Raw genomic sequence first — 62,538 nt, forward strand, 5'->3', positions numbered from 1 at the left:
TATTAACTTATACCCACCCGGTACTTAAATTTGAATTTTCATAAAAACAAGCATCTCAGCTGCTTTGCGATTCATAAGCGTAACAAAGCCGAAAATACCTGAGAAGAAACCCTTCAAGACGAAAAAAATCCAAATTACTTTTAAAATTTTTCCCCTCAGAACAGACACACGCACTTAAAAATTTTTTGGACCTCAAAAAACGCTTAGGCCAGTAACTCGATACAAAAAAAACCAATGAAGCCGAAAAAAAGACAAATTAAAAAGAAAATGTAACAACGTAATAATCAAATTTCGATTCGACCGGATTTTTTTAAAATGCTGAAACACTAAGAGCAACTCAATGAAAATAGTCTGCAGCAAAAATAAACGATTTTCAAATGTGGCAACTAGGACGACAAAACGTAAGCAGACGAACATATGGCAAGCAATTTTATATGAAACAGAAAATTTCTGTTTGAGAAAAACAGGTCCTGGTCAGATTCGAATCGAGGACCTTGGGCGTCCCAAGCATATTCATTACCTCCAAGCTAAGTTGACAGAGAAGGCATGGAAGTTTGAATTCATTATGAACCAAGATACAAGTGATTCAACTGATTTTGTTAAACTAGTTGTTAACCCGAAAAAAAAGCCTACATTCCAATTTGATAACCCTTGCTATTCGCAAGCGTAGTGACATTAATTTTGGGCCAACCAACCCCAAAATTTATCTGAGGGTGCCAATATATACTTATTTTGAAGAGGAGCGCGCGCTGAAAAAACGCAAATTTTTGAACTTTGAACAACATTTTCCAAAAAGTGCCCAAAACGGCTAGAATATATTTTGTCGACAGAAAGGTCGACAAAATTGTCCCCTCGATAAAATCCTAGATCCACCCCTGCTTGAAAATGTCTGAGTCTGAAGGATCTTTCATCCCCTGAAGATGTAATTACCGGCTAAATTTTCAAATGATAATGATGAAAATAATAGTTTTGTTGCAGGTAGTTCAAAAACATTAGAAGAGACTTAATAGGTTCAAGCAACTTAAGTTCACACACCAATCATTAATGTTCATTTAGAATCGACAGATGCTTGACAGCATTGCTGAGCTACAGAACGAGCAACAAAAACGCGACCAGGAATCAAACGAGAGATCCGCTACTCTACTCCGAATGAAAGTACAGGAGACGTTCTACAGCGCATGTGATTGTCTCGACTCTGAGGAGAGCGATTGTTCTGAAAAGGGAACCCAGACCCCTCGAAAGAAACAAAAGACTTGTTGTGACAAAGAAGAAGGGAAGTGTTACTGTTCAACCAATCAGGGAGGGGGTGATTTAGGTACTATTACTTTGAGGATTTGCAACGAGTGTGATGGCGCCGGTGATCACAATTCGAACTCGAACAACAATAACCAACTGGCTCTTCCAGGTAATTGCAAGCAAAACCATGCCAACATTCACATGCGATACAAAAATATGTACCAGAATATCAGCGTTAAAAAATTACTGTAAGAAACGGCAGCATATTTCATTTTTTGTACTTTTTTGAAAATTACAAATCGGTTTTTCTCGAGAAGACTTTTTCGAAATCTTTTAATGACGTTCGAATCACGACTGAAAGGCTTTAATATGATATATTAATCAACTTTCTCCGATAATTATTTGTGGTAGCAGATTTTGATTGGAAAATATAGAAATGAAAAAATTCAAACACACCCGAATATTAAGCTCCTCTCTAGTTTTCAAATGGTCGGAACAATAACCAAATAGCCAAAATTCGGACAAGGCAAAATTTATTACTCTTTTGAATTAAAAATTCAAAGATTAAAAAAATGAGCAACATTTTTTGGCACGCAAAATCGAATCACGAATTTTTGTCTTCGCAGTCATGTTCGTTACCTCTACGCCAGAGGTGCGGATTAACGCATTGATTTTAACCTCGAAATAAACTTTTAACAATTAGGTAGCAAGCCGACAGCCAATACTAAAAATTAACTTCATGAGAAAAATTGCATGCACAGCCCATATATGATCTAAGGGTGCCATATATGTAGAACGCAAGTGGCTTCACATGTTTCGGAAACTAATTACTGAGCTTAACTCGACAACCATGAAGCTGAAAAAACATAAGCAAAAAGTTAGAATAGGAATCATATATACAATCGTTAGAACTCTGGATATAGACCAACACGGAATTTGCCTACGAATAAAGGATTTGTAAACTAAAAATTTAGAATCCCAAGCCTTAGGATGCCAGATACAAATTATTTGCCAGAAGTTAAAAAGTGGCCAGTAGCTTGATTCGAGTTTTGAAAATTCAGAATGTCATAAAAGTGATTGTTATGCGTTTTAGATCATTGCATTTCAGATAATTGCATAACTTTCATATTTTTGGCAAACTTACCTATTTTTGCTCCGATCTCGGATTCCAAAAAAAAACACTTCCTCAAAAATTAGACCAAATTTAGGCCAGCTACTAAATGGCACAAAACCAACGAGTTACGCGATGAGAAACTGCACTCTCTATTCAATTCTACTGCAATTTTTGCATTCATTAAGCTACTCTATTATTGCCTTTCAATTGTCCGTCTACACGCATGTTACCCCTCTTAAATTGTAGTGGCACATTTCGCCCCTCATACATTTTACCATTCATATTTCACAATTTAAGTCTCGCAATAAAAGTGGGGCAAAATGAGCGGAGGGCGAAGTTTTTCAATAAATTTATTCTATGTATAGCTATTTTTCTGATTCTATGGCCCTTTACTGAAATAAAATACTTAAAAAAATTTACAATTGAACAAAAACTAATGTTATATATTTTCCTGAATCTGCCTGAATTAAAACCCCAGGCTTTGGAATGCCAAGGCGGCCGCATTACCAGACCAAGTGGGAAGGAGACTGGAAATTATTAAGGTTCAATAATAAAGCAAACTCAATTTCTTACAAATTTGAAAGAAAAGTTGTTTACGGGGGAAAAAGTCTAATTCCCGATCATAAAACACTTGCTCTCGCAAGAGTAAGCATATTCATGATAACGGTTGTTGTATCCTCACCTTTCTCGGTCCTGCACGTTCCTAGATAAATGAAAAACTATTCAAATAATCAGATTAAATAATCGGGAATCGCTGTAAAATGAATTAGAAAACAAAAATTCTTTCTTTAGGAGGATGTAATTGTAAAGGAGACAACAGTAACTCTCAAGCGCCTGGACAGTGCTTCTGCTCGACAAATATGCCTCCGGACCAGCAAAGTTTGCAATAACCTTTTTCTCCGTTTTCAAATTAGTATAAGAAGCTTGCTTACCAAAATTACTATTGATACGACAAATTTTTAAATAGATATCTCAATATAATACACAGCGGCGAAGCGAAAATTTGTATCACTTGCGATAAATTGGAAGCAAAGCATTGCAAGCTAGCCTCCAATGCAACTTTTCCGGACAAAAAATTCAGATTCATAGATGCTGAAAAAACCACGGTCCGGCCGGGTACAGGAGAAAATCAGCAATACTTGCATTTACAGGAAAAATTGCTTACAGTACAAGAAAAATCCGTGATGGGGCAATTAGGCCGATAAAACATAAGCAGGCAAGCAATAGACCGACAATGCAAATTTTTCCGGAAAAAAGTTCAAACCCCAGGCTTTAGAATGCCAAGGCGGCCGCATTACCTCCAGACCAAGTGGAAAGGAGACTGGAAATTATTAAGGTTCAATAATAAAGCAAATTTAATTTCTTACAAATTTTAAATAAAAGTTGTTTACGGGGGAAAAGTCTAATTCTCGATCATAAAACACTTGCTCGCGCAAGAGTAATCATATTCATGATAACGGTTGTTGTATCTTGGCCTAATGTTTCTCGTTCCTACACGTTCCTAGATAAATGAAAAACTATTCAAATAATCTGATTAAATAATAGGGAATCGCTGCAAATTGAACTAGACAACAAAAATTCTTTATTTTAGGAGGATGTAATTGTAAAGGAGATAACAGTAACTCTCAAGCGCCTGGACAGTGCTTCTGCTCGACAAACGTTCCGCCGGACCAGCAAAGTTCACAAGAGTCCAAATGCTTCTGCAACTCAAACACTCAAAACTATAACAGTTTCCATCCTTCGCAATCGCAACAAGACCCAGATCCACGGCACAGCAACCAGAACTCTATGCAAGTCAGTTACATGACAAGCAACTATCAGTCAAATCCTCAGGCGCAGACTGACAGTCAAATAGTAGCCAGAAACAGCTCTAATTCCAATAATGGCAATGACATGAGATCCTCGATGCCCAGATACTTGTCGACACAAAACAGCATCAATGACAATAACAACAATGAAGGATACCTGTCGGTCTATACTCATCAGCAAGCATCCGGAGAACCCCTTCTGATTGCCAGCTTCCGAAAAATGAAAAAACAAAAACAACCCGGACAACGCAGGAAGAAACAATTCAGACGTCCAAGAAATCAAAACCAGGAAGCTCCTCAGATAAACTTGAACGATGTTCCGCTTTGTAGATGTAGCACACCCGAGAACGCAAATGGATCGCAACCTGGTTCCAGATTAGATAACCGGCGACGTCGACGAAGTTCCAGTATGGTTCCACAAGGCTATCAAAACAACCCTTCTGTCGATACTAAAACCGTGAAATTGTGCTGCTGTCAAGGTAAGACTGAACAAATAACCAAAGAAATCATCTACATGATGTTCAAAGAGAACCAAAAACCGATTAAAAAAGGGAAGCGTAACAACGATTGCGACGAATGTTCGGACGAAAGGCAAAATAGCAGAAAAACAGAAAGCAAAAGAAATACATGTACAAAAGAAGATGTTCAACAAATGATACTTCAATCAGAAAACATGATGCTGAGGCAGTGTTTGATGCAGCAGTCAATGCTTATGGCTCAAAGTAACAGCAGAAGAAAGCATCGTAGCAGCAACCGAACACAAAATGACAACGCGAACCAAACTACGGGATCACAATCTGGTGCAAATGCTAACCAATTTTCACAGAATGCACTGACATATCCGTATTCAAACGAAAATGGAAACTTTCCTCAACATAGGAGCATATTTGACGGTATTGATAGGTTCAATTTCAATAACCGCTACCAAGGATTCGGTCAGAATCTCAACAATAATAACAACATGTATAGTCAAGGTCAAAATGATTACAGCAATCACAATGGTCAAAACCTGGAGCAGGTCGGGAAATGCTATTGTACTCGTGCAACCGATCCAAACGATCAAACTATGGCCTCAAACAACCCTAATGAAGGAAACACTGGTGTTTGTCATTGCCAACGAAACAGTGAGCCAAAACCAGAACCTTTTCAGCAACGAATTCAGCCTACAGTTGCTCATGCATCAGCTGGCAATTGTTACTGCAAGGCTGTGAGTTGCAAATGTGATGACGCTGCTTCTGACATTGACAGCGAAATAGAATTCAACACAGGACCTCAAACAAGCAACAAGAAGTTCCAAACTGTCACTGAAACCCGCTCGATAGGCTGCGAGTGTAAAAAAGACAAGCGAGTTCAGAAGAATTCCCGCAACTGTTGTTGCAAAACTAACACAAACAAAATGGCAGGTGAAAATGAAGAGACTTCTGATTTTTCAACGGACGATGACTCATCAAGTGAAGATGTGCCATGTCATTGTAATGATTCTTCTCAGTCGCAGAGCCGCTCGCGTTGTTTCAACCAATACGAATGTCCAAGTCCATGTAATGTACCTTTCACTAGACGGCCAATAATGGGAGAGTCGCTTTACATGAACGAGAGTCTCCCCCCTCTTCATCCATTCTGGGGTCCAACATGTTCATTGCCACCAGGGGGCCCTAGGCCTTGTCAATCAATCCGAGATTACTACACCATGCAGTGTGGTCAGAATGATGGGTGCACTGCCGCCGGACCAGTAAATTTAACTATTATAATAAATAATGCAGTTAAAAAAAGGCTGAATTTGATTTTTTTTTCAGTGGGTTTCCCAGAATATGTGCAACTGTGGCTGTCTAGGAGGAAAAAAGACGTCAAAGAAAAAGAGTAAAGGATCATCGGCAAGTATATTATAGTACGATTCTTACACTCAACAGAACACTGGTAAAAATCGCATTGGTTGAATCACAGGCATTGATATTCGATGACATATGACCAAATTTGATGACATACGACCATCTATACAAGTTACAACTAATTAGAACAAATATATCTATAGTGACTTTTTAGAAAAGAAGCACCCGGTCTTCCAGGTCATCAACGCAAAAATCAGATTCGGTTAGTATTTTTGGATAGGCCACAATAAACAACTATTTTCACCAAAAATAAAACCAATTCTTTATCCAAAGTCAATATAACTCGTTTTGCTTTTAGAAGTCGTCCGGGACGAAAAGCTCCAAGAGCTCATCTACGAAATCATCTACAAAACGATCATCCACAAAATCATCTACGGTTCCGACAAGCATTTCGGATCCCGTGTCAGAACCATTCAGCGAAGAAGTAGATGAGGAAGATGATGACGATTATGCGGACGACATAAATGACGACGTGGACGATGACGAAGAAGAGGACACGGATACTGTCCCGACAGAACCAATATCCAAAACCACTTCTTCATCTGGTCCAAAAGCAAGTTCCACATCGCCGTCAAGAGCATCGTCAATTACTGGATCCGCAACTAGAACATCAACAACATCTTCTGGAATAACTGGTTCGGCTGTCGGTGGCACAGGCGCATCTGAAGGGGCTGGCGATGACAATGACTCCGATTCAGACAGTGATTTCGGTTCCGCAAATGCTTCAGATTACGCTGATTTGGAACTGTATTACGTTTCGGCAAATAACCAGCGGCCTCGTTTCCCACAGAAGGTAAAACGATATAATTTTTTAAACGGAAATGCCAAATATTCATAATTTCAAAAATTTTAGTCATCACTGCGCCAAAGAAAAGGCACCAGTCAAATTGAAAACTCTCAAGCGAATCGCTCATTCAGCAACAAAAGCAGAGGAGACTTCAGTAGAACTTATGCATCATCAAAACCAAACCAAAGTTTACACTCAGTGCCAGAAAACCCCGGCTATCTACAAGACACTGAGTCGTCTAGGACAAGAAGATCATTGAGCAGTCGCGCTTCGACACCTAGATTTGATAATGCAGCTAACTCAAAAGAGCCATCGGTAGTAAGTAACTTTTCACAACTCATACAGCAAGACCATCACTCGAGGATGATAAATGTTGTTGTTTTAGTATTCTTCCAAAAAAGAGCCCTTCGAAAAAGATTCGATATCAAGTGAAAAATCTGTAGTCAGAAGTAGGAATTCAAGTAACCCTAGTTTTTCAAAAGATGCTTCTTCGAATAAATCGAAAAGCGTGAGCAATAAAAGTGGCTCGAAAAGTTCGAACTCGTCTACAGTGCCCAAAACTATAGTTGCCGACAATATCAGTTCGATTTCTGGACAAAGTGCAGACAAAAGTTCGATTTATTCTTCAAAAAAACCGCTGAGCAGTAAAACATCGCTTTCAAAAACGGGTTCGAGTAAAAGTTCCTTTAAAACTCCTAGCTTTTCACAAGCGTCTTCGTTGAGCAGATCAACCAATGGTCAATCTGGGTCAAAATGGCGGTCAACCGACAATATTAGCTCAATGTCTGGCCAAAGCGCAGACAAAAGTTCAATTTATTCTTCAAAAAATCCGTTGAGCAGCAAAACATCGCTTAAAACGGGTTCAACCAAAAGCTCCTCAAAACCACCTAGCTCTTCACAAGCGTCTTCTTGGAGCAGTGGTGTGGCAAAAACACCCAACTCATCTCGAGCATCATCGGCAGATTCGTTTTCGGAAGTTACAACTAAAGACAAAAAATCATACGATCTCTTATCTGTTGGAAACTCAAGTAGAGCTCCCAGCACTTCCAGTGGAAGTTCATGGAGGTCAGCTCTTAGCTCAACTCCAACAAAAACTAGGAGCCAAGCAGCTCCTCCTCCGAAGGACGCATACAGACCGAGGATCAGGCTATTTAGCAAATCGCCCAAAAACCCAAAGGCAAGCTTAATTTTTTTTTCATTTTAAAACTGATCTGTCGGATTGGAACCAACAAAGCTTTACTCGAACGAATGACACTCCTAATCAGTTTTACGCGAACAGCAACGTGATTCAGAGAAACTACAATTTTCTATTCCAATTTGATAAGACAATTTTATTATTGCAATTACGATGAAGAGAGAAGCTTCAGTCAAGTATACTACGGAAACATTTCATTGTGCTAAGCTCGTATGACTAATTAGTTCGAACTATGATTTTGGCTAGAAATAACTTCTTTCAGCGCCAAAAAAAAATCAGGTACAAAAAGCAGTTTTTATGAAAGAATGAGGTTTCATATTAAAATCTTTGGATCGAGCTACCCGACGTAGAGATGAAAACGGCTCAAACTTTAGCCTTTTGAAGAATTTGTCCTATATCACAAACAATTCAATGCCTCTAGCCATCTAAGAAATTCCTCTACCCCTTTCACCATTTTCTACCGTTTTTCATGTTTTTTGTTCAGTTGTCATTGAACTCACTGAAATTATTACTCAAGATCAAACAAAAAACTTCTGTTGGAAAAATAAGTACAAAACAAATACCAAAACAAGTACCGAAAATAAGCACCAAAATAAGCAAATAAAACAGAGCGAATACAGATAAAGAAGAATTCCAAAAGAAAACCTAGGAATACAAAGGCAAGCTAGAATACACGGTTGCTATGCAAGTAGCACAAAAAATTGAAAACGAAACTTAGAAAAAATCATTTTCTATTGTAAATTTCTTTCGTGTTTTTTCCTCGTGGCGAGCAAAAGGAAAGCTTATAACATAAGTTGATAGCAAACAAAAGTAATGAGAAAAAAGCGTCAGATTAGTAATCAGAAAACAAAAATAAAACAGGTATAGCCGATTGCAGTGCAACTAGCACAGTGAGTTAGGACTGGAGTGTAACTCATAGAGTAATTTCGGATAGGGTACACCGTCTGCTCGTCACGCTATCTTATTTTCGGCCGGATAGATTCGTGCAACTTCTTAGTCTAATACCGATCCTAATCTTACTCTTATACTATCTAGTCTCAGGTTGTTTAACTAGTCTCTGCTAGGCTCAATAGATCTAGGGTATACTGGTTTATTGCGGCTGCTGAAGTGCTCGGGAGAGTCCAACTAATTTCTAAGTTAAATTCAAATCTCTCTGGTGCTGAAATTACAAGTAACTTCAGCACTTACAAATAAGTGGGTTGTTAGTTAGATGGATCATGATTGGTTAATATTAAATACTTTACATTGGTAAAACATTTAATTTATCCAATCATAAAATATAGTTTAGATCAGGTTCCACCCATCCGGGTTTTACAGAGTTTTTTAGAACAGTTCTTTTGTAGTTCAAGGATGGATGATGGACGTTGGTATTTGGCGAACATCATTTTTCTTTTGTTTCCTTTTTGTTAAGGAAGTTCCAGGGATCTGGAATTGAGGACACAAGACGTTGTGTTCTTCTTGTGACAACGACTGAGTCTCTGCAACAGCATCAATTCTGGTTTCAGAATGGTTGGCTATGTCAGGTTTTTCTGTTCTTCGGAGAGAACTTCTTTTGTGTTTGATCTAGCTCGGGAATGGCGTGGAGATTGTGCGTGGAGGGGATGCCTGGTTACTCGGATCTGTACGTATACTTGAACATCGAGGTGGTCATTGGTCTAGTTCAATGAAGTCCTTTTCTGCGAGGTCAAGTCGTACTCTAAATCCTTTGAGTTGTGATTGTGAGCGGCATATCGATTATAGTTGGTCATTCTCTCTCGAGTGTAGTGAGGTCGTCTTGTCTTTTGATGTTCGTCCTTGGTGTTGTATTCTGATCTATATATTGCATCATGTGATTTTACATTTTATAAAACTTTTATTAATTTAATATTTTTTAATTATGATTTTAGTTAGTTGTTTTCACAAAAGCTTTTTGTTTTAGTTCGGTTATTTTGAAGAGTTACTCACCCTTGAGTAGCTCTTATTAAAAATAAAGGTGTGGTCACAAAGCGTGGATGTAGCACGGTGGGTTAGGCCGGCTATAGAGCATGCTCAGGACGTCCTTTCCTGGTGGGTTAGGCCAGGTGTGGGAGTATGATTTCATGCGGTTTTTATGAGGGGTCCTGTTATGTGACAACATTTTATGTTGGGTTTGTTGTGGTTTTACTTATGTTTTGTTGGTTATGTACTTTTTCCAAAAAGCAAATTGTTTGTGGTATGGGTTTGTCTTTTGACTTTTTTGTGTTTTATTATTTCTTTCTAAGACTTTGTAATAGTCTTCAAAAGAATAAATTATCCAGTTTTAAACTGGGTTAATCCGGTTTGGGTACCGTTGGTTTCCTTTTCTTAGTCATGCTGTTATTTTATGATTTGTGGTATTTAGTAAGCTGCGTTGGTTAGTTTTGTTTAGTATATGATTCCTTTCCAACCGGGTTAAAGGAAAGTTTGAAACTTGTTATTATTTGTTAGAGTTGTTGAGTGTGAAAACTTGAAACTGAAATTCATTATTTTAAACAATTCTTCGTGGGCGAGCTGTGCGAGTGTGGATAGAATTTCTGTGCGAATGAATGAAAATATCAAAAGGTTAGTACTGCAATTGCATTTTATTAATTTACTGCATAGAATTTGGAAATTTACTGCTAGTAATGGGGGAATTTTAAGATACAAATTTTCATCATATGTAGATTTACTGCTTTTAGGGGAAAATTTTATAAATTAATTTACTGCATTGGTATTATATTTATTTAATTGTTGGTGCAAAAGTTAAATAGGGTTTTAAATAGTTTTGAAGAAGTTTGCTATTTTTTATTTTTCTTTTGTGAATTTTTCAGATGATTGAAGATGAAGGCTAAAAATCTAAAGAAAACATGAATAAGGAATGGTGAGTTTTTCAATATTTTAATTAGTTAGTAATATTCATTTAGTTCATACTTACCTGTTAGTCGTCGGGGAAAAAACCGTGGGGGAAGATATCGTGAATTAGTTCTGAAGTTGTTAGTAGTTTAGCTAAGATGCGGATGATATTTTTAGTTTGAAGTAGTGGCCAAAGCAATTGAAGTGCCTTAATAGTGGTTAGTTCTTCAGTGCCTACTGCAAACTCATAAGGTGTGTTTTGGATTAAGTTATATAACTTGTGGTTAAATTTAGTGTTGTGGATGAATTCTAAAATGGGGATTTCTATAGGCTGTACAAACTCGTGCGGGATAAGGAAGGGTCGGGATTCTTCTGCGTTGAAGGTCTTGGTGATGGGGCAGAAAATATACATTTGGGTTATGGGGTCATAATTACGAAGAATACCATGAAGGTTAGTATTTTTAATACAATATGTGAAATTTAGGAAATACGGTGAAGTGTATTTTGAATTGATGAATTGAAAGCGATGGTGTGGTTGTCTAGAGGGTGTGTGGAGGTCAAAGTGATTTTGGATGAAACGATAGTAACTGTATGTATGTGTTTGTTTAGTTCGCAACATAATATCGTGTGAGCAGTGTAAATCTCTTTCGTGTGGTGCAAGGAAATGAAAGGTTAGTGAAAAGATTTGGAAGCGTTCTTTAAAACTTTCGTACGCTTGTGTGCTTGTTAGTGCTTCTGAAATAATGTGATCAAACTTTCGGTCGAAGATGTTTAGTGTAAATACATATGGTGTCTTGATGAAAAATTTCTCGGTGATTTGTGGGTTAGCGAAGCGATCGTCGTCTAAGAATTGATCTTGGTTAGCTCTGATGATGTTGTGATCATAGTATTCTAGTGTGTATTCGTTAGCTCTAGGTGCAGTGTGTATTTTTAGTGATTTTTTATATCCAACGTAAGTAAATTGTCTAGCGATGAGTGGTGTAGTTAGTCGATATAGCATGTCTTTGTTTCGGTCTATATCAATGGATGTGTTAGTTAAAGGTAAGCAAAGAGGGTTAGTGAAATGATAGTATGAGGTCCAAGAGAGAGTGGGCATTAAAACGTATTCGTCTACAAAGTTGCGTGTTTCGTTAGCGTCATGAGGGGTGTTTAAGGTGTATTGTGGAAATGAGGGTAAAGTGATGGCTAAAAATTCTCTAGTGTTAGTATGTTGGGGGTGGTTGATGTATTCTCGGGCTGTTCCTGGTTTTGCTGGGAAAGGATGGTTGGGGAACTTTCTTTTAAAAGTGCGATAAGCTCTATTAGTGTTGAGTGAGGATTCAGTTGATGTGGATGATGGTGCTAATGATTCGGTATAATTTGAAGAGGGTGTAGGGGGATTGGATGAATTTGTAGTGGAGGAGATTTGGTTTATGGTCGGGGTGTTAAGGTGGTAGGGTTGTTGTTGGAGGGTAATAAAATTGTCTAGCTCTGGGGAGATTCGGGGGGTGTCTGGAGATGATTGGTCAGAATGGTATGAGGAGTAGGTTGGGGTAACTTGGGAAGCATAAGAGGGTGTAGGAGTGATTGGGTCAGGGTTATTTGATAATATGGGTTGAAAAGGAGGTTGAGAAAAATGAGAAGGGTTATGAAAATTATTGGATGGAGATGGTTCTGAGTCGGCAAATTCGTCGGGGGTTTCAATATTCGGGTTATTTAGCTGTGAAATGGAGTATAAAACTGAAATTTGTGAGTTAGTGTCGGAATTCATGCCTGATGTTACATTGCTAGATGGAAAATCGGGTGGCGGAAAAGCAAAAAGTGGTATTATTGGGATTGAAGAGGTAAGGTTGGTTGGATGGGAATTTGATCGATGGAGTGATCCAAGTTGGCGGCTCATCGTGGGCTAAAAAAATTATTATTTTGAGATTGAAAAGCGGTGGTATGGGGCTGTTCAATAATTTGTTCATAAGTATTATCATCTTGTGATGGATGTGTCATTATATGTTGGACGGGACTTTGTGATGTGGTGAGTCGAAAATTTGGATTATGTGTGATTGCTAAATTTCTAAAATTTCGCGGGGCTAGGGATAGTGGATGGTTATTTGGTAGGGGTGGTAATTGTGGTGCCGTTGGCTGTGTGTCGACATTGTTATGTTCTTCGTCGTATGTATTTTGTCGTGTTGTTATTTTTGTGTTATATTCTTTTATTTGTGCGTCTAAAAGAATTTTGTTTATAGATGTGGAAAAAATTCCAAAAAATCCTGCAAAGAGTATGCGTGCTACGCTTGCTTGTCTGTTTACTTGTGTGTGTATAGCACATGTATTGTAGATTCCTTTTAAGAGTGAGAAAAGAAATCCAATAAAGTTAAACATTGCGTATAAAATAGTCAATTTTTCTAAGATGTAGTAGGGCCATCCTAGAAAATCTAGGATCTCATTTTTGAGTGTAACAAAGCTAAAAATGTTAATTGGTGATATATCTTGGGGACGGTATTTTTCGCCGTTTAGATATATATAATCTTTTATGTCTTTAAAATATCCGCTATAGTCTTGCGTGTAGATATCGGCAAATCCTGCGGTTTCTGCAAGTTTGCGTAAGTTTTGGTCTATTGATTGTCTTTGTATAGTGTCCATTTGTGTTAATAATTCTTGGAATTGTTGTGTTCTAATGTGATGTTGAATATCTGATTTTGAATAGATTCCTATTGATTGTAAGTCTATATTTGGGTTTCGAGCAATAGCGCGAATGCTTTCTGGTGAAAATTTTTTGAGTGATTGCATTAATGTGGGATATGGAGTGAGAAGATAATATTTGTTTTCATCAGGGTTTAGTTGTACTACATTGTGGCTATTTTCTGATCCACATGGGACTGCGGTATCCCAGAAATATGTTCTTCGTGAAAGTGTATCCACGAAATGTACTTTATTCTTATAAAAGATAGGAATTCTTTTATAACATCGTTTATCTTCAAAAACGTATAGTGGTGATACTTTTTTAGTACAAGTATAAAACCATAAGATGTTTCCTTCGTAGTCTAAAAAATTTGATCTATTTCCTGATAATAAGTATCCTGCGTAGGGTATTTTTAATACTGCTAGTGCAAGTGATTGTAGTATTTGTGTTCGTTCTAATTCGCATAGTTGATGTAGTGTTTCTAATTCAGAGAGTGACATTTCTTGAAAAATGCGGCTAATTGTATAGTCTAGTTTCATATCCAAATGAATATCATAGTGGATATTACCAAAATATGTAGTATTCATTAGTGATAATTCTTGTAAGCGTGTGCTTCTGGTGTCATAAGGTTTTAGATGTCCACCAGGTTGTCCGTTGCTTTTTTCAAAATTAACTGGTATATAGGATGTTCCTTCGTTTAGAGGATGACCTGTGGCGTATGGGTCGATTTTTACTTTACCAGTGGTCATGTCGAATCCTTTTTCATATTCAACTAATATTTCAGAGTATTGTGTTCTGTGAAGTGGATTCCTGTATTTACATGCAAGTTCTGTTTCTTGATATATTTGAAAACGTGTCAATTTATTTTCTATATTGTCTATGTTTCGAAAATCGGAACTTAGTTTGCGTGATGGATGGACTTGTTCATATGGAATTGATTGTATGAAATATTTTTCGTGAAATTTTATCATACGAGCGTGTATTTTTGCTACTTGAAATGTTGTACATGTGTCTTCGGGGAACCAAACAATTGTTGCTTGTGTTCTCGTTGTAGGGTCGCAATATCCTTGATCATTTTTACAAGGTAGTCGGATTCCTTGATAGATCATTGTATTATCAGATAAATCTCGTGTGAGTTGTATTTTTTCGAGTTGTATTTTCCAATCGAAAAACATTATTTCTTGGTATCCTTTATTTTTTGTGTCTGCTTTGCAGTTTGATGGGTTATTTATACCAATGTGTGGTATCCAGTGTTTATCATGTAGGTCATAGGTTAATCGTCCGTGTGCGCCGTTATACGGGTATTTTTCGTCTAGTCTTATATGTCCTTGGTGTCTTTCAAGTTGTGATTGATGTACAGAGTCTGAAAAAACTTGAAAATTAACTAATTTTCTTTGGGAGTTTTTATTTTTTGTGATGTTTAGTCTAAGTAATTCATTTTTACAATCGTCGGGATTGAGATGTAAAAGACGTTCTATATTACTTTGGTAGAATGATTCATGGTCAAGTCGGTTTTTGTTTCCGTTCGAGACTTGTGAACAATGTACTTTCTTTTCGGAAAATGTTGCTGTGAATTTATAACCTGTAACTGTTGTTGCTCGGGCTTTTGAATAGAGTGTTGCTATTATATCTGTGGTTTCTATAGCTTGTGGTTCTGTTTCACATTGTGATACCTGATTGATTGCATATTTATGTAGTGTTTTTTGTTCATTTTCTTCGCAATCGTAATGTGTTACTAATAAATCTTGTGGTCCTGTACGAGGGGAAGGGTTTATATTTTGATTTGAGGTTATTAGAAAAAGGGTTTGGAGAAAAATTAATAATTTTAGAATATACATGTGTATGATAATCCTGAGTATGGATTATAAAATGTAATGTAACCAATTGTGTTTTTAGTGTATCTGTCGTATTTGTATATTACTTCAGTAGTTATAAACGGTGGTGGTAGTGATTGAGCTGTTATGTTAGGTGGATTTAATGGGTAGGGATGTTGGGTAATATTATTTAACTTAACTGTGATTTCAAATTTTAATTGTAAACTGTTTTGTTGGAGTATTTGAATATTGTGATCACGGATATCGTTGTGAATATCTTGGCGATATTGTAATCTATTAAGTGCCCAGTTATGAAGGCGGTTACTTTCTTGATGTTGTCCAAATAGTGGTGGAGGTGCTGTGAATGTATTCCAATCTAATCTTAAAGGAATATTTATTGATGATTGTTCTCGATATCTGGCGTCGAGATTATTTGGAAAATTTAAGTTAAAGGGTAGTGGTGAAAATTGACTTATTGATGGTGTTGATGGTAGTGATAATGTTTCTGGTAGTGATGAGGATGTTGTTGTATCCGTAGAAATATCTATGGGGTCATTGACTAAATTTGGTTCACCTTGTGTGAATGAATTTGTAGTCCAATATGGCAGTCGTGATGTTAGGTTTGGGGGGTTAAAGGGATTTTCACGTATCTGTTCAGATGTTGGTGTTGAACCTAAGTAGTCTGAAGGTAGACTTGAAGTGCTTCGTTGTGAAAAAAGTGTAGGAGTTTCTGGTGTGATACCAGTGGTGTTTTCTGGAGTGGTTTGTGTTGGGGATTGAGGTATATCAAAATGAACTCGGGGAGTTTGAAAATTTCTATTTCGTCGAGGATGTATAATTTGTCTATTTATTTCTGCTGTGTTTTGGTTTTGACTAAGGTTTCGTATTCTACTTAGTTCTTGTGGTAGTGTTGGGTAAAGATTATATGTTGGTTCACTTAGGGATGCTTGTCGTTGAACTGGTTCTAGTGGTTCAGATAAACGAGCGTGCCTTTCTTCAAAGGTGTATGGATTGTCTTGAAAAGAAATTCGTGTAGATGTTTGAGGGTTTTGAGTAGTTGAAGGTGGTGTTTGATTATCTTGGGATGATGTCGGTGAAGACTGATTCTGTGACTGTTGGGTAGCAATTTTTGATGGATTTTTAAATTGTTACTTTAGTGAGAGGGTTTATGTTTATTATAATATTCTTCTAAAAAAAGAATTAGAAAAATTGTTGCTAGGGCAAATGTAATGATTGCTTTCTTTATACATTTACATATTGTCAAAATGAGGGATGATAGAAATGTTATGAAAATTACAAACAATAAAAAAATATCAGTTCTACTGAAAATTGTTCGTATCATTTAGACAAGTTGTTAAAATCGTACCTGTGGATATATTCAAGGGTTTTGGAAAGTTGGAGGAATAGTTCAATTATTGTGTAGAAAATTAAAAAAATGTTACAAAAAATTATTATGATTATTAGAAAAGATTCGATGATATCAAAAAGAAAGATTATAAAGACTTGAAGTATTGAAAAAAAATGTTTAAAATTGATAAATATTTGAGCGACTGTTTGAGAGAAAAGCATTTAAGAAATGATCTCTTTGTCGAATATTTTTTGCTGTTTGAGGCGATTTTCTAGTGTGGTCGAATTATTTATTAGTTTTTTGACAAGTGGGTTGAGTTTCGTAAAAAATTGTTGGGGGCAATTTTCATGGTGACTGGGAGGTCGTCTTTTTCTTTATTTTTGTTTGTCAAATGATCCGGGGTATGGTGAGATTTTTATACTTTAGGCTAATTAAAATCTTCATTTTGTGACTTTAGGCTAAGTTATCAAATTTGTTTTGGGGGTATTCGTGGTCTGAGTTGGGGAAATATTGTTGATCTTTGGGTTATTAGATAAGGGAGGGGTACGGTATTATGGTGATATTTATTTTAGCTGTCAAGTTGGAGTGGTTTGCTTATTTTTGACCTGGAGGTTGTAAAGTTATAGTTAGAGATGTGCCTGGAGTTCTAGATTATTCGTCTAATTGATCTTAGTTTGAGTTAGAGAAAGTGGCGGATTGGATGAATCCTATTGGTCTATTTTGAACTAGAATTATTGCGTACTTGTGAGCATGTTATTTTGAAAAATGGAAATGAAAAATGTTACGGAGGTTTCAAGATTGTGAAGTATAAAATTTTAAAATTACTTTTTAAATTCTACTTTCTTTAATATTTTAGATTGGGGGATGAACATTTTGTAGTTTTTACGTGGTTGATTTCGGAGTCTTGTTGTCTTTCTATGTTCTGATTTGTCTATTTCTTCTTGGGGTATTATTTGTTCTGTCATTTTTCTATTTTTTCTTTGTTTTGGAGATTCTTTATGGTTTTGTGTATTGTTTTTGGTAGCGATTGGTTTTGTGTTTTGATTTTCGGTGGGGTTATCATTTTGTTCTGTGTTTTTCAGATGTGGTTCGTTTTGAATAATTTTTAATCCTGTGAAAGAATATAATTGGGTTAATTCGCGGAGTGCGTATTCTTTTGGGTAATAAGGTAATAGGTTGTTTCGATGCTGAACGATTTCTTTTTTGTTTGAGTCGATAATTTTATATGTGACATCTGTGGGTTTTGCAATTATTTGATAGGGTCCTTTTCGGAGGGGTTGTAATTTTTTAGAAATTCCTTTTTGAGTATTAAAATTAGGTATTAAAACAAATGTTCCAATTTTTAAATCGGAAGCTGGTGTAAAACGTGAATTGATTTGTTCATTTATGTTTTGTCTTTGTAATAACTTTTTCGTTATTTTTTGGTAAATTTCATTGTGTTTCTTATCTCTATTTAAAATCCATTCGGTGTGTGTACCGGAGGCTAATTTAAGGATTTGTGGGTGATGAAAATGATCTTCATCGTGCGTATGTAATGGTAGGTTATAACAAATTGAGTCTTTATTTGGTTGACAATAACCTTGTGCGTTTTTATGGGAATTTGCTGTAAACATTATTGGTTTGCGTGGCTTTTGGTTGAAAACCATTTCGTATGGTGACATTCCTAAAGTTGTCGTGATTTGTGAATTATATGCTAATGGAAATAATTTTACATCTGCTGACCATTCGGTATATTTGGTATCATTTCCGTTGATGATACATCTAAGATATTCTTGTAGTGAACGGTTCATACCTTCGACTAAGCCGTTTGTCCAAGGTGCATGAGATGTACGTGGTTTGTGTTTAATGTTGTATAAATGACATAGTGTTATTATTTCATTATTTATGAATTCTGTACCATTGTCTGTGACTAAAATTTCTGGTAGTCCAAATTTTGCTATCCAGTGTTCATAAAGTGTTGTGTATGCGTAATAAGCGTTACAATGTGGTACTGGGTTAAGTGCTACATAATGTGTAAATGCGTCAACAATTACCATAATGTAGGAGTTTCCTTCTGATGAGGGTGAAATTGGTCCTTTAGTATCAAATGAGATACGATGATTAAAGTATAAACTTTGTCCTTTAAAATCTTGTTTTTGTGCTATTTGTTTTTGATTTGGGTAAGGTTTATTTAATTGACATACTATACAATCATTGCATAGTACTTTTATCCAAATTGGTGCATTTGGGAAGTAAAAATTTTGTATAAAATTTGAATATGTTTTCTCTGATCCAGAGTGTCCTTTAATGTTTTGTGTATGTGAAATATTAAAAGCTATAAGAATCATACTTATAGGGAGACAGGGAACTGTAGATTCATTAAGGTTGTACTCTAAAAGGTCTGTATTTTCGTTAATTGTTGTATTGTTAAACTTGCGAAAGTATCGGAGGAGTGTTTTGTTTCCTAGAATGGTTGAATCTGCTTTGATAGGTTTAGTTTTATATTTGTGCCATGATTTTAGTTGTCGAATTACTGGGTCAAGGTTTTGATATTGTTTCAGTGTTGAAATTGTAATTGTTTCTGTTGGGGGGAGAAAAATGTTTTCGATTTCTAATTTAGATAATGGTATTGTATCAAGTGGGTCGTGAAGGTCAAAAACTTGATTTATTGTGTATTTTGAATCATTTGTTTGTGGTCCTGATAAATTTATTTTATCAGTTAAATCTTCTTTTTCAATTAGTGGAAAATGGTCTTTTTTAGGTAGGTGTTGTTTTGTTCGTTTTTGTTGGGTGTTATTTTTTATCCATTGAGAATATGGAATTGGTTTAAAAGTTGATGTTCCAAGTAGGTCAACTTCATAATGATTATTTTGACAATCTAAATAAAGTGGGAAATGTTGTAAATTATTTATTTGTGATTGTTCAATATCAGTTTTTACTGCATATTTGCATTCTAATCGAGGTGATGTTTCGTTTTCTGCAAGGTAGAATTTTATATTTTTGGGTATTTCAACTGTTGTTTTTCGTGTAAGTAATTCAGGTGGTGTATTTCGACTTAAGGTGTCTGGTAATGCAAGATTTTTTCCTGCAGTCCAAACTATATGTAAGTTTGGAAATTTCATTAGAATTAGTTGAAATCTGTAAACTCGGTGGTTTGGGTTAGATTTCTGTGTAAAAAGAAAGATGATTGGTTTGTGGTCTGTGAACAAAACTGTGGGATGTTTTGATCCAAGTATCAGAAATTCATATTCTGTAAGTGTATATATTATGGCTGTACATTCTCTCATTAGAGTTGAGAGTCGTAGCTCTGCTTGAGTGAATAATCGAGAATTTGCTGATATGAGGTTCATTTTATTTGTACCATTATGTGATTGTAATAATGCTGCGCCGATGCCAAAGTTCGAAGCATCGCACATTGCATAAAATGGTTGATCAGGGTCTGGAATTGTGTTTGAAATTTGTTCAGTTAAAAGTTTCTTTATTTCTTCGAATCGTGTTTGATGTTCTGTATTCCATTCAAAGTTGTTTTGTTGTCTAAGGATGTTATAAAATGGTCGTAGGTATAATTGCATTTTATAAACATATTTACTTAAAAAGTTTAACATTCCAAGGAACTCTTGGATTTTCTTTTTATTTGTTGGTGGTTGAAGTTTTTGAATAGCGTCAATGCGTGATTTCAGTGGAGTGATTGTTTTTCTTTCTATATTATGTCCTAAGAATTTAACTCTAGTCAAAAAGAAGTGTGATTTATCGGGGGCGGCCTTCAGATTTTCGTTCTGAAGTATTTGGTGATATGTTTCTAAAACTTTGAACATTTCGTCTTTTGTTTGTGATTGCATAAAAACATCGTCTAAATAGGTGATTGCGTTTTTCTTGAGTATTAGTGGTCTAAAAATTTTGCTCATAAAGGCTGAAAATGCTGCTGGTCCTATGGATATTCCATAGAATAAGCGGTTGAATTCATATTGTTGGTTTCCGATAACAAATTGTGTTAAACGTCGTGATTGTTCATCTAGTGGCATTTGATTGTATGCACTATTCATGTCGGCGGTTGTGAAGTATTTGCCGTTTATTTTTGTTAAAATAACTTGTATTGGTTCAATGGGCCAATTACATTTTGATTCATCTATGAGTGAATTGAGGTATCTAGCATCGAGAACGATTTTTAACGATTCTCCTTTAGCTAGAATGATAACGGGGTTGATGAATGTGTTGCCTTTTGGTTGTTCTTCTTTATTAACCGGTGATATAATGTTGTATTGCTCTAAAATATCGAGTAATCTGTTTACTTTATCATGTAAGTGAATTGGTACTTTACTTGCTCTTTGTTTTTTGAAAACTGCGTCTGGTTTTAATGGGAGATGTAGTGATGAACTGATTTTGCCAACATCGAATTTTGATGTTGCATAGACTGATGAATATTGAATTAGCTGTTTGGCTAACTTTTCAAATTCGTCTTGTGTTATTTGTGAATGTTGGAAATTAAACATTGTTAAAAATTTCTGTTGGTCCTCTGTGTAGTTACTGATGTTGAATGTAGGTTTGAAATATGGAGTTTTTGTGAAATAATCCGTATTTCTGTTTTCGTTACTTATTATATTATTTATAGATAATTCTTCATTAAGAATTGTAGATTGGCAAATATCTAGTAATTGGAGTATATTATTTACGCGATAGGCTTTTTCGTGTATTGGTGATATTGTTGCGTTGGTTTCACAATATCCTAAAAGTCCTAATGGTAATGTTACTTGGTAAGGTGTGTTGTTATAGACATGTAAGGAGATGATATCTGAATTCGAATTTTTCAAATATTTTATTGAAGAGATTGTGATTTTGAAAAATTTATGAATCGGTTTGAATTCAAAATCTGACATATAAAATTTTTGTTTGTTTTGTGCTTTATCATATTGGTGAACTTGTTTGATTGAAAAATTATAGATGTTTCCTGATAGTGGTTTCAGGTGTTTTCTTTGTTGGTTAAATATCGGATAAAATTTTGAAAAGAATGGTGGTTGTTTATTCAATCTTTGAAAAAATGTTAAGGATGTTTCTTTTGTTTTTGTATATTTATCTTTGATTAATATTTTACTATTTAGTATGTTAATTGTTGGTATATACTTTGAAATAAATGGTATTCCAATGATATTATATTTAATATCGGTGATATGGAATATTTGTTTAAATGGCTTATTTAAAATTTTACTTTGTTCCATTGTTCTGGTAGGGAGGAGAAATAATTGGATTTTTCCGTAGTTTATCAATGTTGATCCTTGTGCTGTCGCTAGTTTGCTGGAGGTTTCAAAAGGTGTTAGCTTTGGGTGTAAGATTTTTATTTCATTCCATGTGGGAATGTTTATTATGTTTGATTCTGCTCCTGAATCAATTAAAAAATCTATTTCAAGGTCTGGTGGTTGAAATTCTTTATTTCTTGGGCTTTCTAAGAGAAATGGTATTGTCCAAATTTTTTCTTTGGGTTGTTCTTTTTGTATATTTTGATAAATGTGGTTTGTATTCAAGCATTTTGTTTTGGTATTTTTATTGGTTTGATTTGTAGTGTTTATCTCATTTGTTTCTTGCGTCGTTGGTGTGGAATTTATGGGTGTAGTGTAATGATTTTGAAGAATTTGTGATTGATTTTCATATATATGTGATGGAAAGGGTTGTTCATATATGACAGATTCATAGTCATTTTCGACTTTTATCATATTGATATCAAGAGTGTTTTCAGTATCACTTTCTGAATCTGATGATGTACAGTTTATTTGATTGAGTTGTAACGTATCAGTTACTGTGTCATCAATACCTGGAGGGTCTGATGTTGTTTCTGGGTTAGCTTGTACTTGATTGATTTGTCTTTGATGTTTAGGTGTACTGCTTCTGTGACGATTATTAGAGTTATTGTAGTGATTATTATTTCGGTGTGGTGATTGGGAATAATTTCGATAGCGATTATTATAACTTGGGTGTCGGTTTTGTGAATTATTTCGCGATCTGTTTTGGTAATTATTGTTTGGTCTGTTATAGTTCGATCTATTATATGAGTTATTCCTTGATCGGTTGTTCGGGTAATTCTGGTTTCGGTTGTTTGAATAACTTCTGTTTCGATTATAGGAGTAGTTTCTATTCCTATTGTATGATGAATTTCGTGATTGGTTGTTTGGATAATAGTTATTTCTTGATTGAGAATTAGATCTAGAAACAAATCGTTGTGTATTTGAATTTGATCTGGAGTAGTTATTTCGACTATTCGGTCTATTGTAGTGATTTTGTGATGAATTATACGTGTTTCTTCGTTCTGGTGATCTTCCTCTATAACTTGAGTTATATGGAGATTGATTTCTTGTATAGCTTGTATTGTTTGGGAGTGGTTTTCCTGAACTGTTGTTGCTGTATACATTTTTGTTTGGTAGGTTTTGATCTTTTTTCATGTATTGATAAAATGATTTATTTGGTTCTTTGTATTTTTGAGGTTTATTTTGACTATCTTGTTGTTTTTGTCTACATTCGGAAATACTATGTCCGTATCGTCGGCAATAATTACACCATTTTTTGAAAGATGGTTTGCCTTTAAAGTTCGGGTTCTTTTCGTAAATATTGAGTATTTCAGTGATTTTTTCAACGAGATCTGTTTCTGATTCTTGTATATTATTAATATTAGTGGGAGTCGTTTCAATTTTGTTAACGTATTGTAATTTCAGATTTTCCGTTTCTTCTAATTTCATTGTGATTTCTGCTTGTTCTAGTTTGTCTACTAGTTTTCTAAAATCTAAATCGGGTTCTCGAATTGAAGAAGGATGTGATGCTCTCTTTTTTATTGCTATTTTCCTTAATTGTGGTGTTAAGGTCATCATTAAGATTTCTGTCATCTTAGTGTTTTTATAGTCATGTGTATTTAGTGAATATGCTTTTCGAACTAGTGTTTCGATTCTTACTGCTATTTGCTTGATGGTTTCGTTTGGTAATCTGCGAATTTCATTACATAAAACTCTTTGTTGTTGTTTGTTTCTTTCGGAGTCAAACATTTTTGAAAATTCTTGTGTAAATCTTTTCCAGTTTGATTTTATTTCTTGAGGTAGTACTGAAAACCATTTTTGGGCTGCGCCATCTAAGGTTGTTTGTATCAACGCTGTGCGTCGATGTATCCAGTTTTGATGTAGTGGCGTGTTAATTGGTTCAGGTCCAATATTTAAAATTAAATTTGCTGTTACTGCATTTAAGTAATCTTCTACAGAGTATTCAGGGTCTGTTCCTGTGAAAACCATTAAGGGTTTATTTGATGTTATTGATGATCCACCCATAAGGTATGGATTCATTGTCATTTGTAATGATTCAGCTGCATTTGGCATTTGAGAAAAATTTGAAAGTTGGTTTCTTGTTATTTCATGTTGTTGAAGATAATACGGGAGTGGTATTTCATTTTGCATTTGTGATGGTTGATACGAGTGTGTAGTCATTGGATTTTGTTGTTGAATTGGTTGAAAAGATTGTATATTAATTGGATTTGGTTGTTGAATTGGTTGTTGATATTGTGCATCTGTTGATTGTGGAGAAAAATTTCTATGGTTTGTACGTGTTTTCTGTATTCCTTGTCTACGATATTCTTGAGTATTTGGTGCAAATATATCTGGTTGTAAGAAATCTTCATCTGAGGATAAATAATCCATTTGATAAGATGTTTGTTTTTTATTTTTATTTTGTTGAAAAAATGGGTAATTTTCACTGCGATCCTGTGGAGGATTTGGTTGAAAATTTGTGGAATTATATTGGGCCGTTGGGTTATCCCACTTTCGAGGTTTTGTATATTGATTAAAATTTCTTTGTGGTTTATAATTTGTTTTTGATGGATGTGTATAATTATAATTATGGTCTGCAAAGTTGTTTCTAGTGAATGTTTTGCGTGTTTTTGATGGTATTGTCATGGGTTTGTATGTTTGGTAATCCATATGTGAATATTTAGGGGCAACCGAAGGTTTAACGGTTGATTGTAAGGTTACCTGTGTTTGTGAAGGATTTGTATTTCTTGGTGTTGTTAAATTTGGGCGTATTGGTGAAATACTTTGTTGTGTAGTTGTTGTGTGTACAATTTCTTCATTTATGAAGTGTGATGGTGTCTGTATATCTTGTTGAGTAAGATTCCTAGTTCCATTGAGGTTTTCATTGTGTATGACTGTAGAGTTTAAACTATTATTTTGTGTATCGGGTAAAAATGTATTATAGTTTAATGGTGTTGCATCAATTGTTAATGGTATTACTCTTACATAATCTCTTATGTAAGATATTGTACCTATTGCTTGACTTGAGATTGATTGTGGAAAGTTTATAAATACGGGATGAGACCATTCGGGGTCCCAAACATAATCTGATTGTTCTGTGATAGCTGTATCATCGTTCGAGTTTTGGGGTCTAAAATTTTTTCTTGCTTGTGCAATTAAATCAATATTGTGTGTAAAATAATCTATTATGAACCATGCTAAAATTTTTTGTAAATCGTGTTTGGTATGTTGTGAAACGTCGTCTTTCGTGAAATTTTCTTTAATGATGTTTAAATAACTAGAGAGTAGTGTGATTTCATGTCGTACTCTTAAATGTTTAGATGTTTCTGTCGGTGAGACATTTGTTAATGGGAGTTCATTTTCTAATATCGAAATATAACTATATATTAGTGCGAAAACTTCATTGGTGAAAATGGAGTTTGCTCTTTGTGAGTTATGGTATTGTATGCTTTTTATATATTCTGAAAAAACTTTTGAAAATTCTAAATCAAGGTCGTCTGTTTGAATAGTGTATGTTCTATTATTATGGTTTGGGGAAGTGAATTCTATAGAGTAGATTCCATATTGTTGTGTTATGTTGCATATATCTTTTAGATAGTGATCTATGATTTGTCTTTTGATTTTTACATCGGGGAACTCTGTTTTACATGGACTGATTCCGGGTTCAAATAAATTTACGAGTAAATTTTGACAAAATATGTGTTGTCCTCTATCAGTATCTGCATCTACTATAAAAGGAAAGATTTCATCATCATCTGGAGTTTCGTCACCTGGGGTGTGCGTTGAACTCATTTTTTCGTTCGATGACTGTTAATATGTAATTATTAATGTGTCGAATTGGTTGATTCCAGTTGTATAGATGTACTGGTTTGTGTTTATACTGCTTTTTTATTCTTCTTTTTCCTCTTTGTGATGAATTTGAAGTTGTTTCTGAGTCAGAAAAATATAATTGATCGTGTTGTGGGTAATTTTTATCTATTGATTCTTTTAGTTTGTAGAGTTCGTCTAAACTGTTGGTTTCTGATTCTGAAAATGCGTTTCGATTTTTTGAAAATCTTTTTCGTGTTATTTGTCTTTGTTTAGTGATTATTTTTCTCTTTAGTGTTTGTCGTTTTGTTCGAATGTATCCAACTGTTTGTGTATGAGGTGTGATTACAAGGTCGTATTTTTTGTTATCTATTTCACAATTGTGTAAAACGATTGTTTGTTTATTCCCTAGGTTTTTAAATGACATAAGGTTTAGGATGACGGGTGCAAAAGGTTGTTAAATGATTTCTATTTTCCTAAACTGTTAGTTCTTACGATTTTTTGGTTAGCTTAACCTGGGTCTATTTGTTTAGGGTTGGAGAGAAAAGTATATCGATTCCGAAGAATGATTTTTACTTTCTCGTGACTAGTATAAGCTAAGGTGTTAACTTACTTAATCTTACTTAGGGGTAGTGATTGTGTTCAAGGGTTGGAGAATAGTAAATCGATCCACAAGGTTCAGGTATAATTAGAACGCGAGTAGTTCGTTAGATACTATTTTAAACTTACTAAGTCTAAGATTTATCCTGGGTCTGGTAAGAGGGGGGATCAAGTGAAGGATGAATAACCGAAGTTCTTCACTGTTTATCCTAATTTGAATGATTAGTTTTGTTTAAAAATTTCTATTAGTCTTGGGTCTTTAGAAAGGGTTGGGTAGTGAATCGACGTTTGAGGTCGTTAGACACTAATTAAGTGGGTGGGGGAGAACAAAGTTGTTCTGTTTGATCCAAGGATAAGCCTTGATGATCAAATTTAAAATGTAATGAAGTAGAAAATGATTTAAGATCCAAGGATAAGCCTTGATGATCTGGTTTTAAAATTAAGTGACTTTAAGTTTTAATGAGGTTTTAAATTTGTGTAAAGGAAAGATTTAGTATTTTATGATATTAGTGAGTTGATGATTGCTGTTATGTTTTAGGTGATGAAGCTGGAACAACAGGATGATTTATGATTACTAACCATTTATTGTCATGCTACTAATTTTTATTTTTATTTTCCAATAAATATTTTTCAAACATGTTTTGTATAATACTGCAGAATTTTAGGAAAACGATCTTAGATCTTTTTATCAATCGTTATTGTATAATATTAATTTTGTTTAGCGCCTGAAATGATTTTGAAGATTTACTTCAAGGTTTTATGTTTGCAAATGGAAATCTAAATTCATTGCAAGTAGTATTCGAAATATAAAAGTTTGTTCTGGCTTTTGCCGAACTATCATGTAACTATACGGCAAGTTTCTACTTTGTCGTATGTCGTCTTTGGTTCGATGTCTTCTTCCAATTCCGGGTAGTTCTATTATGGTTCGGAATATTGGCTCGGATCTATTGAGTCGGAGAGACATTTCAATTAAATTATTGTCGTATAACATTTTGTAAATGTTTTTGTCTAATTTCTAATCTAATTTTGGTTAATTCTAATCTAATAAGGTCTTGTTCGAGACTTATGGTCGCACCAGATGAGTTAGGACTGGAGTGTAACTCATAGAGTAATTTCGGATAGGGTACACCGTCTGCTCGTCACGCTATCTTATTTTCGGCCGGATAGATTCGTGCAACTTCTTAGTCTAATACCGATCCTAATCTTACTCTTATACTATCTAGTCTCAGGTTGTTTAACTAGTCTCTGCTAGGCTCAATAGATCTAGGGTATACTGGTTTATTGCGGCTGCTGAAGTGCTCGGGAGAGTCCAACTAATTTCTAAGTTAAATTCAAATCTCTCTGGTGCTGAAATTACAAGTAACTTCAGCACTTACAAATAAGTGGGTTGTTAGTTAGATGGATCATGATTGGTTAATATTAAATACTTTACATTGGTAAAACATTTAATTTATCCAATCATAAAATATAGTTTAGATCAGGTTCCAACAGAATGTTCAGAGCATATTCTTACAAAATACACGCTTTTTCATTTTTTTTCAAATAAGTGTCGTTTTCTGTGCATGGTATAATAAGAACGATCTGACGAAAGCATAGAACGTACGCATATTTGGCAGTAACAGTAAAATAGGCAAATTGGGCATTAATTTTGTCAAAAAATGACTACAACAAAAAAATCAAAAAATTCAATAAACTTTGAAAACTTTTTATATTTTTTGCAGATATTTTTTTGAATTGATTTGAGTTTTTATTCCTTAGAACGAAAAAAAAAACGTATATTACTAGAGTAAAACTAAATTTTTATGGCCTATCTTTCTATAAAAAGTCAAGGGCTATCCTTCTAGTAAAACTCATGGCCTATCCTTCTATTTAACTGGCTGGAAATTAAACAAAACTGTAAACCAGTTTTTCTCGACACTGGGACTTTTTGAAAAAAAATTTAACAGTCGTTCAAATTGGGGCTGAAGGCGTTTATTATTACTTATCACTCTTACAATTCCGATGATTTGTGGTAACTTTTCATGGTTGAAAAACTCAATAAGCCTTCTCACTCGCTTTTCTTGTTCGAAATTAGACGATTAATCAAAAATTTTAAACCTGTTTTTTTTTACACTCGGACAACTTTTAAAAATCGTTCGACTGAAAGGGCTGTATTTTGATATATCACTCGACCCATTCGGTTGATTTTTGTGGTACCTGATTTTGCGTGAAAAACAAACAAAAAAAACTAAAACAACCAAATACAATGGTCGGAACAAAAAAATGTGTGGCATATTTTTATGTATGCTCAGCGCTAAATGAATTTTCGAAAACTAGTTTCCACGGCTCAAATAAAAAGTTTTTTTCGTTATTATAAAAAAATGAAAGATGTGCTTATGAAAGCGTTAAAGAGCAAGGAAAAAAACTGATTGAAAATGTTTGAACTCATTGAAAAGGTTTAAATAAAAAATCATGTTAAAACTTTTTGAATTTGAAGAACTGTTTATGACTGGCATTTTTCTTAGATGTATCTCATTTGGAAATAACTAGATCAAAAGATAATTGTTTCAACCCAGTGCAAATTCAGAAAATTAAGTTCATTTTTGAAACTTTTTTTTTACAGCCATTCACATTTTTTGTGACTTTTACACTTTTGCTGTTCGATAGTGAAGTTCGCCTCCTTATAACAAAGGAAATGAACTGAAATTAAATAGAAGTCAAAAACTAAATTGCAAAATATCAACTTCGAGAAGAAAGAAAAATATCATCACGACCGATATAATTGACAATCACTACGTTCTTTTATAGATAAAAAGTGTCATTGCAACAGCAAGCTTCTTTTACTTAAGATGCTGTAAATTCATATTGAGAATGCACTACTTTCGCAAACACTCTCCTGCCGTAAATTAGTCAAAATAGGCCGCTTTTTCTCGACACTGATTTTTTTCTGAATATTCTTTGAATCACGGTTTAAAAGGGATTAATTTGAAACCACACTCAATGTAGTACAGAATTTCGCGAATTCTGAAAAAAGGACCAAAAATTTCGGCCAAACCGCGAGAGATAAATAAAAAAACTACACCCCACTTACTGATCGAAAGCGCTTGTATCTAGCCTCAAGTAAAGCTACTCCAAAATTTAGATTACTATGTTTATTTGTTCTAGAATTCGCTGGATCTTCCGGTCCAGAAAAACAGCATTCCTAAGAAAAAGCGAGAAGTCTCTTTCAGCCGGACTGCAAAGAAATAAACAACCCGAAGTCTAGAGAGTTTTGAACTGTTGTCATTATTTACAGATATTGAGAACCAACTTAAATATATGTAATGATCAATTTGGCGTTTTTTATAAGTGGCAAGATGTTTCTGGAAGAAGAATGACCTATGTTTTGTTTTTGGAGGGAAATCCCACTTAGAGAAAATACTTTCAATCAATGACGCGTAAAAAAAATTAACTGTAATCCAAATAGTGTCATCTAGGTGCGGCTTTTGACTTCTTTTTCAAAGAATGGAGAGTAAAAATCACGATCAAGAAAAAATGCTAATTAAATTTCTCAGCAGAAAGTTCCAGAAAAAGGAAAACTCGCAAAGAACAAAGAAGAATGATCAAAATTGTAAAACTAGGATACGAGAAGAAAATTATGAAAAACTCAAACGTCTGACGAATCTACAGAGCCATTCAAACTCGTCTATAGATGAAGTTCTGGGCAGTCAGAAACAAGGTCAACTTCAAAAGCACACAAAAAATTGCAGGTTGAGAAAAGATGACAAAAACAAACGAGCTTTTCAAGAACAAAAAGAAACAGAGGACTTGAATGGTCTTGTTAACGGAGCATACGGCGCTCATGATACCGAAACACAGAGGCATGTTTGTTATCTCATTGATAAACTCCAACAACAAAGTTCACAAAAATTAGCAGTACATTTTAAAATGAATCAAGTACATCGCTCGGACGAGGAATTCAGAAAATTCAAACTCGAACAGGAAGCAATAGAGGACTTATATTATCGCCAAAAAATCAGCAAACGCAACCAAGCCCCTGGTTACATCCCGCAGAATGAAAACGGAGAATTTTCCATTCAGTCTCGAACAAATGGAACGCTTTCTTCAAATAACAATTACCAAGATATTGAATCAGCTTCTTCGAAAGCAAGGTCTTGTCATTGTGGGCTTAATGAAAATAAGACAGTCCAACTAACAATTCCGCCTAGTAATACTGAAATCCGCGTTGTTGTCAATCAAGGCAAGGAAATGAATGAAAAACCAGCCTCAAAGTGTTTCTGCTCAAGAAATTCAAGTCGACCACTTTACAGACCTTTGACTTGTAAATGCAATGAGCGAAACCATCAGCAATCATACCAACAAAATAGCTACCAACATCAATCACACCAACATAATTTATCTCAGGAGTCTGAAATACAGTATTCAACTGACAGGAAAGTCTCTAGTCAGTACAAAGAACCAGCACCGTGGTCCTCAACCTTGGAGGGGAACAGAAGTCAAGATGAAGGACGGAAAACATCAAAAACCAAATCCCTATCTGCAATTGACGAAGTAAATGAGGAAAAAAGCAAAGAGACAACAACTTTAGATCAGAGACCTATCCAAACTTCGATAGATAAGACAAAATCGTCTAGCTTGAACCCGTTCAATTTTGATGAAAATAGAGTAGAAGAATACAAAAGAGAGAGTAAACTTACACCATTGGACTACTTCGAAGAGTCATCAGCAGCTCAGCTACAGCAGAAAGAGGAAGGAACAAGGAAATCGAGTGTTAACCCTTTCATTTTTGATGAAAACAGAATCGAAGAATACGAGAAGGATCGCGAGACCACTCCATTGGATTACTTCGAGGAAACTTCATTTGAAACGCTAAAAGCGGATGGTGTAGAAATAGAGAAAGACGAATATATTCAAATTTCAGTTACGCCCAGTTGATGTTGGCATTCTGACTGACTGAATTCTCAAAATGCAGTTTGAACAAATTTAAATATACAAAATAGCAGCAATACTTCTGATACTTGTCAGCATTATCCGGGCTAATTTTAGAAAAAGGGTCAATTAAAGTGCGACGGTACGTGCACAGGTTGGATAGGACCGTACCAACGCTATAGAAATACATCGGCAAAATTTCAGGAATTAATCAAGTCGATTTTAATCAAAAAAAAAAGTCAATTAAAATGGGCCCTTCCGTCATGCGACGGTTTCGCGCACAAGGTGGATAGGGCCGAACCAACGCTATATAAATACATCGGCAAAATTTTAATAATAAATCAAGTCGATATTAATGCATCAAGAGAATTGTCAATTAAAATCCAGCCTCCTCGATTATAGCACAGCTAGAATTGTCTATGTTGTATGTAAGGCATAGGATTGCACTCCTCAAAAAAGCAAAACTTATTTTTGTTCTTATAAAGTTTATTTTGTCCGAGTATGATTCGTTTCGTTTCTCGCTTAGTTTCTCTGCTAGTTTCTGGATGGTTTTGTAGAGCCTGGAGCTGCTCCTCCGGTACACGCAAAAATTGGTGGAACAAAGCTGCTGTGTTCCACATCCAGAATTCTTTGTTGGTATTTAAATGTTTTGACACTCTCATGATATTTGTAGGCGTCAGATATAGTTTTGGGGCAGGATTTAGCATGGGCGTTGAAAATTTTTACGTCGAAAAAAGTTCGGCTGAATCGGCCTCCCCAGAGTCCGTTTGCCTTGCTGTCAAGTCGAGCGTCATCTTCAGTAGTGGTTGTTTTGTTGCGAAAAATTTCCCCTTCCAACGATTGAAGTTTCGGCTCTATTTCAACATCATGGCATACTTCGTCCAGGAGTGTCGCAAAGGTATCGTGAATTTCATTATGTCTTAGGTGAGAGTATCCACCTTTGGGACAGTGTAGAGAGTGGGTCAGTGTGAACGGTTGCCTACATGGGCATGTATGTGGGGTGTTTGGTTGTTCACATACATATCTCAGATGTAATCTATCTTTAAGCTCGCCCGGAAGATACATATCGACGGGCGAGTTTATCTATGTAACATTCGCCCGGAAGATACATATCGACTGAAAATAAAGCTAGGTTCTAAGACGACTGGCCAACGTCTAAACAGAGCTCTACATGCTTTTCACCGTCTCTATCAAGCCAGTACTTTCGGTGGTCTTTCTAACATCGGGTCGACAAAAACGTTACTGCTTTCGGCTTCGGTCAAAACACTCAAATTAACTAGATTACATGCAGAAATAGTGAGCTCATGGCTGGGTCTCAGTATCCGCAGACCACGAGATCACTCCTAAAATCAGGGCTACTACTATTTATTGAATTATTATTGTTTTTGTTCAGAAGATAAAAATCATCATCTCCATCGAAGATGGATCAACCCTCTCCCCCAAATCCTAGCTTCTCATCTTAGCAGAATGAATCCAGATGTTAATTAAATTCAATTCAGAACATAATAGGGAAGCTAAAGTTTGTATAAGATGATAAAAGTCCAGTCCCGAGACTCTTATTCTCCTTCCGGAAGGCTGTCTTCCACCCTTCACCGTTGTTCGCAACGGCCTTGCAACTATTGTAGCGACACAATAGTTGCAACTCGGAACGGTCTCTGCTACTTCTTCAATTTGTCGTTGTTTTCCAATCACAATTCTCGTCGTTATCGTTTGCGCAACTAATGTTGTTGTGTTTTTATTCCGGTTTTCTGCCAAAATGGCCGTTTCTTACGTTTCTCAGAAAAATGACTTCATACTTCGAAAATTCAAAAATTTGAAACACTAGAATATTCTAGCCTTCGCCGTTTGGCTAATCGTTCCAATAACGCTCTTATTCCTTCAAAACCGCCAATTCGAAAGGTTTGCTGCTAAAAACTCAAAATTGTTGCGTCTGCATTTTTGTCCATCCTGGTCGAATGTCAAATACTCCCCGGACAGTCCGGTCAATGTCCTCATTGAATCTCGCAATGTTCGTAAGATTGGTACAGTGTCATCGAACAGAATTTACAAAATGCTTGAAATTACTTTTATCCGCGTCATATCGAATCACTGCAGAATATAAATGGCATCATACTACATCACTATAGCCTTCAAATTTTTTCATTAATCTGCACATTGAGGATATGACCTAAGAAAAAAATATCTTTTCCGACTTTCAACGTCAATGCCTTGATTAAAACTTCTTCTCCTAGATTTTAAAAAGTTAAAAACGAAATTAGAAAAAAATAATTTTCTATTGTAAATTTCTTTCGTGTTTTTTCCTCGTGGCGAGCAAAAGGAAAGCTTATAACATAAAATGTTAGAAAACAAAAGTAATGAGAAAAAAGCGTCATATTAGTAATCAGAAAAAAAAAATAAAACAGGTATAGCCGATTGCAGTGCAACTAGCACAGAATGTTCAGAGCATATTCTTTCAAAATACACGCTTTTTCATTTTTTCCAAATAAGTGTCGTTTTCTGTGCGTGGTATAAAAAGAACAATCTGACGAAAGCAAAGAAAGTACGCATGTTTGGCAGTATAAGTAAAATAGGCAAATTGGGCATTAATTTTGTCAAAAATGACTTAAAAAAATCATTAAAAATTTTTTTATTTTTTTTGCAGATATTTTTTTGAATTGATTTAAGTTTTTATTCCTTAGAACGAAAAAAAAAACGTATTTTACTAGAGTAAAACTAAATTTTCATGGCCTATCTTTCTATAAAAAGTCAAGGGCTATCCTTCTAGTAATAGTCATGGCCTATCCTTCTACTTTAGTGGCTGGAAATTAAACAAAAATGTAAACCAGTTTTTCTCGACACTGGGAATTTTTGAAAAAAATTTAACAGTCGTTCAAATTGGGGCTGAAGGCATTTATTATTATTTATCACTCTTACCATTCCGATGGTTTGCGGTAAGTTTTCTTGGTTGAAAAACTAAATAAGCCTTCTCACTCGCTTTTCTTGCTCCAAATTAGACGATTGATCAAAAAGTTTTAAACCTGTTTTTTTTTTTACACTGGGACAACTTCTAAAAATCGTTCGACTGATAGGGCTGTATTTTGATATATCACTCGACCGATTCGGTTGATTTTTGTGGTACCTAAAGCAAACAAAAAAAAACTAAAACAACCAAATCCAATTGTCTGAACAAAAACATGTTTGGTATATTTTTATGTATGCTCAGCGCTAAATGAATTTTCGAAAACTAGTTTCCACGGCTCAAATAAAAATTTTTTTTTTCGTTTTTATAAAAAATGAAAGATGTGCTTATGAAAGCGTTAAAGAACAAGGAAAAAAAACTGATTGAAAATGTTTGAACTCATTGAAAAGGTTTGAATAAAAAATCACGTTGAAACTTTTTGAATTTGAAGAACTGTTTATGACTGGCACTTTTCTTAGATGTATCTCATTTGGAAATAACTAGATCAAAAGGTAATTGTTTCATCCCAGTGCAAATTCAGAAAATGAAGTTCATTTTTGAAACTACTTTTACAGCCATTCACATTTTTTGCGACTTTTACATTTTTGCTGTTATTGAGAACCAACTTAAATACATGTGATGATCAATTTGGTATTTTTTATAAGTGGCAAGATGTTTCTGGAAGAAGAATGATCTATGTTTTGTCTTTGGAGGGAAACCCCATTTAGAGAAAATACCTTCAATCAATGACGCGTAAAAAAATTAACTGTAATCCAGATAGTGTCATCTAGGTGCGGCTTTTGACTTCTTTTTAAAAGAATGGAGAGTAAAAACTACGATCAAGAAAAAATGCTAATTAAATTTCTCAGCAGAAAGTTCCAGAAAAAGGAAAACTCGCAAAGAACAAAGAAGAATGATCAAAATTGTAAAGCTAGGATACGAGAAGAAAATTATGAAAAATTCAAACGTCTGATGAATCTACAGAGCCATTCAAACTCGTCTATAGATGAAATTCTGGACAATCGGAAACAAGGTCAACTTCAAAAGCACACAAAAAATTGCAGATTGAGAAAAGATGACGAAAACAAACGAGCTGTTCAAGAACAAAAAGAAAAAGAGGACCTGAATGGTCTTGTTAACGGAGCATACGGCGCTCATGATACCGAAACACAGAGGCATGTTTGTTATTTCATTGATAAACTCCAACAACAAAATTCACAAAAATTCGCAGTACATTTTAAAATTAATCAAGTGCATCGCTCGGACGAGGAATTCAGAAAATTCATACTCGAACAGAAAGCAATAGAGGACGTATATTATCGCCAAAAAATCAGCAAACGCAACCAAGCCCCTGGTTACATACCGCAGAATGAAAACCGAGAATTTTCCATTCAGTCTCGAACAAATGGAACGCTTTCTTCAAATAACAATTACCAAGATATTGAATCAGTTTCTTCGAAAGCAAGGTCTTGTCATTGTGGGCTTAATGAAAATAAGACAGTCCAACTAACAATTCCGCCTAGTAATACTGAAATCCGCGTTGTTGTCAATCAAGGCAAGGAAATGAATGAAAAACCAGCCTCAAAGTGTTTCTGCTCAAGAAATTCAAGTCGACCACTTTACAGACCTTTGACTTGTAAATGCAATGAGCGAAAATATCTGCAATCATACCAACAAAATAGCTACCAACATCAATCACACCAACATAATTTATCTCAGGAGTCTGAAATACAGTATTCAACTGACAGGAAAGTCTCTAGTCAGTCCAAAGAAGCAGCATCGTGGACCTCAACCTTGGAGGGGAACAGAAGTCAAGATGAAGGACGGAAAACATCAAAAACCAAATCTCTATCTGCAATTAACGAAGTAAATGAGGAAAAAAGCAAAGAGACAACAATTTTAGATCAGAGACCTATCCAAACTTCGATAGATAAGACAAAATCGTCTAGCTTGAACCCGTTCAATTTTGAGGAAAACAGAGTAGAAGAATACAAAAGAGAGAGTAAACTTACACCATTGTACTACTTCGAAGAGTCATCAGCAGCTCAGCTACAGCAGAAAGAGGAAGGAACAAGGAAATCGAGTGTTAACCCTTTCATTTTTGATGAAAACAAAATCGAAGAATACGAGAAGGATCGCGAGACCACTCCATTGGATTACTTCGAGGAAACTTCATTTGAAACGCTAAAAGCGGATGGTGTAGAAATAGAGAAAGACGAATATATTCAAATTTCAGTTACGCCCAGTTGATGTTGGCATTCTGACTGACTGAATTCTCAAAATGCAATTTGAACAAGTTGGATAGGACCGTATCAACGCTATAGAAATACATCGGCAAAATTTCATGAATTAATCAAGTCGATTTTAATAAAAAAAAGTCAATTAAAATGGGCCCTTCCGTCATGCGACGGTTTCGCGCACAAGGCGGATAGGGCCGAACCAACGCTATATAAATACATCGGCAAAATTTTATTAATAAATCAAGTCGATATTAATGCATCAAGAGAATTGTCAATTAAAATCCAGCCTCCTCGATTACATGCAGAAATAGTGAGCTCATGGCTGGGTCTCAGTATCCGCAGACCACGAGATCACTCCTAAAATCAGGGCTACTACTATTTATTGAATTATTATTGTTTTTGTTCAGAAGATAAAAATCATCATCTCCATCGAAGATGGATCAACCCTTTCCCCCAAATCCTAGCTTCTCATCTTAGCAGAATGAATCCAGATGTTAATTAAATTCAATTCAGAACATAATAGGGAAGCTAAAATTTGCATAAGATGATAAAAGTCCAGTCCCGAGACTCTTATTCTCCTTCCGGAAGGCTGTCTTCCACCCTTCACCGTTGTTCGCAACGGCCTTGCAACCATTTTAGCGACACAATAGTTGCAACTCGGAACGGTCTCTGCTACTTCTTCAATTTGTCGTTGGTTTCCAATCACAACTCTCGTCGTTATCGTTAGCGCAACTATTGTTGTTGTGTTTTTATTCCGGTTTTCTGCCAAAATGGCCGTTTCTGACGTTTCTCAGAAATATGACGTCATACTTCGAAAATTCAAAAACTTGAAACACCAGAATATTCTAGCCTTCACCGTGTGGCTAATCGTTCCAATAACGCTCTTATTCCTTCAAAACCGCCAATTCGGAAGGTTCGCTGCTAAAAACTCGAAATTGTTGCGTCTGCATTTTTGTCCATCCTGGTCGAATGTCACATACTCCTCGGACAGTCCGGTCAATGTCCTCATTGAATCTCGCACTGTTCGTAGGATTGGTACAGTGTCATCGAACATAATTTACAAAATGCACGAAACTACTTTTATCCGCGTCATATCGACTCACTGCAGAATAAAAATGGCATCATACTACATCACTATAGCCTTCAAATTGTTTCATTAATCTGCACATTGAGGATATGACCTAAGATAAAAATACCTTTTCCGACTTCCAACGTCAATTCCCTGATTAAAACTTCTTCTCCTAGATTTTTAAAAGGTGTTGGTTTGCAGGACAGTCCTGCCAACCAACAAGCTAAAATTATCCTACTCTGCTCCTTCCCTTCGAAAATCTTGCTTGTTATTGTCCTGAATATTAAAACTAAGAAACTCTGGGGTTAGAAAGAACAATGAAACAATCTCCCTCTGCGAGAGATTACCCAAGCCTTTCATATCACCACAAAATGATCAGTTCTCCTAGTTGATTAAAAACAGTCATGCAGGCTGGAATATTTAAATATACTCTTTACTCAAGCCGTTCTAAATAAATAGTAAGTAAGTGTCTCTAAGGCCACTAACTAAAATCAAAATGCAAATTTTTAATTGCAACAAATTCTTTAATGTTCAAAGCTCAACTAAATGTTTCAGTTTTCAATTACAACTTGGTTGCTTAGTTTCTCACTTGAGTTTTTTCACACACATAAAACAATTCTGAGTTTTATTTTCTTCTTTTTTCGTCACTCCTTTGTTTTCTTCTTTTTTTGTCGTTTAGAAGTTCTAAAATTTCTAAATTCTTCTAATTTCGTCTCTTTTTGCATTTCGTTTTTCGGCCATTTGTCAATGTTCCATCTCTTCCTCCTGTGACACTGACTCCGCACTTTCAGTTTCTGTGTCTTGCAACACATCGTTAGCTATTCTGACGCTGTTGGAAGCAGTCCTCCAAAATTTCTGCTCTTCTACCCTCTGTTTGCAACAAGGTAGGGGATCCACGTTAGATTCTCTGTTTCGGCAGAAGCTGTTGTGGAGACATAACGTCACGTTTCTCTCCAAATCTTCCTTCAACATCTCTTCTGTCTCCTTTCCACTACGTTCACTTGTCCTGGAAATTCTTTTTACAGCGGTGGTCACTGCATTCCGATGAGTCACGAAAGCTCGCTTGAAATCTCCTGCTCCAATGTCCAGTTGATATCCACTGTACACTCTGCCGTGCTTCGACATATGCTTTTTGGCATATTCGTACAACCATGCAGTCATGTTAGCTCTGAACCATGGCATCAATCGTCTTCTTGCCCATATCTTTTTCACTTCCATCGGAACGTTTAGAATCTTGCACATTGTCTCAAAAAGATCTAAATCTTTTAGACAATCCAATTTCTGCAACTGTTCTCTCGTCGGTGCCTCCTGTCTATTGTTTTTTCTCACATGAGCCTCCAACCATCGTATCGCCATCACAACTCCCACTATCACTATCGTTATGGACCGTGATGAGTCTGGTAAACCCATGGAGAGCAGATTACTACGCTCGGGGTACCACCAGGTCTGCAGCAAGCAGTGGCAGGGAAACTCGTCATGTGTCAACATGATGCTCCTCCAATTACGTTTTCCCGAAGCTTCCAGTAATGGTTCAACTTCCATCATCACTCGGTGGACTTCATCATTCTCGTCTACTGTATTGTAATCCGTAACGGTTGATCCTCTCTGTTTCTGTCTTTCAAAGTCACTGAAGTTCCCACTCACGTATCCCATGAATTTCCTTCCCAGTATCGATTCCAACTCCTCTTTTGTACACTCTGGATCTGCTGAGAACATCTTACATAGCAACTCGTAAGTTTTTTTGGACATTCTCGTTAGTCTCACACACTTTGGCACTGAGAAGGCTTGATCCACGATCGTTCTCGTACTCTTTACATCCACGGCTACGAAATGCACCGGGTATCTGCTCTTGCACATTGGAGCCAATGTCGATCCCACCAAATATCGTGCTCCTGATGGTCTACAATAAGACTCACCATGTCTGATGTTCATTTCCGTCTCGATCGCTTCCCTCCATTTTCCTATGTACTTTTGCTCAGTTTGCAGAACTCCTGGGAACACTTCTACACTGATGGTTGTGACCATCTCATGTTTCTGTTCTAGATTCAATAGTGACTCTAAAGAACCAAACAAGCTGTAGAATCCTAGTGCAGTCACTAGATTCACCTCGGTTCCTCCATGGCAATCTGCGATCAGTTCCGTTTCCGTCCTTGCTTTCATCACGACATTCCCAAACAAAATCGTCAATTGCTTGTGTTGTCTCTCTAGGGTTTTCACACAACCCAGACCTCCACAAACGTGACCTTCCAGTCCGCAGACTTCCGCCAGACAGCTACCAGGTTTGACCCAGTCTTCTGTTCCCTAGCCACGCAACTCCACTTTGTCTTCCCCGTTGCTCCTAGAGGCTGTTATCATCACATTATATATGATGTTCAGGTCACGCAGGTTACAATCTGCATTCAGCTCCCTCTGCACATCTTGTGTCGCCCGTAATATTGAGTCAGCATTGGGACTAGGACACCATGATGGTCTCATCAGTGCCCACACTACCATCAAGCTCGTTCTCAGTAGTTCATCTGAGAATCCCAACCCAAACTCCACTCTTTTGTCGGATTTTGGTACGGAAGGGGTACGGATTTTGGTACTTCCAAGACCAGTCCCAATTTGGTCTGTGGATTGTTAGCGCTCTTAATCGTTACAATTCTCGACGTCCAGAATCTTAGCAACACTGCCTGCTCGTAATCGAAGAAGCAATTGCATATGTCTTCACTCAGGAAAGGGTTGCACGCTATCCCTATGATTCCGGACGCGTAGCTGTATGACTTCTTCTTGATCGGTCCACAGTACTCACTGGATTTCGGTAGTGCCCCCATAGATTCTTTAGTGAGTCTCAGCTCCTCGTTTGAAAACCTCCTGATTTCGTCTATCTTTCTCATGGGCTCTAACTCCTCAGGTTCTTTCATATTCACCCTCATCGGCTTGCTTTGATGCATCTCCAGCAGTGCCAGCAAGAGTAAGGCTTTTGATCGTTCATCGGCCTCCCTCAACATCTTGGCACAGGTGTTCAATGCTGGTACTGAAATATGCTCTATCAGGAATCGAATGAAACAGAGAGCGTCTCTCCGCTTCGCGCACACTACTGCTGCTCCCTATTGGGTTATCAGATCCCTCAGGTTCGTCATAAGGAAAACTTTTTCTTCTTTTGACCTTTTCCTTTCTTCTGAGTCATATTCCCCGCGAGTTAATCCCATCATGCACCAGGCGAACCTCAGTTGCAATTCGGTTCTTACATAGGATACTGCCATGAGAGCGTGTATTCTCGGCGCAGTCCTCTTTTACTCTTCGAAGTACTTCAACACCACTGCTTTCCATGGAAGGCTCACTAACTGCTCGATCGTTTCCGCCTGCATCTCAGATGACGCTAAAGTTCCTTACGTCTTCTGCTTGAGGGTGGTGCCTCGCAACATTGTCTCCAGATAACCTTCCATGGCCATTTCGTCTTCCAGGGCCATCACATACCCTCTAGCCGAGTTTCGGTATTCTACCATCTCCATGTATCCACCGGCGGGTTCATCTATTGACACAGTCTCCGACACTTTCAGTCGGTTATACTCCACCGGTACTAGTTGTCCTGCGACACTTCCCTTTCCGTGGTTCATGGGAGATGGTTTAAAGTCTTTCATCGAGCTTTCTCCACATTGGCTAAGTATTTCCATTTCTAAGGTTGCTCCAGTCAAAGTGCGGTCACTCCTTCTGGATTTGTAACCTGTTGACTTTATCCCTGCCATGAGAATGGGTGGCACCATCGCTACATCGGTTAACATTCTGTTTGTGCCAGGTAATTGATAATCACCTTGTCCCAAATCCATGGCTTCTTCGACTCGTTTTCGTTTCGCTGAATTTACAGCTTTCACTGATATCTCTGAATCCACCTTCGTCTTTCCTACTCTCCTCGGCATCACCTTGCTGCCTAACTTCATCTTCATCTCATTGATCTTATCAATCACCAATTTTGATCGCATCGTTCCCCTCCTGGTTCTTGACAGATACACCACATCTCCTCTGTCATCCTGCGGTGTCATCTTGATGGGAGAGTTCGCCTCACTTTCATCAGTGGCTGAGTCAATCAACAACTCACTCAATCTCCGTTCACACTCATCAAGTTTATCAAGGACTTCCCACATCAATGGTCGGTTGAGACCTGTTTTCAAAATGGACTGTGTCCCATAGCTCTGAACCACTGTCCAGACCTCTTCCATGAACGCCACTCTGTCCAATCTGCATCCCGTCCTACTTTCATGGTCTCGAAGATGTACTTCCCACTCTTCTTCGGGCAACGTTCCCAAGAAAGGTACTCTGGCTGAGCCCTTTATTCTTCTTCTTCTAGGTGATTCCATGAGGATTCTTTGTTCGTTATTTCTTGAAATGCCAGGAGAGCTGCTCTCCGGCAAATTCCGTTTCATTTCCGTAAAGGCTGACGGAGGCTCCAGTGTCGAAATGCCTTCATCCGCTGACTCAGTCGTCTCCAAAGTATCCGCGTTGTTCTCAAGATCACTGAAGATATTGAAATTCAGGCTGGATACTCCTCCGGTCGATGCCCTGTCGTCTTCCCCACCAGCTTGACTTGCATCCTGTTGCATGGGTTCTTCCGCTTGACGGCTTCCTCCCTGTCCGTCATCTCCTTCTGACATATCCTTCTTTGAGCTTGAGGGCCTTTGCTTTTCGTTGTCGGCCCCTTCCGGGAATTTCGGTATGATCAGTGTGCCAGCTGATCCATATTCCTCCTCTCCGTGGACCACTTTGATTTCCTCGCAGCCGAAGGACGCTAGGAAGGTTCTCGTCTGCAGTGTTCCTCCTACTTTCAATTCCGGTTTCACACTAGTCAGGATCAAGGAGGCCTCAGACAGTTCGGTCCTGCCTCTCATCTTCATAGGCGCTAAGCCTAATCCCGCTCATTCCTCGTCAAATCTTCGACGCTTGGGAGTCGCGGCGTTACTTATTCGCCTTCTCGTCGCTTGATCCGTATAGGCAAATCGTGTGTATTGTAACACGGAGGCATTTCTCCCCACAAAGTATGGATCCATGGTTCCCACGAAATTCCCTATTCTCCTTTCATTGGTTTCAAATGCTCTCAACCTAGGAGTTTGTACCACGGAGACTGCTCCGAGCAACATCCTTCTTATCAGAAGGAATTCGGGGATTTCTTCCGGCAGCTTCTCGTAATCACCCCAATCCTTCGTCTCTTCTCTCACCTTGTGATATGCTGCAGTGAGACGAGGCACTCTGGTTATCTCACCATTCGTTTTATCATAGGGTCTCAGATTCCAAAGCTTCGGATACACCTCGATGTGTCCTCTTTCTACTTCTCCCAGGCGATCACGGAAGTGATCGTCAAAATTGATTACCGTCATTTCCGGTTCTGATATCTTCGCAAATAACAGATCGTCACTCATGAGCTCCCGCAACACGTGCTGCTCACACCAGTTCAGCGCACTACCGTCCACTGCTGATATGAGGTTCAGGTGCAGCACCGACTTCCTGTACGCCTCCACCTTGACATCAGGCAACGCAAATGTGACTGCTGGTCCATATATCACTGTCACAAGCTCCGTGGCTCCTCTGATCAACGCTAAGGGATCAGTCCTCATCGGTTAGTAGAGGCATGCCCCCAACATGTCGTCTCACATCTTCCTCTCTCTCGATAGTCTCATCCTCTCCCGTTCCAAAGCGATTTTGTTGTAGGAGATATTGGATAAGAGTGTGTCTCAGGTCTCTTATCTTATTCCACGAGTCCGTGGCTTTCTTCATGTCCAATTTTCTCACCCTTTCCTTCATCTGCTCTGGACAACGTGTCAGTTTCATTAATCCTCCCAAGTTTCCATGAGTAATCGCAATCAATGTTAGAAGTGCATCTAACCGCAGGTTCTGAATTCCTTCGGTGAGCAGTACCGCCTGTCCTTTCACGAAACTCTCAGCTCCAAACGTCACGAACAAGGCTAGTACTTCCACAATCGAAATTTCCACTACCTCTCGGAGGAAATCCTTTATCAAGTAATGAGAAACTTTCGGGTAAACTTTCGCCAAGAAGGACGCGGTCCATCCGGCTCCCAACCCTTCCAGCATGTTATCTGTTCGTTCAAAGCCTTCTTCCCCTTTCACTTCCTGGGTCCAGAAGGTTTCCAAGGTAATCTGGCACATTCTATTCACAAACTCAGCCGTCTTTTCTTCAGCATTTTCAGCTAGGTTTACCTCCTTCAACAAGTAGGCATGGATTTTCTTCATCATTATAGGGCCTTGCTCAAAAGCATCTGCACCCAATGCCGCTACTCGAGGACTTAGATGTAACCGTTGGTTGGCCTCCGGTTTGGTTCTCAAAACCATTGCCTCCAAATGAGCTCTAGTCTCCTTGGAATGTTTCCTTCTCGCTTTCTCACCTGTCACTTCCATTGCTCGGAACCATAAGTCGTTCGAAATCGCTATGACCACTCGACGGTCGTCCGTCGTCTATTCCCGGTTTAAGTTTAAGCTGTTGACTGAAATTGGACAGTTCCAACCCCAGCACCTCATCCAACACTAACATGTGCAGCGCATGGTCCCTGAATCCTCTCATCGCGTTCGAGATATCTGACCACACCGCAGGTAGTTCAGCCCTGAGTGGTCTCAGGTTCTCCATCTCTATCATGCGATTTGGGGCTGATATGATCACATCAAATTTCCCTTCCGAAAGCAAGGTCACGATCGCATACACGAATTTCAATCCATCCGGGAGACATGCATACCCCGGAGACAGCGCGAACACTACTCTCGGTGTCACCTTGTTGAACGACCCCTCCTTCGTCGCATCCACCACTTCACACATTGACTCCAGGATATCCTTTATCGCTGGCCACACTGCATGGTCTCATCTTTCTTTATCGCTTTCAATCCGCCGTACCTTTGGACGTCACCATCTTTACTCACTTGTTTCGGGTATATTCTATCTTTCACATGACCTGGGGGTGAGCTCAACTGCCTGAACATCTTCACATGTTGTCCGATCGGCGCCCTTGGTACCAGAAATCTTCCAGGTCTCTCTTCTCGATTCCCCTCATTATGATTCAACCTCAGGTCCTGCAATGGTCTTGCGTTCACTGGTCCCATCGTGTTATTAGAGGGCAGTCCCTCTAGGTCAGCAAATCTCAAGGCCGTCGTGGAGCTGAAATTTATGCCAGCGGCTATTAACCAGTCTACGCCTGTTATCGAGTACAGTCTACAGACGGATAGCCTCGCTCCATTCAGCATCCTCCTGGCTTCCTCGATGAAGCTCACCCTCTGGAGATCCAGCTTCATTAGTTCATCCTTGTACACATGCCAGGGAGATGGTATGGGTCTTGACCACATCAATGAGCCTCTATCCGGGCGTCTCTCCCCTCGACTGGTACTTGTCGTTTCCGATCTCGTGTCTGATCTGGACGTGCCAGTTGCCTCTTCCATTGGGCTGACTGGCCCTATTCTTCTCCTAGGATGAATGGTCCTCCTCACCGGCGCTTCTCCCAATCGATCCTGAACGTCCGTCCTTTGAGCTGGTTCGCTGGAGCTCTGTTGTCTGTAGTTCGTGACGGCCGGGACCGTCCCCAAGCATGTTTCCAGGCTAGGAGGCACAAAGGTGGTAATCACCGTGTCGTTCGATGTTCCTTCCTCCTTCAGCACTCTTGTGTCAAAGAGTTCTGCTTCTAACTCATCCAACCGCTCTTGGAAGACTCGAGTCAACCAAGCCTGTCCTTCTATACTATCGAAGTGGATGCCCTCCGTGGTCAGTCTGGCCTGATCCATAGCTCTCAACTCATGTTCAATGTCCATGAGGATCATTCTTCCGGCATTCCGACCTGCGAGATTCCTCAAGATGTTATTCCACCTGACGACTCCTTCGTTGTGCCTTCTCCCTGCTGCTGTCAAGCTCCTTGTGTTCATTGGCACAGTGCAAACGGTCAGTACCGCGCAATTGAATTTCTGCCAGAGAGTAGTAAACAAGCACACCATCATTGATTCCCATAGTACTTCCTGCTCATCCGAACCTCTAGAGATGTCATTCGTTCCAACCAATATCATCACATTGGGGAGCCTCCCTTGATTCATTAGCTCCACCATTCGATATAACTGGGCTATCGTCGCGCCTCCGAAGGCCATCATCGTGGTGACCCAAGAGGTCCTCAAATTCGATAGTACTCTGACCAAGCTGTCTCCCAGTATCAGATGTGATGTCGTCAGTGGCGGTTGTTGCAGGTTTACTGCCGGGTTCCAAGTCGCTCGATTGAAGCAAGCTCTCTGATCTGTCTTCGGAACTCCAGTGAAGTTATATCTCAATTGATTGTTCTTTTGTACGTCTATAACACGTGACACTTTCTTCGCTGGCATCTTCTGTATTCTTCTCTCTGCGGCCTTAGAGCTCCCCGTTAGTGGCGTCACGTCGCTTATTCCCTGTCTGATCACGGTCTGGGAGAGTCGTACTCTGCCCGTGTCGTCGATTGTTCCATAGGGTGCAGTCACCCCGGAACCTGGCGCAGTCTCTATCAGCTTCCTCACCGTTTGTTCCACGACGGGGTCACCCAAGGTGTCACTAGGGTCCGGGATTGTCACTCGATCTGTTGCTGTCGGGAACCGTGTCTCCGTTGTCTGACTCATTTCTCGAGGCGTCAAGAGCTCCATCGGGGACTGCCCACGAGGAATACTCCTTGCAGGTATCACCTTCTCCACGGCCGTTGTTAACGCCATCCGCTCTTTGTAATCCCGCCGCAAGCGCTCAATCTCTTCACCCTGATTTTTGCTGCAGTCCTCGAACAATCTTTTCCACATGTCCTTATCCTCCTCCGTACTGAGCATGGTCTTAGTCATCTCGTCCAGCTCCCTTTTCGTTCTTTCCAGCTCGTCCTTTATCCCATCCAGATCTTGCATGGTTTGGTTCGTCTGAACCTTCTGTTCTACTTTCGCCCTCTTTGGTGGCACAGCTGCTCTCAGTGGTGAACCAGACGAGGCAGCCTCGCTGTTCATCTCCTGATGCATTCTCGTAAGCCCAGGGTTGGGCTTGGAGGGCATAGGCATTTCACCTGGTTGGTAGGTCGTAGAACTTCCCAATCCAGGCTCATTCGCCAAGTCACTCCCTGAGAGAGCCCCGTTTCTCCACCTCATCACTCTCATGTTCGGTCGGTCTAGTACTCCCCTCTCTCCATATGCTGCCATCAATAGGACTTCCGTGGGGCGGTCTCCACGGTTGTCATGCCCCAAGATGTTGATCAGGGCGGTCAGCAACATGACTACCTCTGGGTCCTCCAGAGCGAAGTCTCGATCCATTAGCCGACGATAGATCGCATCTATCATCGGTCCTACATATGCCTCTGCCAGGTCCATCAATTCATCCAAGTTGAAATTCTCCATACTGTTCTTCAGATTCGATTTGATTTGATTTGATTACAAAGTTTTGACTCAAGTGAGCAATTAAATGATCAATCAGGATCTAGAAAAGAAGTCACGAGTATCACACTTGTCAGTTTCACCTTAATTTCTCGTTAAAATTTACTTAAAAACAGTCAGATAAAAAGATTTTTATCCTAAAATTTATTAAAATCAATCGGTCTCTAAAATTTTGGAATTCGACCTAAGATTGGACAGTCCAAACTTTGGATCTATTCCCAAGATTGTCATCCAGTTGTTCATGGTCACTAACCCCTTCTTACCCAAGATCTTAATAACATAACACATAACATAACATACATATCACACATTACACGCAACTTAGTCTTTAGCCTAACACCCTCACGCCCGTCACTCAGCCTATACTTAGATAATATTTCTTATGTAAATATACTTGTATTTTAGTATCAGAGAAAATCACGTGTAGCAGCGCGTACAGTTCTCGAGGGTGCAGTCGTCCTCTGTTCGGGTCGTACACTGGAAGCGAAAGCTCCTTCACGTCCATTTCCACGAGGAAGTCCCTCAACCTCGTCAAGGACAAGACTAGGTTCTCTGGGTCCACGTGCTGCTTCTCCGTCGCCCTCGTTACCAAGAAGCATAGGTATTTTCCCGGTATCTGTGACGCCGCCGGAGGTAAGGCCGCTACGCCCCCTATCCCTGGTACGCCCCCTAACTCTATGTTTTTATATTCTCTCCTAAAATCTGCCGCTAACGCTGTCCTAAAACTCATGTCTGCTGTGATTGCTATCGCACATGTTCTATTTGTGAGTATAAAATCACTGTCTGTTAGTATTATGTTACTTGAATATTCATTTGGTAAGTTAAAATATGACTCAACTACCCTCCCTATGTCAGGATTCTTAGGTTCTTTGCCTGTTTCTGCTTCTAAGTCTCCTGTCTCTCTTGCTATTCTTAATTTTTTTATTATCAAGTTTTCAGTGTGGGTAAGTCCTACCCCCACTCCCCGGACAGAAATATCCATCGACGTCCCCGTCGATCGCATACCGGGTATCAAATCGAGATTGGAAGCCGGAATGAGTAAATGCCCTTCCTGGGCAGCCCAGGAAGGATCATCTCGTTCGGTCTTCATGTATTTTATGCTTTCACGATCTACTTCTTGAATCGTGACACTGGTCTCCTCCGGGTCCGACGTCATTTCGTTCAGCCATTCTAAGACACGCAGGTTCGTCAAGTCTTGTTCATATGACTGCTGTTGCTCATCGTCGAATTCTACCTCGGGTTTCGACCGGTCGTCGACCCACTCATCGTCGTGATCATCGACTATGTCAATGTCTTGCGACACCGTTATTTCTTCCAGACCCACTACTTCTTCCATTATCTTCTTCAGATCTATCCTATCCACTACAAAGTCGTCACCGTAAGGGTTATATTTCTTTCTGGGCCTTGTCCCATCACTCTGACGAGTCTGCATCGTGAACGGAAGATCCGGTTCCAAATTCTTGGGAACCTCCATCTGTTCGGGATCCTGCCAATCCTCCTCTGCGTAGGGTAAAGTTTCATCGTCCTCTTCGATCACCTCGATTGGATCCAGGTCCAGCGGTGTATTCGTTCCTTCCTCCACGACTTCGTTTCAATCGTTTTTCTACCTGGTGCCCTTCTCGTTGACCTCACAAGCAGGATCCATCATTAGATAATCCCCCATGTCTGTAGGTATACATGTCTGTAGGTCTTCCAGGTCTGTAGGTATACACCAGTCTTCTGTCGATGGATTGTGTGGCTTAATGTTTTCGTAATGAGCGGTTCGGCCAGTACTCAGTCTGTAAAAGCGTCCCTCTTGATGCACTTACATAATCATGAAGGATCCCCTCCACTTTTTAGGAGCTTTTTTGTTCCTTTCGGTGGTATAACGTTCTGAAATACCCATACGTAATCTCCCACCTTGTAAGCTTTTGCACCAGCTGCTTTCTTGTCGAATATTTTCCTCTGCCTTGCCTGTGCTTGCTGAGTATTTCGTCTACATAAATCGTTCAACTCCTGTTGACGTCTGATCACATCCCTCACGTATACCTGTGGAGACAGTTTCTTTCCCTCATACCCTGGGTAGAAGAAGGTTAAGGGTAAAGACTACTCGTGTCCAGTTAGCATCATGTGTGGACTAACTCCAGTGGTGGAGTGTTGCGTGCTATTATAGGCTCCCATCACCTGTGGAAGGTATCTGTCCCAATCGGTCATGTACCTGGAACAATATACTCTCAGAATCGACACTAACGTCCTATTCTGTCTTTCCACTAAGCCATTCGTCTGGGGGTGGTATGTCGTGGAGTGAGCCTGAGCAACCTGTGAGCGTCTCATAAGCTCTTTCGTAAGCTCTTCTACAAAAGCTGTTCCATTATCCAATTGAAACGTCATCGGACAACCATGTCTCGCTATCCACGTATTGATCAGGTGGTCGCATGTCTCTTCCGCCGAGGCAGTTATGCAGGGCACGGCCTCTACATACTTCGTAAAATGATCTATCATGACCAACACCTGAAACCACTATCTGTCATGCATATCTTTTGGTGATCTATCTGCACCACCTCGTTGAATTCAGACGACTCGATCGATTGTAAAAGAAATCGCAACTTCCTTGGATCCTTGACCTGTTGGCATGACAGACATGCTGTTACCCACTTCTCGCATGCCTTTTTCATTCCAGGCCACTCAAAGCGCTTCAGGGTCCTCTGATATACTTTATCGATCCCCTGATGGCCCATCTGATCATGCGACCTGAATAATAGTTCTGTCTGATAGAGTTGTGGCAACACTATTGCGTTATACTTGTATAGGACTCTGTCTTCTTCTCTTCTTTTGCAAGCCACAAACCCGTCCTTGTTCAAATATAACCTCCCTTCCTTCTGAATGAAGTACAGTCTCAGGATACGATAACTGTCTTCCTCGAGGTCCCCTTTATCCGGAGAACCATTCTCGATCCACCTTTTCAGGTTGCTTGTCATGCGATCATTTCTCTGCACCCCTAAAAGATCCGAGAGTCTGTATCTCGCCTTCAAGTACGTCTTCATGACCCTCATCTGACTATTCAGCTCATTGGGCTGGTGTGTGTCTTCTTCCATCTTAACGCACCAAATCTTCGCCAGCGGCTGTGTTTCTTGCTTGAACGGCTGAAGATCAGTCCTGAATACCTCGCTTTGTGGCAACAGACTTATCGAACGTTTCGATACCGCTATTGTCTCCAAATCATCCGCTGCGTTGTTACAGACTCTTTCGCTTGGTATAAGGTAGCGATCACTGTCAGGATCCTGGTACACCTCTCTGTCCAGATCCCTTGCCCGAGTTTCCACTAGTAGTGTGTGGATCGCTAGTTCGGACAGTTCTGATCCCGAGCTCGAGTTCCTGTCTGAAGAGGTATCAATTCCTAAGTTTCGGGAATTGTCATCTGTTGAAGAGGTTGTGATGGAGTCTGCACGCTCCTCCAGATCATGTCTGTGCCTTCTTCGCATCCATCTGAACTCCCCGGACAAAACCTTGTTCCCCAGGTCCTGTTTCTCATCAGGAACTTTTTCATCTATCTCAGACTCCCCGGACAAAGTTTCTTGTCCCGGGTGTTGATCTTGTACTCGCTGGCTCTTCTCATCGTTCGTCTCCCCGGACAAACAATCTTGCAGCAGGTTTTGTTCTACATTCTCACCTTCTTTATCCTGGTCCACAAAGGTAACGGTTTTCCTTCGCGTACTGCTCCCCTGTTCTTTCCGTCCGTAAGAAGTACTGATTAAAATCTCGTGGCTGTATTGAGGATACTAGTTGCTGAACTATTGTCCTACAATCCCTCTCGTTCTCTTCGTGTTGTCGTCTGGACGGCATGATCTTCATCTTCTCCCTAATTGTTAGTGATGCCACTGCTGATGTCCACTCGGGGTCATCTCTGGTCACTTCTCTTTCTAATAATCCACCCAGCATCCGCATCACTTGCGGTGTGACCTGCACCGTTTTATCCAATAATGAGAGGCTGTTTATGTTCATGCGAGAGAGTTCTTGTTGGACCAGGTTTGAGCGCAGCAGCAGATCCAAGGGGACCGGGTCCTCCTTAGATAGGATCTTTATCTCGGCTGCTTTCTCCACAGGTAACTCAGGATGCACTGGAATTGGATGTCCAGACTTATCCAACCATCTCGTTAAGGGAAGCGCTTCATAAGTTTCTTTGTCCATAAACGAGAATCCTTCCTTTATTTCTGCCTGATTGGCTTGCTTCTGTTCCATTCTTTCATAGAACTCAGTTTTCTTGCTGAGGCTGTCAGCATTCTGGTGTTTATCACGCATCCTGTGTTCGATTATCATATGGTAGCCATCCAATCTTACTATCCATCTACCAATATAACTCTGATCCATCGAGTAAGTTTTCAACCAGGATAACGCTATGTTGTCTCCGCGTAACTTAAAGGGAGCGCTCCCCAAGTATGCGCGGTATTTTTCCACAAATGTGACTACTGCAAACATTTCTGCTTTTGGTGCGCCATATTTCATCTCAGTGTCACTCAAGACTTTGCTGCCGTATGCAATGGGACGGAGAACCGTTCTTCCATTCCATTCCTGCTCCTGATGCAATATTCCTGAGATGGCTACTACCGATGCGTCTGTGTCAAGAACATACATGCCCTTTTCTGTAGGCATGCCTAGCACTGGCGCTTCGCACAGTTCCCGCTTTATGTTCTCGAAGGCAACTTGTGCTTCATCGTTCCATTCGAACTTTTTCCCTTGGTTTGCGCATCAGCTTCTGCATCGGATACACCTTGTCCGCATATCCTTTTATGAACTCCCGGTAGTAGTTGGCAAACCCTAGGAAGCTCAGGAGCTGTGTGTCCGCTCTGGGAGCCTTCCATGTCAACACTGCTTCTACTGCTTCCGGGTCCGGCCTCACACCATGCCTGTCCACCATTCTTCCCAGGTACTTGATTGAATCCCTAAGGATTTCACATTTCGATGGTTTGCACTTCAAGCCTGCTCTTTTCATGCATCCAAAGACCTCATCGAGCCGATCAATGTGGTCTTCCAGGGTTGGTGTCATTATGACCACGTCGTCCACGTAACACATCACAAGGTGCCCGTACTTCTTTGTCACTCTGGTCAAAGCCTGAGCCACCAGTCTTTGAAAAGTGGCCGTTGCGTTGCACAAGCCGAAGGGCATCCTCTTCCACTGGTACAACCCTAATTCGCACGCGAATCCGGTTTTCTCTCTGTCCTTCTTCCGCAACAATTTATGAATAGATTTAAATTCATTAATCCTCTTTAAAATTTTATCTTTATTGGCATGATAAGGACAGTCTTTCACACTATGTTCCTTCAAGTTTTGTGTCTCCTCAAGATCGGTCCTCATCGGCAAAGCGTAACCAAGATTCTTTACACGCTGGATTGAAACCGTGGTGTCCAGTGTGTTCAATAACACACTGACACACAGTCTGTTTCGCGTCACCGAGAAGCTCCGGCCTAAAATCACCGAACTCTGACTGTTTGGATTCGGTACTAAGCAAACCTGTTTACTATCACTTAACGAATTTAAATTTCTCATTCTAAAAATTGCCACCACAGCCTGTCCTTGCCGTAGTTTCACTTTTCTATCTAAAAAAATTGGTACCTTGTTTTCGTCTGTTATTATCCTATTAATCGGTTTCTTAACATACTTCCAGTCCGGGTTTCTAATCCGTATCAGACCGTTGTTCAAGTCAATCATCACGTCGAAATTGCTGACGAAATCTCTGCCCAAGATGAGTTGGTTGGCGTCGTCCAAATTTTCTACCACCAGGAAGCTCATCCAAAGATCCCGTCCCCCATGTGGAGAACCGTTAATGGTGTTCTTTCGGCTACGTAGATCGCTCTTCGATTGGCAGCGGCCAGTCGGAGATTCGTTGGAATCAGATCTTCCCTCGTGAAGCCCATTCTTTCCCAAGTTTTTATTGGCATCACACTCACTACCGCTCCTGTGTCCAGAAGCCCTGTGACTCCGATTTTCTTTCCGTTGGTGTCGAGCAGATGTGCGGTCACATCTGCTTCATACCCAATGTGTACTGCATCTTGTTCCATCATGGCGTGATGGCCTATCCTGTCGACTTTGAGTTCCTCCTCACCCAAATAGATCTGTCGTTACATAAGTCCTAGTATAGATACTGATTCCATCCACGTTCAGCATCAATTGATACGGCCCATAGACCCCTAGGTAGCGTCCATGAAGTTTCTTTATGCGAGGGCCACCTGTTGTTAGTAGTGCTCGCACAGCTCTCAACTCAGTGCGTGGCTCCACCTGCCTCAGATAATCTGCATATGTGTCCAAATGCATCAAAATGAACTCGGATGGTTCACACAGATTTCTGATTACCTGGTGTCCAGCCACTGAGATTATCGACTGTATCTTAGTTCCTTGTGGCACCATGCCGAACCTCTGACCGGAGATCACATTAGGTCTCCTCTACCTCCGTTGCTTCGAAGGTATTTAGTTGCTCCTGTAGTTTCTCATTCTCCAGTTCGAGTCTCAATTTTTGTTCGATCTCTTTCGTCACCAGTTCCTGCTGCACTCTATTTAGAGCATCCCTCGCGGCTGCCCTATAATCAATCTTTAAGTCATCGGCCGCAGTCACTGGTTCCGGTTCACGTGTCTCTTCAGTTACCGCCTGCATTTTCTTCGTCGCCAGCTCTTGCGGTTTGTCTTTTATGCGCGCCTCCGCTTCACTCGACAGGCGAGCCTTGCTGGCTTTCACTCGTGATAAGGCTTCCTCACGCCTTGGATGCTTGATGTCTGCCACTGCATCCCAGAATTGCTGACAATCTGATTTAAAATGACCTTCCAAGTTGCAAAAGAAACACCTCGGGCCAAATTTTGCAATTACTCGTCTCATGAAATCCTCATGGTCAGTTTTTGACGCATCTTCGTCCTCGAGGCTAAAGCCTATTGCCTCCATGCCTTGTTTGTAAGTTGGGCATGCTGACACATGATGGTCCGTTGAACTGCAATTGGCACAAGAGCGTCTCTTGTCCATATAATCCCTCGATTTGTACCAGCTGTTCCCTTGGTTTGCTGGTCCGTTAATAAAATTGCCATAATTTTTCTTATAGTATCCAGATCTCGAAGGAGGTTTCAACAGAAGATATTCTATTGACTTGAGCCTCAACTCCTCTGGTGTTGGCGCATTGGTTGATAGTGGTGTGTAATGCGTTGCTAGCATTGTTCGAAGTTCATCATTCTTCACACCATCGATGAATTTTGAGGCTACTGCCAGGTTCATCCTTCGGTTCGACTCATCCGGTTGGCTGCGTCTTTCCAGCATTTCCAAGTCATCTAGAAACTTGTCTATCATTTCATCTTCTCGTTGCCTCCGTTTCTCGAAGCGCATCATCGCTTGGTGCCCCTGCACCCCTGATCCAAAACGGTTTAGCAAGATTTGAAGATTTTCTCGGCTGTGTCACGCTGATTTTGCTTCTTGGCCATGACACAGTTCAGGGCTGTCCCTTCCAAGTTACTGGTGAGCGCACTGCATTCTTGTCTTTCCGACAAGTCCTCTTCTTCGAAATGCAGTTTCATTACCTCTATCCAGGTATCAATGCAGCCATCAGATTCATCTTTGTAGCAACTTGGTTTCTTAAAGACTCTTCTGGACTTCTCACTGCGTTCACTGGTTTTGGATAACCTTGTAAGGAATGTCTCTAAAGACCTGTTTAGGGGTTCAAAGGCTGTGGCCATTGCCGTGGCATCTCTCGAGTGCCCCGTCTGAGTGTCATCACACCTTGTCGAAGGCTCTGTATTCGGTGCATCCCTGCAATCCGAATCGCCGTGAGTGTTTCCCCCTTGGCCCACATGACTCCTCCCTGGGCTCGCATGTCTCCTGTTACCGGAATCACTTCTCCCAGTCGCATGTGTGCCTTGCGTTGGTCGTTCGTTAGAGGTCTGTCTGTTCCCCGTTGAAATTGCTCTACTGTTCGGGCTCCATGTTCTATTATCCCTTGTGGCGTAGCCTGATGAACTGCCCCTACCTCTAGTGGATCCATATGTCCTCCTCCTTTGATGGTCATTGAAGTTCACCTTCGGCTCCCTGCTGGGACCTCCCGAGTTCGGTTCCCCTTCTTTTGGTCCACTCTTGCTGCCTAGTAGCCCGTCTATCCTATCCATGATAGCCTGAGTTTGCATCTCCATCATCGCATCTATCTTTGTAACAAGAGTCCCAAGAGACTGCTCTTGCTGAATTCTTAACTTCTCCATGTCGTCGTTAGGCGTAACTCTCTCTGTTCCGCTTCTCTTGTCATTCGCGACAAGTTCTTTGCTATGTGCTCGTCCGTTCTTTCTTTCAAGCGTTTTTTGCTCCTACCAACTTCTTGTCTATTGCGGTTTATTTCTTCCCGCAGACTTTCTCTTTCAATGTGAACTGCTCTTTCTAGTTCACTCATTCTTATGGACATCTGTTCATTTTGTTCTCCTATACTGCCCACTATGTTGTTCAAGGCTTCTTCTAGTGCTGTCCCGTTATCCACGAGTGGCGTCACTAGTGGCGGTGTCACCCTGTCGGTCCCAGGTAGCTTCGTGCTGGTCGAGATTCGAGCTTTCACTCTCTGTCTCGACGTCTTTTCATTATCGACTTCAGGATCCGCCAATGCGTTGCCTAGCCCTTTGTTTCTACTCTCCCCAGTTCGCGGCTCTGAAGGTGTCATAATCGCAAAGCTTTTCGACTGGCCCGGTGTGCTTACCTCTTTGCTTATCGTTCTCACCACACCAAATTTGTCCATGGTGCCAGTCTCTCTTTCCACTTATGCCTCATTCTCCTGGGTTGAACTATTGAGGCTGGCTTGAGACCCAAAGTCCACTTGCTCTTCTTCGTCCTCTTCTTCCTCCTGGGATTCACCCTCATTTCCTGTGCCCACTCCATGGTGAATGGAAAGATGTTTCCTAAGGTGTTCCTCATTCTTTCTGAGAACGATGAAGACAATGTTTGTTTCTCAGTCCCGCCTGCCATCATGGTGTTGTCTGTTGGAGATCTTCTAGTTCCCACTAATTCAATTGAGATGTCGGACAGTTCCGAAGTTCCGACATCTCCTCTCGGTCCAATGTCCCGGTGGAAGTGGCAAAATCATGGCCTTGTTCTACCGGAGTAGATTCACTCGCCAGCCTTCTGCCTCTCCCTTCCAGTCCATGTACTTCCTGGTTGTCGTTCATGGCCTGGTCCGTATTGACCTTCACTTCTAACATTTTTTTCGCTCTTCTGAGGACTTCTGACTCCTCGTTTCAACCATTCTGCCTAAAACCTTCTCCGTTTTGTCGGTCTGGGCTCGTTTGATCCGATCCACAAAAGGGTCGGTCATTGTTTTTCTTTGCTTTCTAGGTATGAATTTCCTAGAGCTATTACCTCGTTTAGGTATCCTTGACTAGTCTAGACTGATTCTCAATTTGTCACTTCTTAATGCCTATACACTCAATTTGATTGCTAGTGACCTTATAGTTTGACTATCAATAATAATGACACAACACAATAAATTTCCCAAGATTCTATTAAATAGTGACCACGAATCCCTGTATGTTATCAGAGTACAGCTTGTATATAATTTGTTCACACTAACCGATTATCGATCGTAAAATGTGAGAACCAAAACAATATGATGTTATCAGTCAATTTAAAAGATAGTGTACTCACTACCCAATCAAGCACAAATTAAGTTGATTTAAAATCAAATTTTTTTTAAAAGAACAATAATACCTCTATGAAAAACGTATGTGTATTGTACTTTTAGTCGGTCGCAGTACAACAGTCAAATTTGTCTTTTAAAGAAAAAACTTTCCCTGCTTGGTGCTGCACCAAACAGACAAAATTTGAAGGCAGTAATTTTCTCAAGTGGGCGTCTATTGCACCCACCGAGTACTGTGTTACTTATCTGCCTTCGGACTGCCCGAGCTAGACCTACTAAAATCCTCAGGGCAGTCATTTTTCACAAAAACTTATTGGGTTTCAATCCACACCAATGAATTACGCTCTTTTCAGTTTAGACTTAGTGTCGCGAATATCCGAGTTCGGACCTGTTTTATTTTGGTCTGGTTTTTATTGAAAGGCAAGTTACCAGTGCAGTCACTGATTCCTAGCCTGTCTGCTAATAACCTTATACCTCTCACTTTAGTCTTTCTTCTGTTTACCTAAGTCCTTTAATAAAATAATACCCCTCCGGATTGGCAAAAATAGGACCCTTCGGGATTGGCAAAAATTAGACCCCTCCGGATTGGGAAAATTTAGACCCCTCCGGATTGGGACCCCTCTGAGTTAGCAAATATAAGACCCCTCCGGATTGGGACCTCTCCAGTTTTGTGGAAACAAGACCCATCCGGATTGGGACCCCTCCGAATGTGAAAAAAAAATCTGGACCCCTCCGGATTAGGAGCCCTCTGGTTTTGTAAAAGTAGCTTTTCGGAGATTTCCTTCTTTCAACCTATACCCCTCCGGATACGTTCTCCGATGCTATTTTGCTTTTTAAGTTAACTAGGAAGGGTATGTAATGCTTTCCTAGACCCTTCCGGATTGAAGTTAAACCTCTTATTCAACAATTCACGCTAACGGTGAAGGGTCTTATCGCTAGCCTAATTTCGGCTCGACAAAAGTTTTCTTGTGCCTTTAGCCTTCCCTTTCTGTCTAGAACAGCCTAAAGTTACTTTATTCAACCGCTATTACCTTTTGCTAGGGGTGTAAGGGCTTTCCTAAAAAAATTTATAAAACGTGAAGGGTCTACCCTCCCAAATTGGTGAATTTGCTAAAAACAATCTCAAAAAATTTTCACTCTTATTTTTCCAAAAAACTTTTGTCCCTATCAGTAAGCTCAGTTAATTTCTGATCTATTGGTACTAAGATCAACTGGATCTGCCCAGTAGTTCCGAAGTTATTAACCGAAACGTTCTTTTAGGTTCCGCCTAACTTTTTCCGCAATTCTGTTCTTTTCGACCTAAAAATTATTGATCCGAGCTCAGAAGGCCTATAATTTTCTAGTTCAATGCAAAAGACCCGATCTAAAACGCTTTAGTTGAAAAAATTTGCGAATTAAGTTCGATTTCTCTGCAACCCGGAAGGCTTTTGGGAAGCGGGTTTTAAAACTTGTAGATTCACTAGTGGACGTTGTCCGAACAACTATTTTTACTGTCCTAACTCAAAAATTTCAAAAAATTTTCTGAATTTATAGTGTTCCGTTTTCTCAAAAATCACGAAAATTCGGTTTTTTGTTCCAAAATAGTTCTAACCACTTCCGAACTAAACTTAACCGGTTCTATATATTATAGTAGTGCAGTTACGATGTAACACACTAATTTAGCGCTTTTTTCCGTTTCAAAAAATATCGATATCTCAAAAATCATGATTTGTGGGGGGATCAAAATATAGCTCATTTGACCCTAAAAACCGGTCTGCGTTCTGTGTTTTTCACTGAGAAACGATATAGGAGTATTAATATAGGCTAATAAGTAATAATATTAGTAATACTATACCCCTCCGGGTTTGTTTAATATCCGAATCAAGGTGCTTAGCTCGGATATTCGCAGTTCGGTGAAGGGTCATTACAGTGCAGCACTGTCGAGCCCCCCACAGATTACTATCTTAATTTTTGTACCAAAAGGGAAACAAAACTTGTTAACGATACCCAACAGTCGATTGTTGTTGTCGTTGAGCCCCTTCTTGTTGCTCCTTGTACTGCTTGCCGGATCAGTCTTCTCCCAAGACCCTTCCGAATTGAGAGCGAATCAGCTGACCCTTCCGGATTGAGCGCAATTTATCATTAACGTGCTTAAATGCTCAAATAACCCTACAGTACAAGCCTCACAAACGGGCTACAAAATTGATCGTAATGATCCTGACTGATATAAATGCCTGTAACAACAATATATCTATCAACAACAAACGGGAGGGTCGGATCACATCTTGTCTGGGGGGATGATTTCTACTGATTTTTTTTACTATTTTTAACTGTTTTTGGTTTTTTCGGTTATTTTTTTAATGTTTTTTTTTCTTGGGTACTATACCACTTTTTGTTTGGTTTTGTATATATCTTTAAGTGTTTTTGCCTTTTCTCTACCTTTTCTCTAACCTTTTCCCTCAACTCCTAGCTTCTCATGATCTGAAACATGAATTCAATGTTAATTAAATTCAACTCAGGACATGCCAAGAAGCTAAAAGTTGTTAAAAATATAGTTTCAGTCTTTTCCCGAGACACTTCCGGATTCTTGAATCCGGAAGAAGAGCAGTCACTCGTGAATTCAGATGTTAATTCAATTCAATTCAGGATATAATAGGGAAGCTAAAAATTTGTATAAGATGATAAAATACCAGTCCCGAGACCCCTCCGGATTCTTGAATCCGGGGAAATAAGACTCTTGTTCTCCTTCCGGAAGGCTGTATTCCACCCTTCACCGTTGTTCGCAACGGCCTTGCAACTATTGTAGCGACACAATAGTTGCAACTCGGAACGGTCTCTGCCACTTCTGCAATTTGTCGTTGTTTTCCAATCACAATTCTCGTCGTTATCGTTAGCGCAACTAATTTTGTTGTGTTTTTATTCCGGTTTTCTGCCAAAATGGCCGTTTCTGACGTTTCTCAGAAATATGACGTCATTTTTCGAAAATTCAAAAATTTGAAACACCAGAATATTCTAGCCTTCACCGTTTGGCTAATCGTTTCAATAACGCTCTTATTCCATCAAAACCGCCAATTTGGAAGGTTCGCTGCTAAAAACTCGAAATTGTTGCGTCTGCATTTTTGTCCATCCTGGTCGAATGTCACAGTGGGTCAGCGTGAACGGTTGTCCACATGGGCATGTATATGGGGTGTTTGGTTGTTCTTATACATATCTCAGATGTAATCCATCTTTAAACTCTGATTTGTTGAGGAAAAAATTGTTACTTTTTAAGGGTAGCACGCTCAGCCAATTTGATGCTCCTTTCTGTGACGCTAGATTCATAGTCAGTTTTTTTTCTGATGAGCAATTTTCCATAAGTTTAGCTTTTTTTGAGAGTGCGATGTTCTGTCTTTCAGTTTTGATGTTTCTATTTATCAGAGTTTGTTCCGTTTCAGCGATTTCTGGATCACTGTTTTCTAACGAATCACAAATGACTTGTGATCACTCATATTTACTGGAAAAGTCCGTGTTACTGAGGAGGTGTAACCCTCCCATTCTTAGAGGTAGTGCAAAAAAGCTGAGATCTTCATCGGTTATATGGTTTTTACCAGTAACACTAGGAAGTAGCTGATGTCTTACATTTTTCTCAATTTCATCCATTTTTTTAAATGCTTCCGGAGTTGTTCTGGTTAGAAAGCTTAATTTATTTTGAACTCCCTTTGTGTTGCAGGATTACGCATTTTGTGGTGATGTTTTAGCTATTTTGGAAAGCTTTCCAGATAGGGTAGCTGTCGTTTCAGTTTCATTTTCCATGTATTTATCGCATGCTGATGGTGTTCCTATAACCGAACCGTTTACCATTGTAATATTTGTGCCTTCGAATACTTTTATGGCGCTGTCACGACGGTTTCCTCTTACTATGAGTTGACACTTGGAAGGCTTCACATTGTATCCTAAAGCCTTTCCGTGCACATCCAGGTTGTCCAGTATTGCGCGGACACTCTTAAGATCACCTGCAGCGCTTTCATTTCTGCGTACCATTTTTGGGTGATATTTGGTTTTTGCAGGAGCTCAATCAGTGGGATTATCCCAATTCCGTACATAGCCATTGCGAGGGGATCACCTTGCGTTGTGCCTTCGGTAGATGTCAAAACCGTGTTATTGACATATAGATTTGAGGGATGTTTATATGAGTTGGCCAGCGCATGATGTAGCGCCGGACAAAGGGTTTCTACATTTTTTAAGAGCAATTTCTCTATTGAGCGAGTTAAGGGCCTTTTCTGCATCAATATCTAGTATGGCGTCCGTTTCCGGTTTCTCAAACTCGTTCCTCAAGCTGTGGATAGCATATTCGATTCCACACTTCTGGCCTAAGCAGAGTTGGAAACTTTTTACGAGATTTTTAAGGTCTGATTTTATACATTGGGTGATTGTTTTGCCAATTATTCTTCTCAGAACTTCGCCTATACCAATGGGCTGTACCCCTGGATTTTTGTCCAGATGTATCAGGCGACACGAGTTGTACGCCGTTAGGTTTTCATGGGGGAGAACTTTAGTTGCTATTGTATAGGATAGTTTAGCAATTGTTTTGCAAAGCTCAATGGATGTCTGGTTGAAATGAGTTTATATCCTTCTCCATTTGCACGCATCTAGACCTGAGGGACCGTGGCTCCCGTGCCTTTTCAGGGTTGATTTTTGAAGTGTCTTGGTGTTTATTTGTTCGAATATAGAGGGTGATATGGCATTGTGCATTCACTCACTTCAGTTATATAGTTAGTGTTAGCTGTTTTGAGAGGCAGCCAATGGCGTCAAATATGTTGCCTGTACTCATTAGTTTATCGAATTGCTTAACTTCCTCGATTACTTCGGCTTTCTTCTGTTTTGGATGTCTAATTTAGAGAGCTTCTGCTACAGTGAAAAATTCGTCTAATAGGCCTTGCTTCCATAAAATTATGCGGCGGCTTAGTGTTTTAGAATTTGATCCGTTTGTTTCTGATTTAGTTTTGGGGAGCAACAGATGTGGGAGAATCATTGCTGTTTTCATTGCGACGTTAGAATTTGATGTTTCTTGTACTAATGACAACATCTGCTGGTTCATTAATTCTATGAATTGGAAACCGGGCTTATTCTTGCTTAGAATTATGAAGCGCGGTTTCCAGTTAACGACATTTTTAATCGTTTATTTTGTTTTCAAGTTCTTGGTCGATAAGTTTCCAGGGGTGCAAGGGGGCTGTAGTGACTGCTGGGGGCGATGGATAAGATTGTGTTGCGTTGGGCAGTACGTTTGTTTTAGGTGTTGATGGTGATGTTTCTTTTTGAGTTGTGATGTGGGCCGTGCTTGTTGGTTTTTGAGTTGTGATGGGGGCTGAGCTTGTTGGTCTGTTGGTGGAGTTGGACTTTTTTGCAAAGTTCTCGGGGGTGCATTGTATGCAGGAGAACCCATCGTAATAAAATTTGTGGCTCTGTAGCCCGCTACTTGAGACATGGATGTAAGCTTTGCAAATGACACACCATTTGCCTCTTTTTCGGAGGTGGCGTTTGCAAATATGGCAGTGCGTTTGATCGGCCATAATATGGCAGCGAGGAGGGTAAATTTATGGTGAATATACAAAAGTTAGCTGAGCGAGCAATAAATTGAAAATTTATTACCATAAAAAAATGAATACCATCTTCACAAAACATATTAGCCCTAAAATTAACGTTTAGATTGGGGGAAATATTTCGGATTCTTGAGTGGTAAAATGTATTAATAAGGCGAAACAAAGAGATATTTAGAGCACCAAGTTTTCTGTAACACAATTCAGTTTCTGCGAGGGGTAGAGCGAGACAGTAGCGGCAAGGTCGGCTATCTTTGCACCTCTGTACGAGTGAACCGTGGCTCCGACATCTTTAGGGCTGCAGTACTTGGTCCATGAGGTTCCTATTACCAGTTTCCTGCTCCCATTGGGTAGCCACTTCGGCTTGTACTTCGGCACGGATATTCACTAAACACGTACAAAAAAGGCAAAATAAAAGATTGTAAAATGGATTGTAGAGAAATGTAATTAAAAAACAAATAACAAAAAAGAAATGAAAGCGATTACAACCT

At 39.2% G+C, this 62,538-nt stretch overlaps 1 protein-coding gene across 1 annotated transcript; it reads left to right on the forward strand.

Annotated features, from left to right (window-relative positions):
• The first annotated feature begins 1,065 nt into the window (after positions 1-1,065).
• On the forward strand, positions 1,066-31,246 carry LOC134840549 (putative uncharacterized protein DDB_G0282133). The gene is made up of 5 exons (XM_063856447.1): positions 1,066-1,405; positions 3,942-5,887; positions 5,952-6,029; positions 6,343-6,837; positions 30,716-31,246. Exons 1-5 carry the CDS (start codon positions 1,066-1,068, stop codon positions 31,244-31,246), a joined length of 3,390 nt encoding a protein of 1,129 aa, XP_063712517.1.
• The last annotated feature ends 31,292 nt before the right edge of the window (positions 31,247-62,538 follow it).

The sequence above is a fragment of the Symsagittifera roscoffensis genome, chromosome 1 (genome assembly GCF_963678635.1).
Source record: "Symsagittifera roscoffensis chromosome 1, txSymRosc1.1, whole genome shotgun sequence".
Classification (NCBI taxonomy): domain Eukaryota; kingdom Metazoa; phylum Xenacoelomorpha; order Acoela; family Convolutidae; genus Symsagittifera; species Symsagittifera roscoffensis.

Bases quoted from the DNA above. Each gene is read 5' to 3' on its own strand.
- LOC134840549 (XM_063856447.1), top strand. From the start codon at position 1,066: ATGCTTGACAGCATTGCTGAGCTACAGAACGAGCAACAAAAACGCGAC. The intron at 1,406-3,941 runs GTAATTGCAAGC...TCTTTATTTTAG, and splicing joins TAACCAACTGGCTCTTCCAG to GAGGATGTAATTGTAAAGGA. The intron at 6,030-6,342 runs GCAAGTATATTA...TTTTGCTTTTAG, and splicing joins AAAAGAGTAAAGGATCATCG to AAGTCGTCCGGGACGAAAAG.